Source organism: Protopterus annectens, chromosome 1.part0 (assembly GCF_019279795.1).
Source record: "Protopterus annectens isolate FY-2018-M chromosome 1.part0, PAN1.0, whole genome shotgun sequence".
NCBI lineage: Eukaryota > Metazoa > Chordata > Ceratodontiformes > Protopteridae > Protopterus > Protopterus annectens.
In genome coordinates this window covers 1176550328-1176622416 of record NC_056725.1, presented here as the reverse complement: position 1 = coordinate 1176622416, position 72089 = coordinate 1176550328, and positions in this window count along the sequence as shown.

The window sequence follows — 72089 nt, the reverse complement described above, 5'->3', positions numbered from 1 at the left end:
GGCACTTATACACATGCACTCATGCCTAGGGCCAATTTAGAGTATCCAATCCACCTACAGCATATCTTTTGGATGTGGGAGGAAACCGGCACACCCTGTGGAAACCCACACGACCACAAGGAGGGCATGCAGACTTCGCACAGAAGGCATCCCAGCTGAGGATCGAACCAAAGAACCTCTTGCTGTGAGGCAGCAATGCTAACTGCTGCACCACTGCAGTCGCCCCATTTCAGCATAACTCTAAGTGGTGGAAAAGGATGTTTTGGCATTTATTGATGTTGCCAGTTCTTAGGCTGGAGTTATTACTTGCTTACTGAACTCGATCCACTGAATGCTGTTTAACAAGATACAGTAATTATATCTTGCTCAGTGTGCAGATGGAAATTTAACAGCTTTGTTAAATGTGTGTTTCAGTAGCGTAGTAAGAACATTCATGACATACACAGACATGTGGTAATATAAATTGTTAAGTTGTGGTGATGTGAGCTTGAGGGGAGGCATAAAATTCTTCACCCTGCAGATTAGGCCACTTTTTTTTCTTTGCTCTAATTGCAGCTGTTTTTATGTACTGGTCTACCTTAAGCTTTTGAATTTGAATTCCTAGTGGCCAGCATAATTGTTGTGGCTTATTTGAAAACTGAATCACCTTCTACCAAGAAGCACTGAATTTAAACCCGGATTTCTTTATCCAGAGCTTATTAAGTAAACTATTCTGAAGCTAATAAGATGTTAGAGGAATAACGAGAGTGTGAAATTGTCTGCATGTTATATAGATCTGTTGCTTAAATTGCTCCACAGGAAACTTTCATGTCATTCACAAAGACTGAATAATAGTAGATCAAGGGCAGATCTTTTGATGGAGGGTTGAGATGACACCTTCCTACATGAATTCTTCTGACTTGGAGGTAACTGAAAATAATCATAGTGGCTCATTAGAGGTGCTACAGACCACCACCTCTGCAAGAAGATGGTCCGCACAATGGTGTTTGAGGCTTTCAGCCAACATATTCACCTCAATTAGCCCTGCTTAATCTTGCAGACTTTTGTTAGAAAGGAGTGCTGTCTTAGGCCCCATGACTTTGATAGATGCCATATTGATTTGCAGAGAGAATGTTCTTGTCAAGTGTTGGAAAATATAAATAAAACACTATTGTTCTGGTTATATTTTGTGTTTAATATTTTGTCTGTTCTTCAGTTTGCTTTTGAATGTTGGTATCCCACAGTTCCATTGGAGTGGGCAGGGTTACATAATTATCCATGCAAATTTTATGTTAATCAGCATACAGATTTTTGGCCAGTTGTACCTACTTTTCATGGATACAGAGGTATGTTGTTAAACCTGTAGGAACTGTAACTTCTGAGAGTTGTGCTACTAGTGATGTTATACCTTTAGAATGTGATAAATTATATTCTGGAATAGCTGAAACTGCATCGTGGTGTGTGCAGTTGATAAATGCTTAATTGGTGGCATAGACCTGCAAGGACTGTTAGGCAGCATAGTAACACTTATTAAAAAAAATTATTTATTAAAGAGTAAAACTATTACTAACTAAGCAGTAGATACTGTGTCTATTTTTGGTGATAAGAAACAGTATGCTTTTACTCTGATAAAAGTGCAAACTTGTTTTGGAAAGGCAGTCTAGCCCTTTACTGTTATTCTCAATTTAACAGCTTGTTCATGTAGAAAGACGAAAACAGCAGGTAACTAAGCCTGCAGTTAAGATAAACACTGTGTGCACACTGACACACACACAAACACACACACTCACACACACACATTCAGTAGAGTGTATAAATCCAACAGAGATTGAAGCATATTGTCAGTAAGCCATAAGCATACAAAACTCTGGCTAATAATACAAAGAGAGAAAGAACCTATAACCATTGAAAAAAATGCCAGAAATTACCTCTAAAGAAATAGTAGAATGAAAGAAACATGTTGCATCTTGATGTATTCTGATGACCTGAAAACAGCAGGAGGGTGTTGAGTTGGAGAAATATAACAAGGAGAAGGCATAAATACTTTCTAGATGAACAGTAATGAGGAGAAGAGACAGGAAGTGAGAGTGATGTCACTCTAAGGCAGAGGATGAGCAACACAACGCTGTATGCAATAGGCTAATGAATGAATAAAAGGCAGTGGCTAATACCTCATAACAGGCTGACCTTGGAAACCTCCAGAGTTGACTGAAATTCAGGTAAGCTGGCTAAGTCTTAAAATACACAGTGGGAAGATGACTCTGAGCAGGGAAGGCAGCTTTTGGTGTCCAAGCCTTTTGGAAACCTGTTAATAAAAAAATATATAGCCATCTGATGACTAGGAATGTAGAATGGGGGAGAACAAGACTAAGGCGATTCCAAACAAGTGTTACTAGCTAGGAATAATAAAAGAAATTGAGAGTCATCCAGCTTTAAAAGTCTTCTGATTCTAATGCCTATTGTAGGGGTGCCACTGGAAGGTATTACAATGGGTAAAATCTATAGTCAAGGAGCTAGTTCTACTATTTTCCATAGTAGGGGTACCAATAGAAATACTAAAAGATCAGAGGAATCTCCCTTTATATCCAGAATAATTCATCAACTGTGACAACAAACAGATAAATTGGTAAAATGGTTTTACTGAATGCTAATGTTCATGTAAAGAAAAGTTATTGAGGAAGGTAGCAAAACAGGTTACATTTCACATGTTACAAAAACTTTACAGATAAGCTCGTGGGATAGATAGTAGAGAAGTAATAGTAGTAGGTGGATGAGTCGGTGCAAGGGAGAATTGGGTTGGAGGCGTTTAAGGCAAGGCATGGAAGATTGGAAGAAAAGATGAGAGCTGAATTTTGAAATTTGTTTTGGTTTATGTAGGTTTGTGTAGATGTGTGGACCTGAAGGAGATTTTGTTTAGATGATTTGAGTCATCTGCATATTATTGATGATAGATGAGTCTGGGATGGATCAGAAAGTTGTTAATGAACAGGTTGAAGAGAAGAGGGCCAAGAACAGAAATGTTTGAGAAGTTTTCCATTTGACAGCTTGTTACGGTTGACAAGTAGCTGGAAAACCAGTTGGGATATAAGTAGGGTGTGTGAGGTGGTGACAAAGGCCTTTGACAGATCTAGGAATAGTGTGGATATGAACTTGCCTGAGATTGTTTAGTGTTAGGTGGTTTAGTGTTAGGTGTGCCATGAGTTGTGCTTGTATTGTGCTTGTATTGTTTTCTTTAGTATTTTAGAAATGAAAGATTAAGTGAAATCTCATCTTGTCTCAGTCATCCTTCTTCCCTCTCTGCATCTCTCTGCGCTCTCCTTTCTACTCCTCTTCCCTCTGCATGCCTCTCTCACCTTTTCTCTATCTTCTCTCCATGTTATATCCACTCAAAAAAATTCTCATTTGCCTTTTATATTGTTTTCATACATCTGCCTATAATTATATGCTGCTATCCCTGTAGCATAAGTCATCTCAGTCATTACGGTTACATCTTAGTTATCCATAAAGCTTTGCTAATCATAATTCCATTTTTCTATCCATGGTTTGATATTGTAAACTGCTTCTTGAAATACATGTTGTAGCATATTCTTGTATCTGTAAATGTTTTATTAATTTCTTATGTGATCCTATTCACTTGGGCTATGCCTGCAAAAGGTCCACTGAAATGAGTGCACTACCCCAGTAAACAAATATAAATAAATAAATAAAATAATAAATAAAAACTGTTAATTCTACTAAGAGCAAGCTGGGTATTACTTTAGTGAAGTGTTTGGGGTATGTATTTGGCTGAGGAATGGTCAGATCCCTATAGAAGAAGCTGGACGCCATGAGATTCTGGCACATTCTAGTAGCTAATAAAACAAGTAAGGGTATTCCTACTGCTGACTAGATACAATAGGAAGCTTGTACCAGTCTTTGTATTCTAGCCAGACCATTAACATACTTAATGAAAGAGGAAGTGCCCGGAAAAATAAGGCCAGTAGTAAAGCTTTAAAAATGTAAAAGACTATACTCTGAGCTGGTATAGGCATCCTTAATCTTTAGTAAACCATTTCTAGCATGTCCAGATGCTTTAGCTGTGGGTCTAGGGACTGTGCTACCACATCCCTGAGATGAGGAAGAGCACCTGGTTTCTTACTTGAGCTGTAACTTAAACAAGGCTCAGATGAAACAGTCCACAACTGACAGGGATTTTTTAACAATAAAATGGACATTTTCTTCCATTAAATACTGTTTATGTGGTAAACAGTACACACTCAAGAGAGTTCACACTGACAACTGATCATGCTTCCCTTAGAATGCTCTCTCACTTCAACCATTTAGATTTTGCATAAAACACCAAGCTGGTTCAACAGATCACTATGTCTATAGCCTACCAAGGGCTTGTAGGCCACACACAGGACATGAAACTGAGGGTTATAAATTGGAATTCATTGTTGCATAGTTTGGTGGCTTTCATCAATTAGAAGAATACAATGGGACTAAAACTATATGCAGACTATATATATAGTGACAGAAATAATGTTTGTGACCCAAAATGTGTACATGGCAGTGTAAATAAAGTTTAGGATTCAAAAATGTGTAAATAAAGTGCTGTTTACTTCAAATTAATTCAATGTTTGTGCAGTGATATCTGTTACTTTAAGAGGAGAGAGGAACCTAGTTTTATTAGTAAGACTTTGTATATTGAGTGAACAGTTAGAGGTAATATAAGATGGCTGGGACAAGTCCACGTAGGGAGTGCTTGACTTTGGTAAAGGGGTGTTAATGCTCAGAGTAATGACTTTAGAAGACTAAAGTGAAAATAACCTTAGAAAGGGTGATGGAGAATATTTCTTCCTAAAGAAAACCAGAAAGAGACACTATTAGAGACTGTTTCCCATCAATAAGACTGAATATACTGGCTGTGTATTTTAGTTAAAATCTAAGACTTTATTTAATTTATTTTTGTTTGGAAGAACTAGTTTTATCTGCCCTGGTATGTAGTGAATTGCACTAGTTTCATAAACACTGGTGGTCTCGCTCCATTAATTTTCTGCAAAACACACACACACACACACACACACACACACACACACACACACACACACACACACACACACACACACACACACACACACACACACACACACACACACACACACACACACACACACACACACACACACACACACACACATTTATATTCACACACATACATACATACACACAGACACACACACACATATCAGAATCTAATGAGATATCATATCTGGTATTGTCGAATTTTGCATCACCAAAACCAGTTCAGTGACACCTAACTCTGTAAATCTTGTGGATGATTTTAACATGGATAGGGAAGTAGTGAGGCAAGACCTCTTTTCCCCACTCTTAGCACTCAGTAAGCCAGGTTTCAATGAATCAGGCTCAGTGACATGAGCCTTGAGCTAGCCAATGCCTAGTAGGACTTCTAAGCAGGAAAGAGTTAGAACAGCTGGGAAATTTGTACAGGTGTTACAACATAACTATGGATATTGTAAGTAGCTGGCCCTTTAAGCTATCACCTGCTAGGCAGGTGATGAAAAGGTGTAAAGGTGGATGAAATTGCCTATGTAATCAGTGTTGTGAAGCAAGATGGTTGAAGTCAAGACTCAATGAGTGCTCTCTGGAGAGGTCAAGATAACCCAGATGGAGAGAAGGATACTGCACTGTTGAGAGAGGTGTACCTCAAAGGAGGGCGAGGACTGAGAACTACATCTCCTACAGGAGTGCTGAAGAGAGAAGAAAGAGCTTTTACTTTCTTTGGGGTGAAGTATTTGCCCAATATGTCTTATCTGGATTATTGGTATATAATGGAGCCATTTTCTTAGAATGCTTCTTTTTGTTTATATTGACTTTAGTGACAAGAAAATTTCTGTTCATTGTTTGTATCTTTCTGGTGTTTCTGCCTGAATCAGTAGAAAGGGAGTCAAACGTGTACCTAAAAGATTTTCCGGTAAGAGCCTTTACCCTGTCTGCATGTGAGTTCATCTAGAAATTAAACTAAGCCCACTCAAATTACTGCTGCTTCACTGAAGTCTTACTGAAGAACGTTTAAGTAAAGCTTCCTGTTTTTGAACAGGGGGACCTTCTGAGAATAATTGTTGTTTGTCATCTTCAGTCTGATTTCATTATGTGTCCATGAAGAACTTGAAATGAATTAACAAAAATGTCACCCATTTGTAAGACTGTTATCTCTTGTTTGTACGAGAGTAACAGCTGATACTGTGGTAGCAGAAATTAAGATTATATAATGAAAGGTCATTAGTATTTGAAATAGGCAGTTTAACCAGCGTGCCTGTTGTAAATCGGGCATTTACCAATAGAAAAAAGTCTAGCTGCTGAAGTACCATTGAGTGGCCAGATTTTCTATTGGTATATGCCAGGGGCAGAGCAAAACACCAGAAAAAGCAGGTACATTCTGCAGCACTAAAGAAAGAGAAACATACCTGATTTTCCTTGTATGTCTGTGCCCTCATAAAATCTTGATTTTTTCTTTTTATACAGTAAAACAAAAAAACAAAAAAAGAAGAAAAAAAAAAAAGAAAAAACAGGAACAGACTTTCTCTTTTCTCTGTTCCTTCTCAAGCACTGCACTGATATACTTTGCAAGTCCCAGAAGTCAGCGCAGAAGAACACTGAAGTGCCATTGCAAGTATACCATGACATTGTTTAAGAAAAGTAAATGATTTAATTCTCAAATAATGCGGTGCATAATAGCAGTAATCTACTCCTGTGAGTGGATATATCAGAATTTACCCACAGTAAGATTTATCACTTGGGCTTTGCCCTCATGATCAAACCACACCAACCATGGGTAAATCCTGATATACCCACACACAGCTGTGGATTATCGCTTAAATAAACTGTTTTTTCTGTTCCTATTGTTGTAAAGGAAGAAATAGCAGACTATTCTGTTACTTACTCCTGTGTGCTGCAAAAAAAGAGAAGGACAAACCATTTAATTGTTTGTTACTAGTGTTGCAATGTGAGAGAGAGAGAGAGAGAGAGAGCAAACCATTTTTTTTTGTCTGTTCCTACTGCAGCTGGAAGAGAGAGAGAGAGAGAATAAACTGGTTTGCAATCCTAGGTTTTGCCTTTTCATGTTGTTACCAAAAGTGAACAGACTGTTGCCAGAAACAACAGGCAAGAGAACTGTGAGTACTGACACCACTGCTCCACTACAGGAGACTTAGAGTTAGGCGATCATGCTCAGAATAAAGAAGCTATCATTTTATCTTTTAGACTGCACTGTGAAATGTTTAATTTTCTTATTTTGAAAGTTTTGTATTCTACCTGTTACACTACAGAGCTGTATTGTTTTATTTTATTCTCTGCAATAAACACACACACACCCACACACACACACACACACACACACACACACACACACACACACACACACATATGGCTTGCCATGATTTATTTATTTTCTTGCCATGATTTATTTATTTTCTTAATTATGTCTCTCCCCGATATGACATCAAACCTATCAGAGATTTTATCATTACCAAACTTCCATTCTTTCTCCACTGAGATGCTAAGAAGTAGATAATAGGTCTACATTGCCATCAAAATGCCATTCTGAGACATTTACTTCTGTCTTACCTTATAGTTTCCCTGATTTCTAAGGTGTGGCTATCATAGGACTGTAATGCTCATAGGTTTCTAAGTAAGTACCAGGCTAGCTTCCCTTGTGGGCCATTTTATATCTAGCAAGTTTCCTTTTTGTGCTCAAAATAACCTACCCCATTTGGTTATATATTGGTCTTACCCATCCCATGGATGATAACGATATATTACCCCTGATGAAAATAACTAGAATCATACCATAGATAATTTGAGGGGACCCATTCATGGGATAAACCATTTAGGAGCTGCCTCTATCCATTAGCAGTACAGGGACAGTCCTGGGGTAAGTTTTCTGTTTCCCATCATTCATAGATCTAAGTGTACTTGAAAATGGGCAGGGATGAACTTTGTTTTATGTGGATGGGGAGTCTGTTCCATAGCAGTGGTATCTTCTGTAAGATATACCTGTCCCTGCAAACCATTCTGTTGATGTTATAGAAGAGGTTTAGATCCCTGGACCCAATAATTCTGATGCCATTTGACTTGCTGATGTATAGTATATCCATCAGTAATAGGTTGGAGGATGCCTTGTATACCAGACACAGATCATCTCTTAGCAGTCTGTAGGACAGAGGGGATAGTGACAGGGTTTTGAGTTGGTCCATGTAGGACAAGTTGTTTAGGCCTTGCATCCTTTTAGTAAGGTATGTCTATGGGTGTTCCAATTGTTGCATGTTTTCTGGACAGATACATACCAAAGGGGGCATTATATTAAATGATTGGCCTAATGAGGGCTGAATAAAGGGTGACAATGACATCCATAGATCTGGACACAATCCCTTTGTTTATAAAGTGCGCAATACAGAAGGACTTTCTTACAACAATAGATGCATGTTGGTCAAAAGTTAGGTCACTGTCCATGTCCCAAATCCCAAACAACTGAGTCACATCCAAGGGGCATATTATCAGTGTGGTAGTTGCCTGGGGTAGATGACTTCCCAAAGGATACAGTAATATATTTTTTGACATTTAGTTTCATTACATGATTTTTGGCACCATTTATTTATTTGAGACAAGATAGTTAAGTCATTTGGGAATTTAGTGACTGCTGCTAACTTGCAGTCATCTGCAAACTTAGTCAGCCAAGTAAAGGTAGATACCAATCAGGAGATGTCCCAGCAAAGAACCCTGGGAAATTCCACTGGTGACTGTCCTCTATATGGAGGTAACTTCTCCAGTTTTGATTATCTGCTTCCTGTCTGTGAGCCAGTTGGCAATTCAGCAGGTGACAGGGGGTTATTCCCAGTTTATTTAGCTTTTCTACTGCCTGAGTGGGGGATTGTGTCAAAGGCTTTGGCCAGGTCTAGGTATGCAGTACATACCTTTTTGCCTCAATTGCTTTGGTGACACTTTCAAAAAACATACACCAGTTTGAGTAAGCATGATCTGCTATTGTTGAATCCAAACTTGAGATGGGTCTAGTGTTTGGAAGTTCCGTATGTCTTGACTCATTTAATTCCATAAGTCTTTTCATGGCTTTGCATATGAGGTTGGTCAGACTTATTTTAATTGCCTGGGTCTATGGAAGGGTCTTCCTTATGCAGGGGAATGACTGTAGCTTTCTGTACAGAAAAGATATAAACCAAGAATATTTGAGAAGAGAAAAGCCCTGCAACTTGTAACCTACAAGTTGTTTCAGTAATTGTTCTCCAATTTTCTCTCTGTCTGATACATTCTGTAAATTCAGCTGCTGTAGTCAGGGTGGGAATTCTTTCAGTTAGAGGGAGTTGGAAGCATACCTGTATATAGATTTTCATTATGGTACTCTATTTGGTCAAAAGGATATTCTTCTGTTTCTATGTATATTTCTATGTATATATGTAAGTCATTATTGCTGTATATTGAACTGTTCAGTGTATTGCTTAACTCATTATTTTCTAAGCAGTTAAGTTATTCAATTAAAAAAATTGTGACTAGTTGCCTTTATTTGATAAGGGTATATAGATAATTAAATAATAACAAATTCAGGCATCCACCTCCATTGCCTGGAATGTTCTGCACAAACCGTCATTTGTGTTTATTATTTGGCTTACTAGCAAGTGTGAACAATAACTTGGAGGTCCATAGTCTGATAATCTGTGGGTATGGCAGTTTACTAAAACGAACCATAACATAAGGTTGTAATGTTGGAGGATATTACCAGACATCTAGGGAAATGTGTGTGTGTGTGTGTGTGTGTGTGTGTGTGTGTGTGTGTGTGTGTGTGTGTGTGTGTGTGTGTGTGTGTGTGTGTGTGTGTGTGTGTGTGTGTGTATGAATAGAAGAGTTTATTTGAAGTACACTTTTTGTAGGCAAGTGAACACTGGAAGACATAGTGAAACTCAAAGAAAATGATAAGCAAAGGATCTGGGGAGCTAGGCCAAAGACTCTGTTCTGTGAGGCATTGAGTGTAAAGCTGATTCTTGGGTGTGGATGGTGAATGCCCATCACCAGGGCAGTAGTGCATATTTCCATGTTTCCTGCATGCTTCTGTAGCCAGGCAGCACTTAGGAAATTGCTTAGTAGTTCATACAGAGGCACAGGGAACTAATCTAAGGGCCGGCGAAAGCCAACACATTTTGGCTAGGCTTATAAATGCCTTCGGGCAGATAACCTAGTACCCACCTATGAACCTATGATATCTCTTTGCCATTTGTATACTTTAATCTGTTTGGTACCAGTAGTATGACTCAAAAGATGTACCCCTGGTGTCCTTTCACAGTGATTGATAGTGGTATCAGTCTTTGTTTATGGGGGTGGGGGTGGCCTTATTTCTTTCATTCTAGAATTTTTATTTTTCCTGAATGTTTTCAAAGGACTGCAATCATTATTTGATTATGATAAAGAATATTAACATCTTCTAGTCAGTGTTCACTGTATTCAGTGTAATACTCATTTGAGTTTAAATAAATCCACACCAGTTAATATACTTAGTTCTTAGTCTATTACTTTGAATGAGATATTAGTGAAATGGAAAATAATCTAATTTATCTTATTACGTCTACATATGTGTTTAATTAAATACCTTGATCATAAATGTCTTGTTTTGTTCTAAGCTCAGTGATGAATGTGTCTGGTCTGGGATTGCTTTAGAATATTGCAAAGTAGCTCAGGTTGTCTGCCTTCAGATAGCATAGCAGCTGCATTGACTTCTGTCATGGTCTGGCAAAGAACAGGGCATGCCTTCAAGGACACTTGGTACCAGAGGTGTATATATTGTACTTGTAACACGTAGGAGTATATTGTGTTAGAACTGTACTAATCTCTTGATATTTACACATACCTACATGTTCACCATCTTTCTTAAATTCAAAATGAAAAGGATGTTAGTCTTTAGAAATGCATTTCTGTGTATTGTAAATTTTCTTACCTGAGTTATAAACTCTGTTTCAGTAAAACTGAGCTAATATTTCATATGCCAAATTGACTTTAATTGCAAAAAGAGAAAATATGAACTGCTGTAAATATAATATTCTTCTGGGCAATGAATGTTTAGTCAAAGTGATCCTGATTAACTTTCTTTCTTGAAACTTAGTAACAGATATTCTTTAAATAAAGTCAGAGTTTTACATAAATAACATGGAATTTATTGGCAAATAAGGTCTGTTTGGCCATTATTGTCTACAAATTGTCCTAGATAATTGATACGCTGTGATTTCTCATAATCATTTCTCATTATTAAGCTATTTTCTTTCCTTGTGAGTCCTCAACTTCCACTAGTGTTTTTTTTTTCTACAACTTGCTCAAGATTATTTATGCCCCTTCTGTAAAAATGGCTCCTTCTTTCACTTATTAGTCATCTCACATCTTCACATTGTTCACCCTTATTTTTGTATGTATCTCTACTTCTAACATTAATGTGTACCTTGAATTTATAAATTCATATGAGGTACTTAATCTATCATAGCTAGTCTGTTTTTCTTTCCTTTTTGGGTAACCATATGAAGCGCGTCTAGGCTTTCAAAGTATGTCTTTTTAAACAAATAATCTTTACCTACATCTCAGTAAACTACATTTGTAAAATCAGTTTTCCAGTCCAATAAATATGCAATACATGAATCCCATTGCAGTTTCAAGCCATGTCTACATAGTTCTATCTATACTGATCTAATATGTAATCTCTCTAAATTAAGGTGGCTTTTTAATAACATATAATAACCTTGTTGAACACTCACTGACACATATAAAAGGAAAACAATTAAACCCTGTAAACAAGGCAGTAAATATTAATTTTGTAATGTTTTATTAACAGCTGATGATATCTCAGAAATGTTCAAGCAAGACACATATTGCCAGCAGGACTTACTTCATACAGCTGGGAGCTTTCATATGAGGCTATGCAGTTCTCTCTGTATTACCTGAATGTTGAGATATTTAGAGAAACATGAAAATTATTATAATACAAATAAACATTATACAAATAATAAAACATAAATAAAAAATCTTTTTAGCGCTTTCTTCCTTTATTTAACGGAACTTCTTCAGAAATCAATACACAAAAAACATTCAACCATTTAAAACTCTGAATAAGACCACCAAAAGTAACACATCCCAATCTGTGTAATAAATAAAAACATCGCATTGGCCAAAAAAGTAAAGAAAAACTTCCTATTGGTCATGCAAAACATGTCACTTCCCGAAAGAAAATTACACCCACTAAAATAAATGTTGGGAATGAAGGCACGAAAACAGAGGTTTTTTTTTTTAGTTCTTCTGGACAGCAGTCTTCTTTTGTTATCGCAGCCAGCTTGTTTTATTATTTTTACTTAGGTACCTTGGTTCCAAGTGTGTTATGCAGCATTATACAAATAATATTCAATATCTCTTCAGCTGCATTTAACAGAGGTCATATATATTAATCTACTCTTTCTCTCTACATATATATATTATAGTTATATATAATTGTATATTGTTTATGTATGTATGTATGTATATATATATATATATATATATATATATATATATATATATATATATATATGTGTGTGGGTGTGTGTGTGCGTGTGTGTGTCAAACACATACCCAATTTTGGGTTCATAAGCATCAATGTCTTACCTGCTACTCCATCCTTTAGGTACTATAATTCAGCCATATTGGCATATGCTGCTACACCACCTCAATCTCCAAGTCCCACCTGCAGCACATGGGATTCACAGGAGTATACATCATCTTTAATCAAGTTTTACTTATAAAATATTCGAGGAGAAACTTTCATTCAGATGTTGTGAACTTTCTGGATTTGGCAGCATATCTATCTTTGTCCAGTTTTTCTCCTGTTATCAGTGTTCACAGTGCTCTCATTTTAGTTACAATGTTACCTTTCAATTCCCTTAGTGTTTTACTTTCTCTAACCCTTTAATCACTGATAAATCTTTTCTCAGCTCTAGCAAAAGTGATATTAAAGCCAATGGGATATCATTTATTAATTCAGTAATTTAATAACAGATCCACGGAGTTACCATGCCAAGCAAAACCATTCCAAGTGCAAAAGCTTATATCAGTCCATGCGAACAAAGGCAAATTCAGTATAAGTAAAACTCAGGTTTATTATAAATAAATGGTAAGCGCTTTCACTTAGGGGCTTCTTCAGACCAAATGATTTAAATAAGCAAAATAAACCATCTTATATATAAGTGAAAAAGTAAAACACACACCCACATCAATTATTCAATTAATCAGGGTTAAAGCTACAAACCCAAGATAAAAACTGACATATCATATCTACTATATAACTTATGAAACAGCAATACAAAACTATATAACAAAAAATATATAAAGAAATATATGTATAAGGTATGTATAAATATATACATGACGTGTATATAAAAGTATATATGAAAAATACATTTAAAATAATAAATACTATTTATGCAACCTCCTCCTTCTCAGGGCAGGTCTAATAGATGCCCTCTCATTTAAATCATTGCCTCTATCTGCCTGTAAAATAATAATCCAGTTCGTCTCTCTATATTCAGTATATGTTCTGATATCACCTCCCCTAGGACTTAAGGCTACTGCTTCAATGACCCTAAACCTAAATGTATGTTAAACACCTTGCTCCATGACATGTTTTGACAGTGCATTATTGGGTGACTCTTTTCTGATATTATATAAATGTTCCCTCATTCTATATCATAATGGTCTATTAGTTTTTCCTACATAAAACGCCCTACATAGTTCACACTCAGCTAAATAGACCACATGGGGGGGTCATACAATTATGTATCCCTCCGAACCGAAACTCTCTATTAAAATCTGGATGGTGAAATGTTTCAGTAGTATTAATGCAAGAACAAAAGTTACATGCACCACATGGTTCTGTGTGTCCAAAGTCCATCCTCACTACATCTCTATTCCCATAACATAACAACCTCTTTAGGTTCTTATGATTCCAAAAACGGAACCTAGGAACTTCACCCACTATTTCACCAATATCATCATGTATTAACAAAATAGGCCAATGTTGTTGGAATAGTTTCGTAACAAATCCTGTATGACTGGAATAATACAAAGGGATCTTGGTAACCCCAATAGTACTAATTTGTCCATCTTCAATTACACAAGGTGGACCAAAATAAGGTTTCGCTCTAGTCTCTCTTAACTCAGCCAAGTGTTCCCATTGTTTCTCTAATTCCTTGCGGGTATAGCCTCTATCCAGAAGATTCTTTTCAATATTAAGTAATTCCGCATTAAACCCCACATCTGTGGGATTCATTCTGGAGGCCCTCATACCTTGTCCTCTGACTAGGTTTCTGAAGATATACCCAGGATGCATACTTGATTTAAAAAGGAAAGCATTCCTATGGCAGGTTTTATGAAAAACACCTGTATTAATCATCCCTCCATCAAGTTTTTCCACATATACGTCTAGATATTCTATAATTTTATATGAGAAATGATAGGTAAACTTCAGGCACTCCAATAGGTCATTCATAACTTCAAAAAAAGCTGTTAAATCCTGGTTGAGATCCTCTCCACAAAATAAACAGGTCGTCCATAAAACGCCTATAAATCAAAACATGTTCCTTAAACTCTAATCGGGGAAATAACAGATCTTCCTCCCATTGAGCAAGAAACATATTGGCGTAGCTATTGGCACACGAAGTGCCCATAGCTACGCGATGTTTCTGCAAGTAAACCTGTTCTCCAAACATGAACACATTGTTATTAAGTATAGTTTCTAAAAAGAAACTAATCAACTCAACCTGTGATGTTGGAAATTCGCTGTGAGCATACAAATATTTCTGAATAAATTGGATACCAAGTTCATTCGGTATCATGATGAACAAAGATTGTACATCTAATGTGACAAAAGCCACATTATCAACATCTCTTACTTCCTTCAAACAATCATATAAGTCCACTAAAAATTGTTTAGAATCTCTCAACATGGTTGGATTCATGTTGATCACTGGACGTAAATGTTTCTCTATATACAGGGAAAGAGGTTCAGTGACCCAACCCCCTCCTTCAACAATGGGTCTCATAGGTGGACAATCTGAATGTTTGTGTATTTTAGGGAGTCCCTGAATAATAGGGATCAAGGGGGATTCAACATTCAAAAAATTAAATATCTCATCAGAGATCAGGGTAGCTGCCTTGATATCTGCCAGGTCATTCCTCACAGTGTGTATGATCTCATGTACTTCATTCATCAAAATCCTATTATAAAAAATAGTATCATTTAACATAGTCTGCATGGATTCATCATAGAAGGTCCTATCCATGACAACAATCAGACCTCCCTTATCCGCAGGACGTATGACTAAAGTTTTATTATTTTGTAAGGAGTGTAAAGCTTTCTTCTCCTTAAATGTAAGGTTCTGTTTCAACCTTTTATTCATATTAACTGTTCTCTTCTCATAGAACCTATAAATCTCATCTTCAGTCAGCCTACAATAAACCTCAACTAATGGGTGATTAACTGGGGTAAAGCTACTAGGTTTCCTAAGACAGGCACTGAACTGGCATCTCTTTCAACAACACTGGTTCTGTCATGGAATGTATAACGTAACATGACATCTCTGCAAAACATCTTCAAATCTAGAATGGTGTCCTGAACACTACTAGGACGAGTAGGTATGAAATTCAAACCTTTATGTAATACATTCTTTTCTTCTAAGGTTAATAAATAATTAGAAATATTATGAATTAATGTGGTTTGGTCTTCCCCCACATCTTCTTTATGGTTTGGTGGGAGTGTAGTTCCCCTGACAATTTCCTTTTGAATCTGTTTCTGCTGGAGGACCTTCCTCTCCCCCCTCTCCTGTCCATACGGACAGGTAGTGGAAAAGGGGGTACACCAATTACTTTATCATCACTATGATCTAATGCTTCATTGGTATATGTATTCCTTCCATTTATTTTGGGTCTAACTACTACACCACGCTCTCCTATGTCTTCCTTCCAACCAGATGGATAAATAACCACATGGGGAAGTAAATTGCTACAAGCACCTTTCTGATGGTTATCACTTAACTTACTTACAGTCAGTCCTGTACTCTGAATAGGCCCTTGTACATTCCGGTCACCAGTCCTTTCAAGTGATAAATCATCAACAAGTTCATGTGCATTATGTGTAGGTCTACTTTCATTACAACAGGCATTACTAACACAACTTGGTCTTTCTATATTAACTAAGGAGACTTCATTATTAGAAGCGTGGGAGGTATGCATACTACTATTAATTACTATGTTAGGCATTGCACTCCGTACAATATTAATATCATTTAAAACATTAGTATAATTTAAAACAGTATTACTGCCATCATTAAGCCTTGGGCGAGGCCACATAAATACGTGCCCTACCCTAAAATCAGAAGTGTCTCTGATAATTTTAGTCCGTTTCTGTTCTATCAGTTTTCGTTCAAACACAGCGACACTGTCCAAAAGTCTCTCAAACAAAGGGTTCAACACAGTAGAGCGATATTTGGAGAAAAGTTCTAATTGTTTTTTCTGCAGAGACAACCATAACTGTTCCTCCTCAGGTTTAAAAAACTCAATGAGGAGTTTCATATAGTTGGCGCTTACCTCAAGGTTCAGTTTCTGCCATTGCGTCAACAATTCCGGATACTGGGAGCCTTGACTTGGCATATTAAATGCACGCAGTCCCCTGGGTACGATATTTCTATCGAGACAAGTCTCGAAATGTAAGCGTTGCAGTTGTAAACGCTTATAACAAAGAAAGTCTCTCTCAAAATCATCCAAGCTGATCCGAAGGCATTCTAAATCATCTGTCTCAACTATGATGTCATCCTCTGCGACACGAGATCCAAGACCCCATAGACTTTCAATGTCTCTAATCAAATATGTTTCAAATCTCACCAACAGGGGATTCGATTCAGATTTCTTTCTCGCTCCAGGCACTACAGCCTCAATGGTGTTGTAAACGTCGGTATTCACCTCTCCGTTTGGATTATAATCTAATTCAATGTCCGTTTGTTGTTCGGTGGTCATGTTCCCAATGGTAGCCAGTAACAATAAAATAAATACTATGAAGAAAAGTAAAACTACCGGCAAACCCAGGGGTAAAAACTCTGTGGTAAAAAGCAAATGATAAATAAATTAATAACAGATCCACGGAGTTACCATGCTAAGCAAAACCATTCCAAGTGCAAAAGCTTATATCAGTCCATGCGAACAAAGGCAAATTCACTATAAGTAAAACTGAGGTTTATTATAAATAAATGGTAAAGAAAAGAGTCACCCAATAATGCACTGTCAAAACATGTCATGGAGCAAGGTGTTCAACACCTTGAAGGTTTAGGGTCATTGAAGCAGTAGCCTTAAGTCCTAGGCGAGGTGATATCAGAACATATACTGAATATAGAGAGACGAACTGGATTATTATTTTACAGGCAGATAGAGGCAATGGTTTAAATGAGAGGGCATCTATTAGACCTGCCCTGAGAAGGAGGAGGTTGCATAAATAGTATTTATTATTTTAAATGTATTTTTCATATATACTTTTATATACACGTCATGTATATATTTATACATATCTTATACATATATTTCTTTATATATTTTTGTTATACAGTTTTGTATTGTTGTTTCATAAGTTATATAGTAGATATGATATGTCAGTTTTTATCTTGGGTTTGTAGCTTTAACCCTGATTAATTGAATAATTGATGTGGGTGTGTGTTTTACTTTTTCACTTATATATAAGATGGTTTATTTTGCTTATTTAAATCATTTGGTCTGAAGAAGCTCTTAAGTGAAAGCGCTTACCATTTATTTATAATAAACCTGAGTTTTACTTATACTGAATTTGCCTTTGTTCGTATGGACTGATATAAGCTTTTGCACTTGGAATGGTTTTGATTGGCATGGTAACTCCGTGGATCTGTTATTAATTTATTTATCATTTGCTTTTTACCACGGAGTTTTTACCCCTGGGTTTGCCGGTACTTTTACTTTTCTTCATAGTATTAATTCAGTAATACTCGTGCATTCATCAGTCTTCAGTATGCTCTCAAATTCTAATTTTAACATGTCACTTAAGCTAAGGTTTTATTTAATCTGTATCCAAGTATCCCATGTAGAAATAATACATAATTGCTCCCAATAAATCCTCTTATCTCTTCAGTTTCACTTTATCCTGCAAATCCATCTTACTATCTCCAGTAGCTAACATCAGTTTAACCTGAGGCTTAATATCTTGTATCAAAAAGATTTGGTTTAACATCTTAACGTACTTCAAGACCTGAAGAAATTCTTAGCTTCCATCATGTAAAAAAATTTTCACAATCAAATGCATCCTGATTATAGCTAAATACATAAAACACTTCCTTCTATTTGGCATCACAATCCCCCTTTGAAGTAACTGTATAACTCCTTAATTTAAACTGCATCAGAATATAAATATGGACGTGGAACATTCAACCTGTTAACTTCTCTGGCTATTTATTAGTTTGTATCAAGGTGCAAGTGCCAGATGATATCTGCTATATAAAGTCTAACATCCATTAAAAGTTTACAGGTGTCTCCATTAGGAATGCCGGGAATGCATATAAGAGTATGGGCAATACAAAAAAACAATGATTCCTTGGGACCAGTCAACAGACCAGGCTGCATTATTGTCAGTGTCAAGTATGTACTATCTGAGCATCTACGTGAACTGTTCAACCTTTGCCTATCCACGGAGTTTGTATTTGATGCCTGGAGAACAGTCACTGTGACTCCCTTACACAAGGGTGGCCTGTGTACAATTCCAAGTAATTATAGGCCCATCAGTCTCACTAGCCTTATATGCAAAAACATAGACTGTTATCATAGTAGAACTCACTTACTTATTTTGACATGGGTAACTTAACTAATCTAAACCCCAGTCAGTTGGTTTGGCTTTGTGAAGGGCAGGGCCTGCCTCCTGAACTTAGTAAGCTGTTTTTAAAAAGTTATAGAGGCTGTAGACAGTAGTCAGTCCATGTATGTTCTTAATCATGACCTAGCCAAAGCTTTTGACACTATGTTCCATGCTGGGTCTCATGTTAAATGTCAAAGAATGCAGAATAGTAGCATTCAGCAAAAAAGTGCTGCTCCCACCTCGTATGTTGTAAATGGCACTTCTCTTCAGTCAGGCATGGTCATAAGAGACCTGGGTACTTATGTGAACAGCTCTCTGTCTCTGTCTCTCTCTCACACACACACACACACACACACACACACACACACACACACACACACACACACACACACACACACACACACACACACACACACACACACACACACACACACAAACACTCCCTCACTCTCTCTCATTCAGTCATAATGTTTCCACAATGGTGAGGAAATCCTTTTTTTCTGGTCCAGTTAATTTCCAAGGGAATATCTTTAAAAATCTGATGTCATACTACAACTGTACTCTTCCCTTTGCAGGCAGTTATTGAATTCACCCTTGGTATGTACATATCCAAACATATCATTCAACTGGAAAATGAAAGGCCTTAAATCATTTACCTCTCTTGATAGATTAGTACAAGTCTTCTTATACTCAGTATCCTATTGTTTGCTCCAAGGTGACCTGTGTCTCATTTTTTGAATTATGATAGACCCAGTCCTATTTGGCCTCCTATTTTTTTGCAAAACTAATGGTTCTCCAAATACCTTCATTATATACTTAGATCTGTATCAAGAAATAAAGAAGACATTCTAGAGGGATAGGTTCTTAACTCAGCATATTCCCAGATAGAATAAGTTATCACTACAGGTCAAACAAAGTACTGCTTTTGGCTAACATTCAGGTTAGTCTAGATGACCGGATTGGCAGACATACATTTACACCAGGGTTATCGTGTACAGCCCTGCTTCATTTTGAAGATAAACAATATTACTTCCTTCAAAGGGTAGCAAAAACTTTCAGGTATGTCTACTAAAAGGTGATTTGGGTTAGACATCTTAGGGTTTCCATGCTTGCTTACCTGTTATTGTTTCTGTGTTCCTATGCATCATTTGATCCATTTCCAGCTGGATCACTTTTTATTGCCTAAATTTAGCTCTTAACTGTTTTTGTTAATTCAGCATATGTCATTAACATACAACCCCACAGAATTCCCCAAATTCCTAAATGCTTAACATGTAGAACATTCCGAAGAAAACCAAACTCCTTTTTCATGCTGTAAGAAGGCTCATAAACAACTGCAGCTATCCTTGCATTTTCTTTGCTTACTTTATATCTTGAAAAGAGCACTGACTCTATTAAGTTGTCAAAAAGTTGGCTCAGATTCTGTTCAAGCTTTGTTAAATAGATCAACATGTCATCTGCAAGCAACGCAATGAAATTTTAACTGTTTTCTTTCCCATTTAATACCCACAAATATCTTAATATTAACTGTTGTTGCAGCTAAATAGGTCAACATATGAAGCAAATAATATTGGTGACACTGTTTACCCTAATGGGTTCCTCTAAATGAATGAAAGGATGATAATAAAATAGTATACCTTTTACTCAAATTGATAAGACAATGTAAATCACTAGAATTAAATCTTCAGAATCATTAGGAAGCCCAAATGCTAACAATATCTTTGATAAATAATGCCACTCTTAGCTATTAAATGCTTTTGCTGCATTTAGACTAAGTATAATCAAGCATTCCTTTCTGTCCAGTACTGCGGTCATGATTAACAGACACGTTAAAACAGTAACAGCTGTTTGCCATCATCAGCCAGCTCTGCAGCATAGAGGGCATATAATTATATTGCTGGTGATCCAAGTTTGACAAGCAGCTTTGGTGCCTGCAAGAGTTGGCCAGAGATGATGGGACTGAATTGCTGCTGCCAACTCACCCATCCTTGAGGGGAGGAAGATCTGTTTGGCTTGCCACATAGCTGATACCCAGAAGAAGCACTATGTGTTCAGCCATTGGAGTATCAAACTGTCTAGTATTGTGTATTCACATTAAGTAGCAGAGGGGAAGCTAGAATGTAAAAATATGTTTTACCTTGAGAGATAATGATTACAACTTCAAAGCAGCTGCACTCCACATGGAAAACAAATCTTGACTATAACCAGATACAGCATCAAAAACTTTGGCTTTCTTAAACAACATTCCAATACAAAGACTAAACGGAGTCCAATTACTATGTGTCTGTATTGAACAGTCATTATCCAAAAGCACTTGTTTCTCACCAACATTTTAGACCTTTCTGGGTTGCCATAAAAGAGATACACCTCAATTTTTAAATCTGTCTCAGAATGAATTGTTATGTGCTTCATTTGTCTAGCAACAGCCACCATGTCAGAATTTAAAAATGTACGTGCCTTTTCTATCTTTATCCGTGGTGGTGGTGCTGCGGTAGCATTGTTGCCTCACAGTAAGATGCTGTCCGGTTCGACTCTCAGCTAGAGCATCTTCTGCATGGAGACATGCGTGAATGGGCGTACCTTTGTTGAAGGTTGTGCGTCAGGGCTGGCAACTCGGTACGTAAAAATCAACTGCCAATCATTAGCGGACCGGAGTTCTGCTGTGGCGACCCCTAACCGGGAAAAGCCGAAAGACACAACAACAACGTGCCTTTTCTATCTTTATGTGACTTAAATGCATACTAATCCATTTTGCCAACTTCTGCTGTAATTTAAACCAGACAATACACCCCCTTCCTCTTTTCCTTTATACCATCTACACAAAGATTTATTCTGTTTTCTCTTAAGCTGCATATTCTAGAACAATTTGGTTCTCCTTCAACAATTTTAAGCCAATCAATAAGTGAGCACATTGCTCTTTCAGTTCATTATTCTCTTGTTGCAACTCTTCAGTAGTGTCAGAGTGATTACTCAGTCTCTTAAAAATGTAAGTATGTGATTAAGAACTCTGACGTTTCTACAGGTTTGAATGTAACACCAGGCTTCTTAATTTTTTTTTACCAGCGTCTGTCACTAACACCACTAATATATCACCAAAATTATTTTTTGCCATGCTTAAACTCAAATAACAGTGATATTAATCTTTTAATAAAGTACATCTTGGGAGTCACCAAAGAAATCATCTAAACTCTATGTTATTATGACTGGAAGTTACTAGTTTCTTGTGTCTTACAGATTATTGCTGTCCTTTGCTCCATCTTCTTTCTGTTAGTGTCTTTACAGAGATAGAGTAAATGGATCTGCATGCATTGCTCCCAATATGGTGTCAGCAGTTGCCAGTACATAATAAAAGTACCTTTCTCATGTCCACTGGGACAGTTTCTCATAACCCAGCATTCTTCTGTATTCCCTTCCTTCTTCACTGCCATTGGCTATTAACAGTTCAACTTTTGATCACGTGATATGATGGTTTGGACACCTCTTTCCATTCTTACTGTTTTCACTGTTTCACATGCCTTTTTTTTTTTTTTATAAGAAGCATCTTTATTAAATTATAACTTGACGTAGGCAATCATACATTTATATAAATGAAAACAAATGAAAACATAGTCTTAGTTTTTATTTATATATTTTTTGGGTGGGAGGCTATTCACAGGTGAATCGCTCACACTTGTTTACAATGAATCTAAACTGCCACACACTTGACCATTTATGCTATGTGAAGCCCTATCCATCCTGTCTATTCCACATTCTATATTGCACCTGTTTATATATTCTCTAAAATGACATCCTGACTCCCTCTAGTCTTCCTGTAGTCTGTCTTACAAAGACCTTGAGGACTACTGGTGTCCAAAAGGAACACAAAACCCTTGGAACTCCCCCTTCTTCACAGCACATTCCATGTACCTTTTTCACAGATTAACTTCTTATGCATGTCACACATTTGACTTTATATTCAATACCTTAATGTAATGATTTTGTCCTTTCTTTTTCTATTTAGATTTACACATGCCATGGGTTTAATAAAATGTTACTACAATCTATACAGCAGACAGTGAAATGCCAAGAGATATGTAAGTACACTGCAGAGTTTAGGCTTTAACTTTCTGGGCTGTTTTGTCCTGCAGTTCTGTAATGTTTATATGCTTCCTTTACCTGAAGACACTAAAGAATCAAATTTTCATTGACAATGGCACACTCACATACAGACTCATTTACTTATCAGCTTAATTCACTAAGGTAATGCAGAAGGGTTTAGTTGGGCAACAAGCCATACTCTGAAATATTTATGTTCATTCACTAACTGGATAGGTGCTTTGTCGTGAAGCTTTTATGTTTAAGGAAATGCACCAAAGAATAAATTATTATTGCATTGTAAAAATTAGTCTTTACTTTTGTAATTAAATGCCCAGCTTCTGTCTAAGAAGGAAGGACTGTACAAGGTCAAAGACACTTTTTAGGTTATTCTATTCATTATGAAGATTAATGCCTTTAGCATTTAATAATAGTATGTCAGCTGCATAGAAATGCATTTCCATGTGATATACAGTACAGTAATTATTTCCTAAGTGGTATTATTGTATTACATAAAATCTCCATTTTACTTGAATGACCCTTAATCTTTATGTGCTTGTAAATGGATAATATGAAAAGAATTTTTTGTCATGTTGCATGTTAATTGAATCTGGAGATGTTAGTGTCACCTCCAAATTTGGGCATATGGAATTATTTATAGCACCTGCATTAAATAAAGAACATTTCCACTTTAAATGAAGTTGGGTACCAGTGAAATAAATGGAGCTCTATATAAAAGGAATAAACTAACATTTTCTGTTTTTTTTATTTTTTATCGTAACTATTTCTTTGCTTTGTCTGAATGCCTGCCAAGTTTCATAGCAGATGTCGTACAGCACAGCTGACATATATATTCTGTCTCTGTTATTGGCACTAGATCGCCATTTTCTTCAGTAATTTGCAATATGATATATGATGTAGGAGTACTGTAATGTATGAGATACCAAAAGAATTGAGGAGGTGACAAGGGACTTTGATTCCATATCCTGTCTGACTAATGAGACAGATGAAGAGAGCCTGTACTCTTTGTCATGTGTCAAACTGACCTACAGAAGGTGAAGTATGCTGTAACTTAGATGAAGAAGACAGCTATTTGTCCAGCAGCCCATTGCGGTAGTCCGGAGATCTGATGAAGCATGCTTGTTCATCACTTGCTGTGTAGACATGTGAACCTAAGATTGCTGTACAGTTACAGTACCTTTGAGAGACAACTTCAAATACATTTTCCTGTAGCTGGCTCAATGGAAATGCCATCACTCCTAGCTGGATTTATATTTTCTTCTCCTTCAGATATTTTTGCTATGATGAATGCCTTTTACAGAGTCCATCTCCAGCCTAGTGCTTTACATGTCAGTCTTGCACTGATCTGAAAAGGCTATGCCAGCAGTAGTAAGAGGGTTTGTTCTGCTAGGACATATACAGCAAGAAAAAGTTGTCTCTATATTTTGGATTAATTACTAATTCATTTTCAAATTATATATAGCTTTACAGAGGAATCTTGGTATATGATTTTTAAGCTCAGTATCTTGCAAATGTACAAAGTTTGCTGTAAATTATGAATAACTGTAATGCAAGATATTGTGAAATACTGCCTTAGGTTTCCTAATTTTTCATAGCAAATTAAAATACAGATAATCTGACTGCTGTGCATTTATAAAGAAAATGAATACTATAAGTGTTGCTTAACTTACTATTATTACATTTGAGTACAATGTGAGTTTTTCTATATGTCTAATTACTTCCCCTTTGCAAAATTTTGTCTTCATATCCAGTATCATTAGCCAGAAAATTATACAAACTTAAGAAGGAAAAAGGCAAATACCTAATGCATTTCTTGATCAATAAAAAGTAGGTCTTTTCACACGATGCTTGAAAGAAAGAAAAAGAAAGAAGCAAACAAACAAAAAAGAGAGTTAAATGAAAACTACAGTAAAAACACCAACCTTTCACATTTTGCTTTGTTTCAGCACTTTTTTCAGAAAGTTGCGTGAAGGTCAGCAGGCATTAGAAGTGCTTAAGTGAATTTAGGGAGAGGCTGTAAAACAGGTCTCCAAGTGCAGAGGTCTGGATGATATGTTCCTAAAATAAAGGCTTCTGAGAATAGGTATTTTCACCCTTTGTGACTGGCAAAGTCTTAATGTTGGAACCAGACTGAGACTGGCAATCAGGCTATGGCTGGAAAAGGAGTTTGAAATACTGGCTAACAGTTTTAAATGCCCCAACAGGGGCAGGCCACGTAAAAGCTGATTCCTGCACTTTCCATAATGATGAGGTTTGGAATACAACCAGTAAAATTCAGAGAATGCAACAATTGTACTGTGCCTCTTTATTGTCTGCATTTCAAATTGTATATATACTAAGCTATTTGGTTATATGACCAACTGCAAACCATCCCAAAGCCTTTGAGATGATTGCCTTGCTCCTGGTTTTAAACAAATCTGTTACCAGTGCTGCATATGAGACTGTGGCAAATCTTGTAGATGGCTTGACTATTATTAGTGAGCTGGAAAAGTTGCATGAAGGTGAGACACAGGAAAGTGCAAGAGATAATGCATAATTTATTTCTTACCGATGAGCAAATCATGAAAATGAAGTTTTGAATTGTCTTGTATCTGACTCTGAGCTGGTTATTTTGTTTTAACCAAGTGCATCAGTTGTTGAACTTTGGATGAGGGCTACTGAGCTTTGAGTTTTTTTTTTCTTTTAAAGTTGAGAAGATAGGGCCTGCCTGCTGAACAACGGAAAAAATTCAGCAGCCACATTAACTTTCTTGTTGGTAACACATATAACTCAGTCTTATAGTATAAACTGTTTTCTCAGATGCTATAAACTCTACATTGTTAATAATTGTAGAAGACACAGCATATAAAAGGATTTATGGCTCCTTATGACTTATGTGCATGTGCTGTTAAAAGACATATAATGGACACAAGATCTTTTGATTATTTTAATAATGTATCTACTATATTACTTAGGGACACTGCAAACTGGGAATTTGGGAGTACTATCTATTTTTATAGTAGAAAAGTTGGACCACGTAAATGAAACTAGCATGCAAATGACTTAAGGGATTGATATTTGACACCAAACTCATGCATGATGATGATTTCCTGTGGAAACAAGAGTACCTAAATCAAAAGTGAAGGTGGAAAAACTAGAAGACTTGACCTTATGAGGTGGCTAGATGGACTACTAGAAAACTGGCACATTGACACAGCTAGCTGCTCTAATGACATTTTGATGACTATAGTCTGTATCTTTGGAGTGGAGGGAAGCTGTTACCATAGTGTGTTGAACAGGACTGAAAACGGAAATTACATAATGATGATCGTGTACAGGCATCCTCAGACCCATGGAAGTAAAACAAGTAAAGATGATGTAAGTACCTGCATCTTAAAAGAGAGCCATCATTTTGCCAAAACCAGAATATTAAGGTTGAACTCACTACCCTTATGTGCAACTCGATTAATTTTGATCCTAGATTTCTAAGGGTGAAAACTGTTTTTAGCATAATACCTTTGAAAAGTTAAATTTCACTAATTCGACTTTTCACTACAGATAAATCACTGCATCAAACTCTAAACTTTGAAAAGTCGTCAAAAATAAAACAACAAAAAAACAAAAAAAACCCCATTAAACAGTGCTTTTTTTTCAGGGGGCCAAGCCTTCCTGCACCCTCACCCCTCCTCACTACTTTAATATATCAATTCTGACTTTGCATAAAAGTGGGGAAAAACATAAATTCCTGTAACGCACCATGTAAGATTTCACACTGAACTCCCACAGGGCCACGACCTGATAGCCTTGTACTGAATCTAACAAAAGATTCACCTAAATAACTGTTACCAAAATAAATACACATGGTTGAATGACTGCTTGCATCAATGTACTGAGCATTAATGTAATGCAAAAAATACAAAGTTTGATCATGTACATCTAGAACACCTGAATGGAACTCTAGTGTTATATGATGATAGTATTGCAAAATAACATGCCTTCTGTGGATGGGTGAACCATTCAGTTCTCACTTTGTGTGCATCAGCTGGTGACCAAATTCCAAATTAAGGAGGTTCATTGCTGAAAGCCCAGCATTCATAGGTTCATAGGTGTGTACTAAGCTAATGGCCCTGGAGCCTTTACAAGCCTAGCCCATAGAAGTCCTCCTTATACAAGCTTATTGAGTAACACAGATCTAGGATAAGTAAGATCATTGTTAGTTGCCCCATACTTTTAAACACAATTGGGTAACAGGGTCACAGTTCACCACTAACAAACTAAATGAATCATCACTGAATGAACAGAAACTGGACATTCAGAGATGATTCATTGAGTTTGTCCATGTCGATTTGTAATGGTAACTCAACTATATTGTTCTGCTTGTAGTGAGGGTCACAATTCAGCTCAGCAATCTTTTATTACCTTTTGCTGCTAGTGTGGGCTTTCTTCGTATATAAGAGTGACTTTTAACAAGCATGGCATTGTATATTTAAAGAGCACTAGTTCCTGTAGTGCTATATGAAGATCAGCTCTTGGTACGACTGACAAGGCAAGCAGAAAAATGACTGGAACCCAAAATGATGTTGTAGTAGTTTCCCTAAGATTCAGGTAACAGTGTGATAAAGGAATGATTAGATGCTGACCTGCTGTTTAAAGAGGATTTCTGGTGTCCTGGCAGTAATGTGCAGCTCAGCTTACCATAACCATTGCTATCTCATTACTCAACCAGTTTTTCCTCCACTTATCTCGGTGTAGGCTACTCATACTGCCCATGTTATTCACAGATGATCTGTGTTGGACTGGTAGTGCTTGGTAGCAGCAAGGTAACCTAACAGCTGCTCATCCTAAGCTACGTGCTTAAGAAGCCTGCCAACCAAAGACTCAGGAGTCTGCCCACATTACCAATGATCTTGGTTCAAATAGACTCATGTGAAAGATGGACTAATGGGTAAAAAGAAGTAAGCAGCTGAGATCTGGGTTGAATTTTTCTGCTGAGAGAGAGAGAGAGACAATAAGGGGTATGTGCATTGTATTAAAATGCCTGTGCATACTGCTTCTGGTAGGCAAAGCAGATATGAAAGGGAATTGGACCAATGTAAACTCAGGGGTCTGTTCATTTAATTATAATGACCGTGTGCATGGCTTATGGTACACAAGGCAGATATAAATGTGAATGGGACCAATGTAAGCATATAGTAGCATTCACTAACATCATTCTCAGTGTACTGTATACTATGCAAAGTATGACACCTGTAGGTAGAGACTGAGAATTTGGCAACCTTGTTTTTGCCCCAGTGGAGGAAGGAATGGGCAATGTTGGCAAAGACGAGTCACTGTTTGCTCAGAGGTTAGTAGGGAATGAGGAAACTATTTTCAACTATAAAAAGCCTGTCACATAAATCAGTTGTATTTGGTTGATATATCCTTTACCATATAAATTCATACTGATTTGCACCCTGTAATCTAACAGTTCTGGATTTATACAATTATTGTTAAATAATTTTATAATTTTCTTCAAATGAACCTGAAACTTGAGCTTACCCTTTTTTAAATGGAGACATCTACTCTTTGCTTCTCAAAAAACATTATCCTTAATGGGATCATATCAAAACAAAAATGACTGCCACTAGCACTTTTGACACATTTCACAATACTTTTAATTTTATGAAGTATATTTCACCTTGTTCTTTACTTTGCTTCACTATGTTTTATGAATTTGTCATTGAATATGTGTTTTGTAAGTGGGATGGTATTTGTTTCCGATTCACAGATTTTTTTTTCACTTTGGCAATGTTATTGATACATTCACTTCACAAACAACATTATAATGCAATCTTTTCTTTTAGCTACTAAACAAATAGTAACGCATATCAAAAAGAAACACTCAGTTGGAACTCATTGCCCTTTCTTATAGCTTATTCCTTTTTTGCCAGAGAGGTTTTATACTTTAAAAGTAAGTAAAACAAAGGTAAATGCTCACTATGTAATATATCCTGAACATCACTATTCATTACTCTTCATTATCATTATTAATTATTATTCATTTATTATTATTATTATTCATTATCTCTTCAACCTGCAATGTTCAGGTTACCCATTTCAACATGTTGTTCCTCATACTATGACATTTAGTGATAAAAGTTCTATTTCTTTTATCTCCTTCACAATTTGCTTGACATGTTTTTATGCCAGTAGCTCCTTTCCAATCCATTTTTTGGTGATTGTTTTATCCTCCACTAGAAATAAAGAATCCAGCAAAACTCTTGCACCTTTTAATAATCATCCAGAGAGATACCGTGATTACCACTTTTACAGGATAACTAACATTTGCATGTTATGCATTCCTGCATAAATTGTTCTAATTTAGGACATTGCTAAAATATATACATAAAAATCCCTATTAAATCATTATCATATACTCAACAACTGGGTGAAATGCTTGGGTACATTATATATTCTTGATGTAGTCTAGAAATGTTTAGAAAGGCATTTCTAACCAAACAAAAGCTAAATATCCTTACTTTTATAGCATGTCAGTAGGCTACAACAACTCTTTCCCAGTGTGTGTGTGTGTGTGTGTGTGTGTGTGTGTGTGTGTGTGTGTGTGTGTGCGCGTGCGTGCGCGTGTGTGTGTGTGTGCGTGTGCGTGTGTGTGTGTGTAATTGTACTACTTAACTTTTACTTCTAAACAATTGTAAAGTTATTAGACTTTTTGTCTCCTTTTAATATTGTATATAATTCACTTACGACTTCCTTTATACCCAGATGTTCTTGACTGTTTTCTCTCCACCAATGAATGCATTTTAGTCATTAATCCCTTTGTATTATGCATAGTTTTAAAGCCTTTATTTGGGTTATCTGTTAATCTGTAGAATTATTCTCTGTTTATGCCATAGTCTACTCCACTAACTGTGTGTTTTTCCAAATCATTATTTTTCCTCTTGTCATTAACTAATCTCAGTACTTTAATCATCTAAAATGTTTGATGCTTGCAACCCACATTCTTGTAAAATTTATATGGGAGACAACCCATTCAATCAAATTAGTGCATTTTTTCTCTTTCAATTAGTTTTTCATTAACTTTATTAGCTTCACCACTGACATAATTCTGCCCTTTTTTCTGTCCAGCCTTCTGTTCTTTAACAGATTATAAGTTCCTCAATTCCCTCTGAACTGTTGTACTAGGATGGGCTTTTCATTCCAAGTGCTGGTTTGGGTCTAATATTCCTTATAATGTTTTAAGCCTAGCTACCTTACAATATATCTTAAAATCAGGAGCTCTCAATGCTCCTTCTTCTCTTGGCAAAAGTTATAATTTTTCATGCCACCCAAGGTTTTTATTCCACCCATATAAATGCTGTAGTGATTTTTCTCAGATTACTAAAAACACTCATCCAAGCAAGGGGGAGTCAAACTCAGGAACATGTATAGTGGCAAAACAGACCACTGGACTTCCAGAATTCTCTGTTTATAGCTAGGCATTTTTTTTTCCATTTCCCATATAGATTGTTTACTTTACATAAAAGGCTTTCTAGTGTTAGTACAACAAACCTTCATCAGTTAACTTCAATCTTTAGTAAAGTGTCTGATTTCATAAATAGTTCTTTTATGTTAAACTGCTTTCTAGTGTTAAGCACAATGACCCTTTAACTGTTGACTTCAGTCTTTAGTAAACTAGCTGATTTTTGAAAGGAGTATATCTCATGAAACTAGCCAATATGCAAATATTTAACCTTTAATGGTTTAGTCTTTTATGTATTTATCTTATATACAGAAATTCTATCATATAAACAAATTCTAAAAAAAAAATAATTCCAGTTCCTTTTCAGGATCTTTCAGATACAAAAATGAGTCATCTTCATATAGCACCAACTTGTAAAAGCCTGCAGCTTATAACCTCTTATCTGAGTCTGTTTCAAACTACTTGCCTAGGATTTATGATGAATATGAAGTAGAAGAGGGGAAAAGAGGGCACCAATGTTTTGTTTCTCTACTTAATTCAAAACTTCTAGAAAGTGTATTTCCTATCATTATTTGTACTGAGGCATTATAATACAAAGATTATATTAAATGAGCCCACTTCTTAGGAAAGCTCATCACTCTTAGTATTTTAAACAAATACTGCCAACAAATCTGCCAAATGCCTTTTTGGTATCCAACCTTGTAAGCAACAGTATTTGTTTGAATTTGTTGGCATTGTCTATCAACATGCTTGTCTTCATTGGACTTCCAAGATGGCTACACACTGATCAACAGCTTAATTTCAGCTCTCCCAGTATGAAAAAAACTGAGAGACAAGGGCTAGTAATTCTGCCAGTTTCAGTAAGATTCAGTTGTTGGCTAATGAGTACACTGCCTGGATGCCTGCAAAGAAGAAACTTAGAGATCCTGACAGAAAATCATCTGGAAAAGGTAAAGAGAAAACACTGACTGGGAAGAATCATGCAGCTGCTCATCACAAAGTAGTTCCAACTCCAGCTTTGGTACAAAAGATGGCTTCCATTAACTTAGAGTAAGCACTAAATCAAATGTGTTGGGAGGTAATTAAAATAAATGAAACACTGAAGCAATATATTGACTCAAATAACAAAAGGATGGAAAATCGAAGAAGCTTTAAACAGCTATTCAGATGAAATGATAGAAATTCAAAAACCAGAGGTCAAAATTAAGAAAAGGCTGGGTATGAGACTCTCAAGAAGAGCTATTGCAAAAATGGTAGAGATAGAGGACAGAACACAAAGAGAAAATCTGAGATTTTCTGCTGTATCAAAGAAACTGGAAGGAAAAGACTGTTTTAACTTTATGAAACAAATAAGCAACTAGACTGGTATACCATAGCACTATGTGTTAATTGAAAGGGGACATCATATGCATGCTCCAAACCTGGCCAAGATAAATCAGCCAAGACCTGTATTAGTAATGATGCAATCATACCAGCAGAAAAAGTTGATCCTGACAAAACTGTGGCAGAAGGGCAAAGTATTAAAATTGAAGACAGTAGAGAGTGTGTGTTTGTGGAAAATGATTATTCACAGTACATCTGGCAGAAGAGAAGCAAATTTATCCCAGCAAGTAGGGAATGTGGAGAGACAGGTGTGAATTAAAACTTCTGTATCCAACTGTCTATAAAATATTCTTCCTGGATGATCAAATTAATTTTGATGCAGAAAAGGCTTAAGAAATACAAAAGTTTGTCCACCACTAACTGAACCATCAAACAGAAGGGGACTCTGCTTCTTGTTCTTGTGATAATAAAGCTCATAGAGAGACATTACCAGTGAAACCTTTTCCAATGCTCCAAAGGAAAATGCTTGAGTAACAGGAAGAAAAAACACAGGAGTTGACCAGAAGACTTGAGAATACATTGAACTTCAACCAGAGGCTGGGGTTGGGAGATGAAGATGAACAGGAAGAAGACCAGCAATACTGAAAACAGTAAATAAATGTGAGACTATAAATCATCAGTCACATCTGTGAAATATGGCTTTACAAGAAAAAGTGTCTGAGAAAGACTGAACTTTTTTTGACTTTGTTAAATTTGCGTGGGGGGACTGAAAAACATATACCTGACTCCATGTTATTTACGATTGGAATACAATAAAAGAAAAAAAGTAACTGCCACCAAAATGTAACTGCCAGCAAAACAACATTTGTATAAAAAATTTCATTATATAAATTGCATGTTATAGAGTAAACATTTTCACTGATTGTTAAATGTGATAACGATACTAAAGTAAACAAGTTCTTTTTTCAGTTTTAAGAAATATTGACATTGCAATGTAAAAAGAGAAGAAACACTAGATCAATGCTTGTTTAAGTTAATATGCTGTAAGTATGGATTGCTGGCATGGAGGATGGGATATGAAAGTGCACTGATTATAATATACATAGAGTTCAGATAGTTTCTCTTACTTTTGAATAGGTGAATATTTGTAGCAATGCCCTTGACTTAATGTAATAATTTTTTCAGTGCAAACGCGGGCTTTAAAAATAACAGAACACAGTGAATGGTATGAAAAGTATTCCTATATCAAATAAGTGTTCAGTGTGAGTTGAGAATTCTGCAGCTGTGGGCAGCTGTGCATTCTGTTCTTCTGTTTCCATGAAGGCAAGCTGACTATAGATGCAGGCAAATAAGTCTAGAGAGGTCTGGGCATTGTTTGCTGACATAATAATAAGCAAAAAGGCACAGGGACAAGCAGCTTAGTAAAAATAAAGTCTGAAATTATTAGGAGTGAAACATGATGCCAGCTATCCTTTTATTTAAAGACTGCTAGTATACTTTTTCTTAAGGCTGAAAGTTAAGTTAATGGCAAAAAAGGCTAAATGTTAATGTCTTCTGAAAGTATATAAGCTGTTTTTCACATCTGGGAGGGAAATAAAGATAATACAAGAACAGACAGCAATTGGTTTAAGTAGAAGCATAGGTTACTGAGTGTGATTTTGCATGGATAATCTTAATTTTAGATGAGGTAGTGCCTGCAGGTGCAGCTGTTGATTTGGAACAATTTTTCCTATCAGGATGGTTAAACTTTACTATATGAAGATGAACATAGTTTTGTGTGTCTATTTTAAGTGAATAAGTTCTGGGGATGTTCTGGGGGTTATTTTTGTTTGTCAGTTTTCAAAATCTAAACCAACTATACTTGAAGTAGCGAATATTGTAACATGTAAAATAACAAGAAGTGGGATCTTTAGAAAAAAGGTAGGAGTAAATTACATAGAAAAAATAGAAAGTGTGGGACCAATGCAAGCTGAAAAATGGTTTTGAGGAGGAATGATGTTTAAGAGAAGGCAGAAACTGAATAATGTTGCTTTGATTATATGTCACATATATTGTTATATATCCTGTAATGTTAGTAAATGTGAAGTTTTAATATGGCTTGATTATGTTTATATAAATGTAAGTTTGCCTATGCATGAGTGATAATTCAATAAAGGTGTTAAAATTGCATTACTTACAGTTACTTTTTCCCTCCTTCTCCCTTCTTTTTTCTTTTTAGTGTCCTTCCAAACATTAATGACATGATGTAGCGCATATGCCTGTCAATTCCCCAACAAGTTCAACAAAATTCAATCTTTCTTGGCTACTCTTTCTTGTAAAGCTATATTTCACAAATGTGAGTGATGCTTTGTAGTCTCACATTTATTCACTAATGTCAGTGTTTTGTTCTTCTTCTAAGACCCATCTCTCACCCCAGATGCTCAAGTCCAAGGTAACCCTGATTCTTTTAGTTAACTCCTGTGTTTTTTTTGTCTCTCAAGCATTTTCTTGTGGAGCATTGGAAAAAGGTTTTACTGACAAACTCTTTTTGAGCCTTGCCATCAGAAGAACGAGAAGCATCTGTTTGATGGCTCACCCCTTATTTGACAAAAATATATTTCTCCTTAGCCTGATCTGCATCAAACAATGACTTTGATCCTCCATGAAAAAAAATATTCTGAAGACAGTTGGATATAGCAGCTTGAATCTCACACCGACCTCTCAACATTCCCTGAGTGTTGGGATAAATTTACTTCTCTTCTGCCTGGTGACTGTGAATAATCTTTTTTTCACTAATGCTCTACTGTCTCCAATTTTTAATACTTTGCCCTTCTGCCACAGTTTTGTTAGGATCGACTCTTTCTGCTGGTATGATTGCATCTTTACTATTACAGGTCTTGGCTGCTTTCTCAGCAGGTTTGGCACATACACATTGTGACATCCAGTAATCAAGGAGCCTCAATCCTCACCACTGACACTGGACAGCGATGTTCATTTGGAATACAAATGGATACACTCTATATCCAGATGCAGATCTCTCTGCATCAAGCACAATTTCCCTTAAGAGCACATAGGGAACACACTCAGTCCGAGGTCTGTGTTTTTCTCTCTCTATCTCACCCCAGGTCCCCAGTAAGGCTCCCCACTGGTACAGCTGCAGAGTTAAGTCCTCAGCTGTGTGTTCAAGCCAAGTCCTCCATCACTCTCTCTGTGAAACCAGTGCTTAGTGTCTCTGCCCAAGTAGATGGCACACATATTCTTTGAGATTTAATTTTCACACACACACACACACACACACACACACACACACACACACACACACACACACACACACACACACACACACACACACACACACCTGGGAAAGGCTGGCACAGATTACCTGCTCTACCAACTTTGTCCAGACTAGAAGGTAGATTCACTGCCACCAGTCAGTTTCTATAAGGCACTTAAAAGGATATCCAATTATACTGAGTGAAATTAATATTAATACAAATTGTAATGTTGAACAAACAGTAAGGCTTTCAGGAGTGGCCAGAGCTATCACCAAATAAATATGCAAATACTCTCAAAATTTAAATATTTTTCTAAAAAGGACCAGCCGCAAAGAGACATTTAAATATATTTAATAATAAATAATAAAAGAACATGAAAATACTAAATATCTATTTACAGTAAACACCAGTGTTTCAGTCACATGAAGTATTAAACATAACACCGATGGGAAGTTAGTTAGTCTTGCTATCTAGTCCTGATTGACGAAAATAATTACCGTTCCTACTTAATGAATAGAGCAGGGCAAGATAATGTGTGAGTGAGTGGTCCTTGTTGTCATATCCAAGACAGACTACAGAATGCTGACAGCAATTTCCTACTAATATCTAAATATGACTTCAGAGTTGATTACACAATGACATCACATCTCGTCATCTGACTCTGTTTCCTATGCTATCACCAACAGTAGAAGCTGACAGGATTTTAGCACCTATGTGTTGCCATACACACAGATAGAGCTTTACTGAGATGTGGTGCAGCTGCTGGAAGTCATAAAACTATAAAACTATTTAACTCTTCCTACAGGAGCTACCAACTATTCTTTAGCACAGACACTGCATTACTGGTTCTGTTCAAAACTGTGGGATAACATCTTTATGACTTAACCTATAAAGTAATTTAATGTCAAGAATCTTTTGCAAATTCAGGTGGATTAAGATTAACCTCTTCACTTCCAGTATATGCTGTTACAATGTATGCATTTAAACAGTTACACTAATGCATGTATATCTCCTTTCCTTTCAGTAGTGCACACTGTTGATACATCTTAACACAAGCAAACCTCACAAATATGTTTTCAGCACAAGCATCTGTACAAATAGGTTTGATATACAAATCACTTGCAATTATTTAGAAAATTCCAGCTAGCTGTGCTGGTATATGTTACAAATCAACTGCCGTATTTCTCCTGGCATGGCTGGCAGTACCTCCTATTGTCACACCTCTACCCCCTTTGAAGATTCAAGCTAGTTTTTCAAGTGCCCCTTGAGAAATGTTGCTTGAGAGGAATGAGCATATCTGGGAATACATTATCCCATACTCTGTCTTGAGATCCCATCTGCATTGGCATTGCTAACTCCACTATGGTGCTGCACTGTCATATCATATGCCTACAACCCTAGGCTCCACCATAGTAACTTGGCATTTTGCTGGCTGGCTTGATGTAGCCATGTTAAGGGATTGTGGTCTGTAACTACAGTGAATTTCCTTCCATACAGATAGGGTTGAAGTTTCAGCAGTCCCCATACTATGACTAAACATTCTTTTTCTACCGCTGCATAACATTCCTCCCTAGTTTGGAGTCCACAGCTGAGATATACTACTGGATGCTCTTCTCCCTCTGAGAAAACCTGGCTGAGTACAGCCCCCATTCCATGGTTTGAAACATCCACCTGCACAACAAATTCTTTGCTGTAATCTGGACTGGCTAACACAGGGGGTCCTCACAAGACCCTTTTAAGCTTTTGGAATGCTTGCTTGCAGGCTGGGGTCCACATTACTTTGGCTGGCCTGTTTTTCCTCATCAGGTCTGTGAGGGGAGCTGCTATTGTACTATAATTGGGAAGAAACATTCTATAGTAGCCCACTGTCCTGAAGAATGTCTTTTTAGTAACAGGGGCAGGTCATGCCTGAATGGCTTCCACTTTGGCAGATTCTGGCCTGATCTTACCACTCCCAACTCTATGTCCCAGGTAGGAGACCTCTGCCTTACCCACATAAAACTTATTGGGCTTAATGGTCAACCCTGCCCTTTGCAGTCTGCCAAGGACCTCCCTGACATGCTTAAGGCATTTGTGTCAGGAAAGGCTGTAGATAGCAATATTGTCCAGGTAAGCAAGGGCATAATGTCCTGCTCCTGCTGGGATACAATCTACCAGCCTCTGGAAGGTAGCTGGGGCATTTTTCATCCCAAAGGACATCTTTGTGAACTTGTATAATATGAAGGGAGTTACAAAGGCTGACCTCTCTCTAGCCATGGGTGTCAAGGGCACCTGCCAGTAGCTCTTGGTCAGATCTGTAGTGGCCAGATACTTAGCCCCACCCGGATGCTCTAAGGCTTCATCTGTCCTAGGCATGAGGTAAGCACCTGACTCTGTGTGACTATTTACTTTCCTGTAGTCCACATAGAACCTGGTTCTGTCATATTTCATTGGTACCAGCACCACTGGGGTGGCCCAGGGACTGATGGACTCCTGGATTACCCCACATTCCAACATTTTTTGTATCTCCTCTCTAAGAGTCTCCCTGACTCTTTTAGGCACCCTGTAAGGGGCCTGCTTGATAGGTCTTTGGGCTCCTGTATCCACATGGTGCTGCACCAGGTGGGTGCACCAAGGTTTCCCCAGTGAACATGCCCCCAAATTGCAGTAACACTGCTTGGATTTCTTGAACTTGGGTAGGGGATAGCCACTGGGTATTGCTACCCCTTTCATGGAGGTGTCAGTCAAGCCTCACTGATGAGATCAGTCACCAGATCCTCTTCAGACTCCTCCTGCCATCAACTGCAAATACTCAGCACCAGGGCCTCCCTATCATGGTAAGGTTTAATAATGTTAACATGGCACAATTTGTGCACTTGCCTCCAGCCTATCAGTTCTATCATGTATTTAATATCACTGACCTTCTTTATCACTTTGAAGGAACCCTTCCAAGCTGCCTGCAGTTTATTGTGTCTGACAGGAATGAGAACCATCACCTGCTGCCCCCAGCATACTCTCTCTGGCTCTAAGCATTCCTGTCATTAAAGACCTTTTTCTGCTGTTGGGCTCCTGCCACATTCTCCTCGGCAAGCTCATGAGTTGCCTGAGCCTTGTCCTCAGGTTTAAGACATATGCCACAACAGACTCCTTGTGGGATTCACATTCGCCCTCCCGCTCATCACGAATCATATCTAAAGGTCCCCTCACCCTATGCCAATACAGCAACTCAAAGGGTGAAAAACCTGTGGATTCCTGGGGTACCTTTCTGTAAGCAAACAACAGGTGGGTCAAATATTTGTCCCACTGTCTTTTAAACTGGTCAGCAAATGCTGCAAATGCCCATAGCATGGTCCTTAGAGTAGAGTTTAACTTCTCAACAAGACCATTAGTCTGAGGATGATAGGTGGTGGTGTTTAGGTGCTTCACCCCACAGTGCTTCCACAGACAAGCTAGCAGGTCTGACATGAAATTGAAACCTCTGTACATTAGTATTTCTTTTGGGAAACCTACTCTACTGAAAATCTCTAGCAAAGCATTTACCACCTTCTCTGCCTAGATAGAGGACAGAGCCACTGTCTTAGGCTATCTAGTAGCATAATCAACACTCACTAGGATATACTTCTTCCCTGTGGAACTTGGGGTACTCAGAGGCGCCACATTATCCGTACCCTCTGAAATGCCTCCTCAATCATAGGCAAAGGCATCAATGGAGCTTTGACCTTGTCTCCTGCCTTGCGTACTTTTTGACACTGCTCACAGTTCCTGCAGTACCCTATTACATCCCTTGCAATCCCAGGGCAATAAAAGTTCTGCATAATACCTCTCTTGGTATGCTTTATGCCCATATGACCTCTAGCCCTCCCTTAGGGGTCTACTCTCTGTACTGTAACCCTTTGTTCCAATATACAGACTTCCTTTTTCCTTGAGAATTAGGTGCCTCTCTAGCAACCTCCATCAAGCCTCTTAATGCAGGGTCTGAGGGCTGACCCTGTCTAAACTCTACTTTTGTGACTCTTCCCAGTTACCCTTCCACAGGAAGTCTGGTATCCTCTGACAGCAGTGCCTCACTGTCAGCCTGGGTTCTACCACTTAACTCTGCCCTTGCAGTCACTGTGTCCAAAGGAACATCAGTACTTTCCAGCAGCTGTGGCTCACCTTCAGGCTCACTGCTACAGGGTAGCTCCCTCCCTGAAATAGCCACACCACCAGCCCTGGCTTCATGTGTGGTGTCTGTCTGGGTCTCCCCTAGGCTACCAGACCCACATGCCTGTCTCCAAGCCTGACTGTGTATAACAGCATGCACACAAGGTACTGCATTATCAAAATAATTCCATATCAGGACATCTGCAGGGATATCCTCAAACACACCTACTTGCTTGCTTCCTCTACCACCCTCCTAGTAAAGGTGAACCCTGGCCAAAGGCATTTGGAATGGGGTCCCTCCTAAAGATCTGACTGGAATGGACTACCCAAACAAGTACTGTTCCTCTTTAATGACTGCAGGTTTCACAATGGTTATGTCAGAGGCTGTGTGTCTCTCTTAGCAATGGCCTGTTTTCCATCCCTCTAAGATATGATATAACCTCTTGTGATAGTTTGGTATGCTGTTGTCTCCAAACAACTTACCACTGGCATACTGTTATTACCACTTGCTGGCTCCCCCACCTTATGTTCCCCACCTTGCCTCCTTGGATATCTGTATGTTACATGGCCCCACTGCTTACATTTAAAACATTTAACCCTCGATCCTGGCCATGTACCTGAACTAGTGGCTTCCCCTGATGCTAGCAAACTCTGTTGGGGTGGTTTAGGCTGCCCACCATGGGTTTCCTTATATCCATGTGCAGAGCTGGGCATCCCTTTCCTGTGCAGTGATGCCCTGTTTGCTAAGTAGAGAGCCCCTTTCTTCCCCAGCTCATCTGTAGAGTTATATTCTCGGTCTGCCAACCAGATTGTCATGTCCTCAGGCAAAGTGCTAAAGACTTGACCCTCACCAAAAGGTCTGCCAGCCCTTCAAAAGTGGTGATCTGACACCCATTCACCCACCTATGAAAATAAGTGCTTAACTCAGCAATCTAATCACACACAGTTTCACCTGCCTTGTGTCTATGCTCATGAAACTTTTTTCTGTAAACTTCAGGTGTTAACTTAAAACATTCAAGTAAACATTTTTTGACTTTTTCATTGTTTAGACGATCAATATCAGACAGTTTAAAAACAACAGTTACAGCTTTACCATGGAGTAAAGGAGTTAGGAACCGTACTCAGAGCTCTTGGTCAATATTATACTGTTCAGATACTCTTTCAAATATATGAATATAACTATCAAACTTATCACTCTCTGTAAATTGTGGAAGAAATGTACTGACCTTTGTTGCTTCTGGGGTTCAGTTATTCCCGTCCCCATTACCTCAGTGACCCTTGCGAAGAGTCAGCATCCCTCTCATGTTGACGCTGCTTCTTCTTTTCTTCAGCCTCCAAATGGCGCAGTCTCTCATTTTCTTCAGCTCCCAAACGCTGCAGTTTCTTATTTTCTTCAGGCTGCAAATGCCACAGTCTCTTTGCTGATTCTAGTTCCAATCATTTGATCTCCAGTTCAAGTCTATTTAACTCAAGATGGATTTTTAAGTCCTCTGAGGAAAAGGTGAACTGTCATGTTTCTGAAGGCTGCAAATTCCCATCACCAGACTGCTTATCCTCCTAGCTGCTGGTCTATGTTGTAGCTACAACTAAGGCTGAAATAATTTCCTCTTTAGTCAGGTTGGCATATACCAGTCCTTTGGCTTCACATGCCTTGGCCAACTGGTTCTTTGTCAGCTTGCCATAATCATCTACTGACATTTTGCCTGCTCTCCCTGACTAAGCTAAAATAAGAAAAACTAAATAAAAACTGCAATTAAATGTAAAACACTTGTAATCCAAAAAAATGGCAGGTAGTTCCAGTGTAAAAAACTCTTCTTTATTCAACCACAGACGTAAAAGTGTTTTCACAGATAACTTCTGCTTCTTCAGATACAAATGCATGCTGTCTACTGTGTATCTTACATACCTTAAACTAATTAATTCACAATCATCTTAAAGAAACATCCTTCATTAAGTAAAAAAAATTCAGTCCTTCACTGTGAAAACATGATTCTAAAAAGTATAATGCATAACATACACATAAAAAACACATATAAAAAAATACATATATAAAAAAATGCACATACAAATATTCAGACATAAAAATGTGCTCAAATATAAACATATACTGTTAAAAATCTCTAATACTTGATGTAAGTAAGCATGCCATAAAACAACTTAACATTTCATTTATTCAATTGTCTTGCTTTAAGTTTTGGTGTTATGGGTATTTTGTCATTTAACCCATGAACAGAATCTACTTTCAGTCTTATAATCCATTTTGCCTCAAGCTGTTCTGTCCTGTTTCTAATGTTCCCCATTTGATGTTGTCATATATTTTACCTATAACTAAAAAAGTAAAATTGTGTGTGTTGTCATTCACTCTAAGGTGTTTAGATAATGCACTAACATCACTTTTTTTCTGTATCTGGTACGTGTTCCTTGATTCGATCTCTAAGGGCTCTATCCGTTTTTCCCACATAGAAACAAAAACATACTGAACATTGGGCTACATAAATAATGTGTAGCTGAAATGTTAAATACATATTCCCTGCCTGTGTCAGGATGTAAAAACTTATTACTGTTATATATTTACACATGGAACATCTCCCACATGGACAAGTCTGTCCATCACTTTTTCCTTACATTTTCATTCTTAAACTAACACAGTCTTCTCTTTAAAGAGTGCACATTCTTATGTGCAACAACTTGGTTTATTTTTCCAGGAAGGAACTAATCTCTTTGTCTGTCATCAAAATTTCCCAGTGCTTCTCAATTATATTATTATATTTTTATATAGCCTCACATCAGTGGAATAAAACAGGGGAAATCTTATTTTATTTTCGGTCTTCTTTTTATGTGTTGTATGTACTAACATATTATTCCTTTTAGAAAAATATGGTCTAACTGCATTTTCCCTCATTTCAACCACCATATCTCTAGTTTTATTAATTTCATCCTTATGGTAACCTCTATCTACAAAATGTTGACTCATCTTTTCAACTTTATGTTCAAAGTCCTCTGTTCTTTCATTAAGCCTTGATGCTCTAAATAACTGGCTATGTGCTACACTCTTAAATATATGTGGAGTGTGCGTACTGGTTCTGTGCACAAAACTGTCACAGTGACATTCTTTCTTATATAAATTTGTATATATCCTCCCTTCCACATCTTTTTTAATGTTAACATCCAAAAAGTGAACTTCTTCTAATTTGTAGAGTTATTAATGTACTCAAAAAAATATGTAAACTGTACCTGTGTCCCCCCATAACAAAAAAAGGTCATCCACAAACCTACAGTAACACAAAATATGTTGTCTGTATCTCCCTCTTTAAATAAGCTCATCTTCCCAAATGGCTAGTGCAGCATTGGCGTAGCTATTGGCACAAGAAGTGCCCATAGCTACGCCATGCCTCTGCCAATCAATCGTTTCATTGAACATAAATATGTTATTTTCCAAGACTGTCTTTAACAACTTAATAATAACTTCCATGTTCTCTTCATTAAATTCTTTACAAGACTTACAAAACAGCTCTATGTTATGTATTCTTTCTTTGTTAGGGACCATAATAAACAGTGATGTAATATCCATAGTTACTAAATACACATCTTCACAGTTCTTATAATTGTCACAAAAATCAAACAAGTCATTCAAAAAGTGTTTCGTGTCTTTTAATATATGCCCTATGTTATTCAAATGTGGGTGGAGAGTTTTCTCTATATATATATATATAGAGGCTGGCTTTGTTGACCATCCTTGTCCAGCCACTATAGGTCTTAATGGTGGACATATGGGGTCTTTGTGAAGTTTAGGTAACCCTTGAATCAAAGTTAGTAGTGGATGCTGTACTGTTAGGTAGTCATAAAAACTTTTGTCAATCTTACCATTTCTAAAAAGTTCAGTGTAAACTGTATTAATATGTCTTATGACACTTTGACCTCTAACATTATTTATGACAGAATACAAATGAGCATCTGACAACATTATTTTCATGTCATTCTGATATCTTTCCACATCATATATCACTAAAGGACCTCCCTTGTCCACTGGTCTTATTATTATACTATGATCAGCTTCTAAATTTCTAAGTGCCAGATATTCATTTTTTGTCAAGTTGTACCTCTTTAATTTAGTAGTTCTATCACTTTCATTAATCTTGTGTATGTCATTAATCACTGGATTAAGTACTGGCACATATGTGCTCGGTTTTCTAAACATTTCTACACTATCAACACTTTCATTACTTTTATAATTCAGTTTTAAAGTCAAATTTCTAGTAAACAACTTTAAATCAAAAATTACCTCAGTAAAAGTCCATCTTTTGGCTTGGAATAAAGGATAGTCCTTTCTTTAAAACACTAGTTTCTTCTGCTGTAAGTATGTGGTACGACAGGTTCCAAATCATTGTTTCTTCTGGATTCCTTAGGCCTTTTTTATTGTTGGTGTCCCTGTTACTTCTTCCAGTTTCCTTTTTACTCAGCTCCTGCTTCTCAACCTCATTCTCATCCCCTTCTTTCCTGTTTCCTTGATGGGAAGGGGAAAAACCAATTTGGTGTTCAAAGTAGTTGGTACATTATGTTGTTTTCTCTCTGGTTCAACAGTCTCTTGTACACTGTTGGTTAAAGTAGTTACATTCCCTGCATCAGCGTCAGCTCTATGTACTTGTGCCACTGTTTGAATTGTTTTTTTCATGATGACCTGCTCTTCAGCTCTTGTCATTGGCATTGTTTCCCCATTCAGGGTACTAATGGCTTCTAACTGTTGAATTTCAGTGCTTTTAGATAGGACAACATGCCTCCCTCCACTCTGAGATGTACTATTGGTCGACACGCTGTAAGTCATACTGCCTTTCATTTGTTTTTCTGGTTCTCTGTAAAAATTGCTTTCAGTATGTGGTCAGGTAAAAACATTACCTGAAATGAAGTCTCCATGGTCTCTCACAATTTTCCTTTGCTTTATTTTACATAGTTTACATTCATATACAATTAAAGAGTCTATAGGTTCATTAAGACATCTATCTGTATAATTGGAGCTAAACTGTTCCATAATTTCATCAAACTGCTGTTTCACCAATAAATAAAAACTGTTGTGATATGAAACTCTGAAAGTTCACCATGTGGCTGGTGAGGGAATGCACACTTTTAGTGATAACTGCTTACAGGCTGCAGAAGTTCAATAAACACACCTCTGACCAATATATGATGTCCCTACTCTGGGCCAGTAATCAAGGCGCCTCGATCCTCACCACTGGCACTGGAGAGGGATGTTCACTTGGAATACAAATGGATACACTCAGTATCTCCAGATGCAGACTTCTTTGCATCAAGCACAATTTCCCTTAAGAGCACACAGGGAACACACTCAGCCCGAGGTCTGGGTTTCTTTATCTGTCTCTCCCAGGTCCCCAGTAAGGCTCTCCACTGATAGAGCTGCAGAGTTAAGTCCTCAGTCATGTGCCCAAGCCAAGTCCTCTGCCACTCTCTCTGTGAAACCAGTGTTTCACACACTCTTTGAGATTTAATTTTCACACACACACACACACACACACACACACACACACACACACACACACACACACACACACACACACACACACACACACACACACACACACACACACACACACACACACACACACACACACACACACACACACACACACACACACACACCTGGGAAAGGCTGGCACAGATTACCCTCTATACCAACTTTTCCCAGACTATATGGTCGATTCACTGTCACCAGTCAGTTTCTACAAGGCTCTTAAAAAGGTATCCAATTATACTGAGTGAAATTAATATTAATACAAATGGTAATGTTGACCAAACAGTACGGCTTTCAGGAGTAGCCAGAGGTATCACCAATTAATCTGCAAATACTCTCAAAACTTAAATATTTTTCTATAAAGGACCAGCCACAAAGAGAAACTTAAACATATTTAATAATAAATAATAAAAGAACATGAAAATACTAAATATCTATTTACAGTAAACACCAGAGTTTCAGCCACAGGAAGTATTAAACGTAACACCAATGGAAAGTTTCACACAGTTATAGAAAAACAGTATTTAGCTAGTCTCACTCTCTATTCCTGATTGACTAAAAGAATTACTGTTCCTACTTACTAAATAGAGCAAGGCAAGGTAATGTGTGCGTGAGTGGACCTTGTTGTCAGAGCCAAGGCAGAATACAGAATGCTGAGAGAAATTTACTACTAATATATATTATTTCAGAGTTGATTACACAATGACATCACATCTGGTCATCTAACTGTGTTTCACATGCTATCACCAATAATAGAAGCTGACAGGATTTTAGCACCTATGTGTTACCATACACACAGATAGAGCTTTGCTGAGATGTCATAAAAGTCATAAAACCAAAAAACCTTTTCACAGGAGCTACCAACTATTCTCTAGCACAGACATTGCATTTTGCTCCATTCAAAACTGTGGGCTAACATCTTTATGGCTTAACCCATAAAGTAATTTCATTTCAAGAATATTTTCAAAGTCAGGTGGATTAAGATTAACCTCTTCACCTCCAGCATGTACATCTCTTTTCCTTCCAGCAGGTACACTGTTGATACATTTTTAACACAAGCAAACCTCACAAATACATTTATCACAAGCATCTGTACAAATCAGTTTGATATTCAAATGACATATAATTATTTATGAAATTTCAGCTAGCTGTGCAGGCATATGTTACAAAGCCCCACTGTCTTATTTCTCCTGGCATGGCTGGGAGTACCTCCTATCATCACACACATGATGTGTCCTTTCAATTAACAAATCCTGCTATGTTACTTATTTGTGCTTTCATAAAATCAATGCAGTTGATTCCTTCTGGTTTCTCTGGTACAGCAGAAAATCTCAGATTTTCTCTGTGTGTTCTTTTCTCTACCCATTTTTGAGACAGGTCTTCTTGAGCAGTCTGTTACTCAGTCAGCATTTTTTTCATTTTGAACTCTGAATTTTGCAGTTTTATCCATCCCTTTGAATAACTATTTAAAGCTTCTTCCATTTTTCAGCCTTTTGTTATTTGAGTTGATATACCCCTTCATTGTTTCATTTATTTTAATCAACTCTAAGCATATTTGACTTATTTATTCCTCAAATATTATTGGAAGCCATCTCTTCTAACAAAGCTGGAGTTTGAACTGCTTTTTGCTGAACAGCTGCAGGCTGTGTTTTATCTTTTCAATTTCCAGTTGATTTTCCTTCAAGTTCCATAAATTTTTCTTTGCTGGCATCCAGGCATTTTACTTACTAGTCAGTAACTGAATTTTACTCATGATGACAATATCACTGGCTGCTGTTTCTATTTTTGTTTTTATACTAGGAAAGCTGAAGTTAAGCTGTTGGTCAGTGTGCAGTCATCTTGGAAGTCCAAATTTCATACACAGTTGTTAAGAATGTTTCAATGTAGTATTATGCTAAGCGCCTCAGTGATGGTCATTGCAAGCCAGTTGCAAGCTGGATACAGTCTAATATACCTTATCACCAAAAAAAGCATTAAGTTTGAATTTTAAAGAATTCAATGTTTCTGTTGATCTCATTTTATTCAGTATTCTATTCATTGTAATTCTTTGTCTGATTTTAAGAGCTCTGCTCCCTATTTTGTAGTTTATTACTGTAATACTGGGTCTATATTACCTTATCAAAAGCTGATAAGAATGAATGCTCTTTGATTGACCCCTAAATATCCAATGCATTAAATAGTGAAGACACAGAACAGCAATTTTTTTTCCCAGGGAAAAAAATTGCTGTTCCGCAAAAAAACAAACAAAAAAGAAAACAAATGGAAATACAACACCCACATCCCCCCATGTGCCCCCCACACCCCCCTACTTAAATATACCAACTCTGAGATTGCACCACAGTGGAGGAAATGACAAACTCCCGAAAATGGCCCAGCGACTTTTTTTCCCTGGGAAAATAAATTGCTGTTCTGTGTCTTTGCTATTTAGTGCGTTCGATGTTTACAGGTCGATCAAAAAGTGTTCACTCTTATCAGCTTTCGATAAGTTAATATAGACCTGTAATACTCACTTAGAGATTATTGCTCCTTCGATCCTTTCTGTTGCTGTTGTTAAACCTGATATAGAGAATGACAGTTAATTTGTTAGCATGTGCGCATTTGTATACCTAAGTCATGTAGTCATGTACAGACAATAGCAGATGTAGAATAATTTGATTGTCATTAGCCTGACTTCATGACTTAAACCCACAACTGAATTCATCCAAATTTGTTCAAGACTAGTTATATCCTGTGTAGTGTATGTGTAAAAACAACTCTGTATTCTAATATATATCTCACAATACTTTAAGACAGAGTCAGCAGCACTGTGGATCTCCTTGAAAAGATGGTGTGTAGAATTGTACAAATTTCATTAAAGCCTTTCTTATCCTGATGAATCACATAGTCTTAAAAATACATTTTCCTTGAAACTATAACTACAAGGTCATTAAATATAGCACATTTGGAGATGAGCTCATTGGCAATGGTATAGGTATACTCCACACTTCATTTACTTGCTTGCAAAATTTGATATTTTTTCTTTGAATTAAATGTCACTTGTAATAACCATTTATGTAGGTTATCTAGATTCATCTGAAAGTGAGATTGGACAGTTATATCTAACACAATGCATGCTACCGTAGCATTTTTGTAGCAAGTGGGAAGGTAACCATAAAAATAGACAGGCTGAGGATAAAGCTGACCCATGCTGTACATCCCTAAATATGTTGCATTCATATGAAGTAATGTTTATTGTGTTAACTAATGATCTACTAGTTAACCAGTTTAGAGCCCATCTTACTACATAAATGTTATTGTTTCAGAATTTCATTAAGATAATAATGGAATTGTATGGGACTGAATTGCAAGGTCCATATATATGCCTGTTGCATGGCTTTTGTCGACTGCAAACACCTCTTTATAGAAAGATATTAAGTTAGTAATACTGAATCTTCCATTAGCAAATCCATGTTAGTGGATGTCCAGCCAGGATGTATTTACAACATTATCTAGGTATTTGAGAAATACCGTTCAAGGGACATACACAGTAAACTTGTCAGACTAATAGGTGTGTAACTTTCTGTCTTGTCAATACAACCTGTTAAAGATGGGTATTATCTAGGTGCATTTCCACTTTACTAAATCAACAAAAGTGAACTAGATGTAATGACTCCTTTATGTTCTGTTTAAACTGTCAGACCCTGGGACATCATCTTTTTTTCCCTATGCATTTCCAATCTATCCTGAAGTATTACAGACTTGTCTTCCATCTGAATCTAAATATCATGTGTGGACTAATTTGTGCTATAAATATAACCTGAAAATGTTTTGGATAACTGGTGAATAGCCTCATTGGTTTCTGTCAGCAGCCACTCATCTTTGAGCAATATAATACTAGCACAGTTTGTTTTCCTGTGTATTCTGATATATTTGAAAAAAAAATGTTTTTTTTTTCCCTTTAGTAAATCTTGACAAGTTAAGATTGTATTTTCTTTTTGAATTTGTTAATGGCTTTTAATTATCACTTAGTCTGTATATTCTTACAAGCATATCAAATGGTAATTACTTAAGTGTGTCTTATAGTTTTTTCTTGTTCCTACACAGTCTTAATAATTTTGTGTTCCATCATGGTACATTTGCAATTCTCCACTTAAAAATGAGTGACTTTTCCAACATACTGTATATTCAACAAGTAAATTGTTAAATTTAGTGTAAAACGGTTACTAGTTCTCCTTGATCCCTTTGTTTATAAAGTGTCTTTGCCATTTCCAATCACTCACCTCCTGACTGATGCTACTATAGTTTCTTGATAAAAATGTTATACCTAGTCGAGTTAACTTGCATGCTGATACTATGCTGGAAAAATTCTTTCAATAACTAGGATCTTTACCTCCCCCACAGTCAGTACTACAGCAAGCATATTTCCTTGTCTAGTATGGGTTTATGAATGCAGAACAAGTGCCATATCATTGATTGATTTTATCTAAAAGAACAATTTTAGTGAGATTATTAAATAACTGTCCAAACAGATATTAGGTGCATTAAGATCAGGAATTGTGTCTGGAATTGTTTCTTCCTTAGTTCTTCAGTGTGAAATTCTTTAGCCCATTTCATCCCGTGTTCAGGCTTCCATAGAATCCAGTGACCTGACACCATCTCCTATTATAAATAATTACTACAGAGAGGATTTCTGCCAATGTACTATTAAAGCTTAAAAAGAAGTTTAAACACATTTGATACAAAAATGACACCAACTCATCTATTATATGATTTAATGTTGTGATACCACATTTAACCATTAAAGTGGATTGAGCTTTAGTTATCACTAAACCAAGTTTCAGTAGCTATAGCAATATTTTTGTTTTTCTCAAATAGCATGCATTCTAAATTGGCTACTTTTTTGTTCAAACTTTTTTCATTGGGCTTTTGACTAAATTTTAAATTATACTGTTGGGCTGATTGTTTAGCAATTGTTAATTTGAATTGTTTAGTTTTGCTAAAATTAGGATTAAGCATGCTTAGAGTTTATTACAACAACATTATAATTCAGTGTCATTGCAGTGCAAACTTACTGATGAGGTCCACAATTAAAAAGATGTGTGACATAAGCCAACCCACTGGATAGAGCTGCAGATTTTGCTAATTTACTGACAGCCAACCAGATTCAAGAGACCAGTATGATACAGTCTGTACTTTCCTTACAGTGGATACAAAAAGCAAGCAGGGTAATATATTTGCCAGGTTATGAGTGCAACTGTTTGTTTTCTTACACAACATAATTTTCAGTATCCACATGCTAGTCTATCAAACCCAGGAAACATAAGTGGTGTGATGCAAAACACTGAAGTTTCTTCTTTCTTCCTTCCTGCTGATTGATTATCATTTCAATTCACTTGGCCATAATGTAGCACTAGCGGAAACCAGTATCAGATGTCATATGCTTACATAAAGAAAACTCTTCTTCCATTTTTGTTTTAAATTTTAGGTAAAATTTGAAGCTAGCTGTCATTATTTTGTCAGATAGATAACCAAACTATTAATGACCCTACTAAGTAAGAGTAACTCCTTTAATATCAACAGATTAAAGGAAGGAAAACAATCCTCACTATATTTTTATCTTAAAATCAAACATTAGTCATCATTTTTGTTTTGCATAAATTCTACCAAACTCTTACGCAAACCTATCATTGTTATCCTGATAAACTGCCTCCATTCTGATTATTCCTGAGATACACATCTTTGGTCTTCATCAAAGTACACAGATTGAGCGCAGTTAACATATTTGTTTCTTTAATATATTTGACTTAGTAATTCAACTGTGATAGCATAGCAGTTCATTATTCATACACCACTTGCAGTGAGGTCATGCAGTTGCATCTATGAAGTTTATTTGGCAGATACTTGGAATCATTTTTTGAACAGGAAATGGAATACCACTGGCTGGACTCTCATCGGTTCACTTTCTTTGATCACATGGTACAATCTTCCTTGTTGCAGAGTGTAGGATGTCTCATTGCAGGTATGAGAGTATAAACCCTTATTACCCATTCAGGATTCACACACACACACACACACACACACACACACACACACACACACACACACACATATATATATATATATATATATATATATATATATATATATATATATATAAAAAACTCTTAGATTCAAATTACAGACGTAGTAGCAGTGAATATTATCAACAGAATTTCTCAAAGTAATTTTTAGTTAGTATTATGGTTTCCTATTTTACTGTTTAGCTGTTAACTCATTCAATCTATTTATCTATAGTACTTTAGACTAAAGTGTCACATGACTCCAAATACTTTCACCCTAACTGTGTTTTATGTTTATGATCCAGAAATTATACCCGCAACTGTGAATTTTGCTGACATTTTAATATTACTATCATGGAAAGGTATAAAAGAACAAAGGAAAATTGAAAAGAAGCATTTAAAAACCTAAAAAAACTACAAAGAAGGTGACCATAAATTTCATAAAGTTAAATATAAGAAAAAGGGGGAACATTGTATTTCTTCACCCATTTGTAGATCAGTGATGCCAACAATTCTAAGGTGGCATGGAGTTTGTCCATTCCTTCTTCAAGAGTTACCACAGTGGTACTGAGGAAAAGGACCCTCAGCTGAAGGCTTCATATCAGCAATGAGTGTTTTCTACTCTAACAACTGTATCACCACTGTGAAATACTGCACTGATCACAAGTGACATCCTAACTTCTCCTTTTCTGGGCATTAACTTCCCTCCCTCAGTAACATCACAAGAGACTCTGATCCTTCACTACCCACTATTGATTGTATATGAAAATGCTACCAAATCTTTCCTTATACTTAAAATATAGTCTTACAGTCAGCAGTTATTTCTGAATGTGCTAACAGAGACACCTTCACATGTTGGGGGTTTCCATAATAATTAAGGTGTTTACCTCACAGACATAAGGTAAAAGATCTGATTCTCACCTTTGAGGGAAATTTGCTAGGCTTAAAATGGCTCACAAGGGCAGCTAGCTTAGTACTTACATAAGAACCTATTACTCTTCTCACATGCAGACCTTGTATAGACTCACAAAGATATAGATATTGGTGGTATAGTTGTTTTATGTACATTACTTATTATTTAAGTCAGTTCTCAAAGGCCACTCCTGTTTTAAAACTAGATGAGTCTTGGTTAAACCCTTCAGTAATGGAGGTCCCCAGATGAGTGTGCAGCCTTTCACTCTGGTATTCAGCTATCAGGCAGAAGGATGCAAACTAGAAGAGAACGCGCCCTTTCATTCTTTTTCTCCTTCATTTCATATAAAAGAAGAGCTTCATTAAATTGGGTAGATTTGTCTTTCTTTTCTATAGGTGAATGTGATTGCTGTGATGTTAAGAAACAGAAGCAGCCCACACATGTCCTAGGATACATGGTCATATAGCTTTATTTTGTATCCAGAAACCAGATGTCGTGAGATGACAGCACAGAAGTATGACTGGTGTTGTCTTGCACTTTCTCCCTAAGCCAAGTATCCAAATGCAGCTACTAGCTGAGTGAATCCTAGCTGTTTCTCTAAGATTTTGGATCATTCTGATTGGAATGACTCATGATGATGATGATGATGATGCAGTCAGTGATTCATGAAGAGCATGATATTCTGATTGGTCTTGTGCCACTGAGTTTCAGGAAGCCAGGTACTCAGAAAGACAAAGGTTGAGACACTAGATTGGACCTACAACTGTGATTGAAAGGGTTAGTTGTAACATCTGACAGTCTTACTTTTTAATTGGTATGATCAGTCAGACAACAATACTATTTAGGTAGAAGAAAAAAAACTGCATTTTAAAGGAACACTCAATCACTTTTATTGACTGTGTAATGGTACTTTGTCAATATGCAGAATAGCAGCAGACATTTTTAATTAGTGAAATTATATCTCACTACTCAAACCTGATGAAAAAGAAAAAAATAAGCACCATTAGCTCAATTTATACTCTGCTCAACTGCTTTTTTTAATGCATTATTGTTCCAGTCATTTATAATCTATCATTAAAGCTGAAATTAAGTGTAAACCAGTCCAGAAGCCTGCAAAACAGAATGAAATTACAAACAAGTGATGCATCAGTTAAGTAGCATTTCTGTTAAAACTGAAATGTATAAACAAATGTTGAAATATTAAAGGGATGAGCAGCATATTATACAGACCACAGAGAAGAGATGAATGAAGTCACTCTTTAGATATGAAATAGTAATGAAAATGTCTTTAGACATACCACATTTGCCACTATTGGACTGTGACTGTGCTGCATGTAGCATATAACCTCAGCTGAGGAGGAGACTGGCTAGAGGCACCAAATATGCCACTGTCATAAATAACAATACAGGTGAAAGACGGAAAGCTCTACTGTGACTGATATGAGACAAGCTTACAAGGTTTACTTGTTATATGAAGTTATGCCAGATTCAAATGACACATTTCCAAATGTACATGAGAAGTTAGAACAGCAATTTTTCAACTAAAGAAAAAATGTACATGTTGAAATGTGACTGGATATGATTTATAGGAGGAAATAAAACCATACATAATATATTACCTATGGCTGAAGACCAAAGCAAACAGCTGTCTATTTTCAGATATTGATAAAGAAATAAAGATGCAGATAATTCATATAGATCAAGAAACATTAATAGAAAATCATAGTCAGAGTCATATTTAAAACTACAGGGTACCCCTGATTTTGCAATGCCATTAGAAATGTCAGAGAGGGAAACAGAGAAAACAGAAGAAAATACAATAAAAAAATAAAATAAAATAGCAGGCAGCATAAAAAAAATCAGAATATAAGAAAAGAACAAATAAATAAATGAGTGCAATAAGATTCAAGCAATTTGTGTGTAAATGCAATTAATGACTGAAAGCAACATGCTAATGTGCAGATACCATGGGAAATTTCTAGTACAGGTAACAGTGCATATGAAAACATATACAGATTATAAACATTTAATATTTTGCAACAGTCTGACTATTTTCAGTAAAACTGACAAATCACATAGCTTCATAGGTTATTCCTAAGGTTGGACCCAAGATGACCATTGCAAATCTCAGCCATATCACCCAGTACTGATGGGAGACTAACAATGTGCATATCTAAGTAGAGTTCCTTCAACAATCCCAGGTGAAAATTTGTGATTGCTTATCTAGTCCTCCAGACTGGTTTTAAAGGTAGTGAGGTAAGTACTGTGTTTGATATGTAAGGGCAGCATGTGGTTGCTTTATCACTGGTTCTGTTTTGGTGAAGGACTTCAAGGAGTGATGGGCCATTCTTATAATCAGAGATCACTCCTCAGGACTCTATATGACACTGAGTAGAAGGCAGGGCTATTCATTTTTTAGAGTAGCTAAGGGTACTAAGGCTGGATATATTTTTGGTGAGGAAACTTTGAAGTCTCTTGAGTTGGTTTAGGTGCTTAGTGAGGTACATACCAAAAGTGGAATTGTATTTAATGATGCACCTAATAAGGGAGACATAAAGTGGGAGTATAAATTCTTTGGACCTTTAAGAGGTAGCACAAAGGATAAGTTGTGAAGAAAAGAAGTATGGCAGACAAGGAGGCACATGGACAGTATAGAAGGTCTTATATAAGGAATATGTAAGTGAAAATAAGAATGTGACAGAAAACAAGATAGTTTTAGAGATGAGCACATGTATGAAGTATACTCAAATGAGAAAGAAAGCAACATGTGGCTAGAAACAACTGTAAAGATAATTAGCCTTGAAGAGAGAAAGACTCAGGGAGTTGTGTAAACATACTGACAAGTGACAGTTAAAAAAGTTAATCCCTTACTCCAAATTTCAGAAAATTGTCAACAGGATAAACACATACTCTTCAGTAGTAGACCATTTCTTAAAAGGTTGCTATGAAATTAAAGTAAATGTGAATAACAAGAAAAGAAGTGCAATTTTAAATGTATTAGAAGGAATGGTATTGTGCAAAGACTGTCACATAGGTTGTCACATGGGAATGTTATTTGAACTTATAACTGGTAGTTCATTTTCATTATACCTGAAGTAATAACTGATAACTAATTTTTCATAATGATAATCACAGAAGGGAGAGAGATGTAATAAAGCAAACATGATATAATAATATGGTGCAAAGAACACTGACTTTGAAAGAAACAGAAACAAAAAAATTGCTTTGCCAAACCAACACCTATACAAACATGTTCACATACAGACAGCTAAGTTATGAAAAGAAGTTTAAAAAACATCTTTATTGAATTATTACTTGTGACACAGGCAAACACATTTATATAAAAGTAAGCAAATCAAATTAACAAGGTCACATTTACAAACATTATATATCACATATATTCTTCCATAGAATATAATCAATCCAATGTTACATACTTTGTTTAATTCCTGCATTTTCTCAACTGTCATTCCTCCTCCAAAGGATTTTTCTGTATGCACGATTGCCACAGTTTCCATTTTTTCCATGTAATTTGCTCCTACCATTTTCTATGGATCCCACTTATTGTTCTTTTATCTCTGTTACAATATTCACTACTTCAAGTATGGTTGGTTTAGACCTTGATTTCCATTTTCTAGTAATTGCTTTTTGGCAGCCAAAAGAATTAAAGTTAAAGACCTTACTATGTCTAGGCAATTTAGATATTGTATCCCAGCTCAAAAAATCATTTTGTTAGTTACATCCATTTTCTCACCCTGCATTTCTGACAGAATACTCTGTAGGGAATTTTTAAAGTCTGCCAAGTCATTGCACTCCAAGAAGATATAATCCCAGGTACCTTTTTCTTCACCATCATACCGCCAACATTTGCTATTTACCTAAGGAAAAATTCTTTGGTGTCTGCTAGGGGTATAATATTACCCATGCAAATACTTCCAAGCAAAAGTTCTATATCTTCTAGACTTTATTGCATATTGTAAACCATACATATGTCCTTCTGTTGTTTCTTTGTGAATTTCTTATCTAATCTCTCTTCCCAATCTTTTCTGAACTCTCTGATTGATTCCTATAGTTATTGTGCAATATATTATATGGTCTACTAATTATCCCTTTTTTAACAGCACGTTCTGTTCTAGATTCAACTAAAAACTCGGATAGTGCAGGTCTTTCACTTAGGATTCCTCTTTCCCTTTCTCTTTTCCTATACTCTGATACCAATCCCTGATAGGGAAGGCAGTCTTTAGTCTGCAGTCCAAATGTCTTTTTGGTCTCTTCCCTTTCTATTACTTTTCCCTTTCTAATTATTTGCTCCCAATACTTTGATTCTTTTGCCAGCTTCCTCCAGTAAATTCCACCCCCTCTTGCCTATTCTCTCTATCTCTAATTGCAGTCATCCATATCAGCAGAATCTCCTTTCTCCATTCCCATGTTGGCTTAGTTCTTATATATAATATACCTTCTGCTACTTTATGAATATAATATTCAGTATAAACAAAAAAGGCAGAAGAATGTTCTGTTTAAGCTTGCTCAGCAAAATCACAACAATAACTAAGAGATGAGTGATGCACCACACCATAAAACGTATCTCAACGATTTATTCAGAGCTGATATTCCATTCTATGCACTCGGGCAGGCTGTGTACTGTAAATCCGAAAACTTTCTGCACCAGAGTTTTCAGATTTACAGTACACAGCCTGCCCGAGTGCCTAGACTGGAATATCAGCTCTGAATAAATCGTTGAGATACATTTTATGGTGTGGTGCATCGCTCATCTCTTAGTTATTATAATATTCAGTATGACTGCTGTTATTTTTTCTTAAAGTTCTACATACAAAATCCCACTCTATCCTTATTTCTTGAATTTCTCCACTACTTCATCATTATCATCACTTTCGACTTTGACTTGTAGCTTTATGCTTATGTTATATATATATGAGCCTTAACTGTGTGGCTGTAAACTGTCCCCTCATATCAGGTAATCTTTAATCACCTTGTTCTGCTGGAAGGATCAACTTATCCCACTTGACACCTGACCACTTCCCTTCACAGATAAGACCCTTCTACTCTTTATTAGTTACTATCCACAACTTCTCCTCTGGTTGACAAAATATGCCTGATCTGTGAAAATAAAGCTAAAGAGACTTAACATTTTTACTGCTTGTGTCCATAGACAAGAGCTTCCAATTCCTCAGTTTTTGTATTATCTTTTGTTTAGTCTCTTCCACATATCCTAAGCTGCCATAACAGAATCCTTTTTAATCCATACGTCAAAATACTTCATTTTATCATGTCACCATAAATATGGGTATTGCTGAAGGTTCCTATTACGAGAGCGAAGATTCCTTTAGGGGAATATGAAGACGTCGACCCATGTTGCATGAAGTACGTAAACTGCAAAAGTTCAAAACCACGAAGTTCGAAATGTCGATTTGTTTTGGATGGCCCATCTGCGGTATAGCTCCGTAAGGTAAGTGTGCGATAGATAGGAATTTAGTGTTAAGATTTGGGTTAAGCTAAGTACATAGATAGACAATGTATGTGAGAGTTTGTGTAGTGTTAGAAGTAGGTGTTTTTTAAATGTATGTATGTGTTTTATTTATTTTGTTTGGGTGTATGTGTGTAGGGGAAGTGTGCGGTAGTTACGGACCTTAGGGTTAGGGAGGGGTTAAGGATAGTGCATAGTTAGTTGTATATGTGGGGTTTAGCATAGTGTTTGAGGTAGGGTTTTTTTTTAAATGTATGTATGTGTTTTATTTATTTTATTTGGGTATATGTATGTAGGGGAAGTGTGCGGTAGTTACAGACCTTAGGGTTAGGGAGGGATTAAGGATAGTGCATAGTTAGGTAGGTAGTATGTAGTGGGTGGTGGGTTGGCCGACTATTGCAAGTTGATATTTTTTTTTTTTTGTGATTTAGTGCATTCAGGATTTTCACAGTTCGCTGTAAGGGGGTCAACGTTTAGGTATTCGTGCTTAGGGATTTTTGCTTTCATAATATAGACCCATTGCTGAAACTACTTCATGTCTAGGTACATAGTTTACAGCTATAGACTTTGTTTTATCTTCATTAGATCCTGAAAAAAAACTTGGAAATGTCCCAGAATGTTCCAAAACACTGAAATGTACTTTTCTGGTTTAATCAGGTATAAAATAATGTTTTAATAAGCCAACTTTTCTTGACTACCATATCAAATATATCCTTGAATTTCTGAGACCCTTATTTTCTTTGTCAGTTCTTCTAAACATAACACAAATAACAAAGGGGAAAGAGGACATCCCTGCCTGGTTCTCCTGTTTAGATACTACTTATCAGAGAGGAACCTTCCCAGTTTGATTTTTGCCTCTGATCCATCATATATCCTCCTAATTAATCTTATTATTGTATCAAGGAAAGCAAATGCTTCTATTGCCCTACTCATATAATCTCAGTTTACTCTGCTGAATGCTTCCTCTGCAAAAAGACCCACTAACAACAGTGGTATTTTCATACAATCTGCTTCCCTCTGGATCATCATTGTTCTGCTAATGTTGTCAAATATTTGCCTCCCCTCCATAAAACCACATTGATCAATAGCTATTAATTGTTGCAAGACCTTTGTAATTCTTTTAGTTGTTATAGAGAAAAACAGTCTATAATCATAATTTCAAATTGAAATGGGCCAATATGAAGTTAGATCTGATGGTCTTTATCGTATTTAGGTACGGTAGCCACCACAGATTTTTTCCAAGATGTTGGTGCTTCCCTTCTTTTTAAAATACTTCTAAAAACCTTCCATATCTTTATCACTTTCTTCCCTCTTAGCTTCCAATCTTCTATCAGAATATCATCTATTGCTGTAAACTTTCCTGTAGATTGGTTATACATCACCATTTTATCTCATCTCTTCCTATCTTAACTGTCAATAGTTGAGCCTCATGTACCTCTAACTTTGGCATATTTAAGTCTTCCATTAATATTTCCATCAGTGTTTTTCTTAATTTTCCCAATTCTCTGCTTTATACAAATGTCATAACATTTCTGAAATATCTATAATACCTCTGCAGGATCTCTGGTTAGTTCTCTTGTTATGCTTCCTAAGTTTGGCAACAGCCCTTTCTACTTTCTGCTGCCAAGTCATTGTGCAAAAAGTTTGTATGCTCTGGACTTACTATCAAAAATGTTCCTTAACAGCAATATTTTTAAACTCATGCATATTATCCAGGTACTCCCTTATTTTCTATTTTTCTCTGTGGTTGCATCTCTTCTTGTTCTGTGAGATTCCCATTATTCTGCAATTCGTTAACCTTTGTCATCCTCTCTAAATAATTCCTGTTACTTCTTAACATTATATATTTTTTTCTGTTTTTATACCTTATTTTTAAACTCTAATGTTATCCCACTCACTAGCTATATCTTCTGAAGTACATTATATCTTCCCTAATAATTCCTGAATAATTTCCTCTACCCATTCCTTAAATTCCTCTCTTTTTAATAGGTAGGTGGGGAAGCAACAGTGTCAAATTTTTAGTTCATTGCCCTGCATTTTTATCTTAGTTATTATTGGCTCATTATCTGAAATAGTTATTATATGTGTGCCAAAGTTTTCAATTAAATACACACATTCCTGTGAAATATAATTTCTGTCTAGTCTGGCCCAGTTATTATATCTTGGGGAATAATATGTAAATTCTCTCCCAGAGTTCCTACTACTGAATTCATGTCTTCCATACCAAATATTTTCATAAATTTCTTTAGAAATCTACCTTCCTTTGTTGTATTTTCTCTTCCAGCCCACCAAAATATCCTCTTTGTTTCAAATAAAATTCCAGTCCTCACCTACAAGTAATATTCCCTGCTAAAAGCTGATTATTTCTCCTAGAATTTTCTTAAGTTCTGTTATAGTGGTTTTAGGTGGAATATAAATACATGTTAGTGTAATCCTCATCCATTGTCAGTAGTTTCTTAGTACCACAATTCTACTATTATTGTTTTTTCCATCTTCTGTCAGTATTGGAGCTCCTCTAGCAATTAATATAAGTACTTCCCTTTTCCTTTATCCCTGATATTCTGCTGAATATCCATCCAAAAGTCCTTTCTTTACCAAATTCACATGCTCATTTCTTTGCAAATGTGTCTCCTGTAGTATTGCTATCTGCTCTCTGCATTTCTTAATATAATTAAATATTCTTTCCTTTTCATCTATACCCATGAAGCCATTCAGATTTCAAGATAATATGGAACGTGTTGCCATTATGATAAGAACTCATTATTTCCACCTATTATATATGACAGCTTTCTAAAATGTCTATTTCCAGCTCTTGTGATACATGCACCCACTAATGTTTGGCAGGTTGATCCTTTATACAGTTTGTTTTTATCATTTCCATTTAAACCTATGCCACATTTTACAAGAGTTTTTTGTTTTAACAAAACCCTCAAAAAAACCCCACACATCCCCAGAATACCCCTATAACCCATTAATTTAATAAAATACACAAAACTACGTACATCTTCAAATAATGAAGTTTAACCCTCCTAACAGGAACAATTGCCACAAATAGACAGGTACAAACACAGGCCTCATCTAACCTAAAGCTGAGATTATCCATGCCAAAACTCATGTTGCTACCTGTGTTCCTACTTATACCAATGGAGTTTTTATCTTTATTCCCCTTCCAGAAATGAAAAACAACTTTCATGCTTTCAGAAAATATTAACTTTTAGCCTTGAATAAAACAGTACTTTTGCTATTTTATAGTCATATGATCAGATAGTCTCCATGGAAATTTCAGAAAAAAATGTACCCCTTAGCTGCAGGCTTCTAAAGACAAGCTGAAATATTTATTAATAAAGGAAAACTTTTCATTACATTCAGGGTTCTCTTATTTACTTGTTTCTACTTTGGGTATTAATCTATACATTCACCTATGCAAAAGTAAGAGGAAACATAACAGCTCTACATATATTATGATCTGTATACTTGTGTACCTCATCCCCATCTCAACAGCCCAAGGTTACAGACTATTAACTTAAACATGCTTTTAAAAATAACTGCAGGAAAGGGCAAAGTGAATTTATAAGCTGAGGCTAGCTCACTAAAGCATGACTGAATGTTACAAACACTTAATGAAATAAAATATTATAAAAAACTCCTTTTTTTACATAAAGTAAATGTTACTAAGCACTGTCATCCCAAATCAATACAGGGACTTCTTCAGAGTAATGTGAATAGTCACAGGATACACTTTAAAAAGGCAAAAGCCCATGAAAATACTTGAAAAATTTAAGCATAAAATAGCCATACATGAATAATTGAACACAGTATTTTACAAGGAATCGTAAACAAAATAATTAATACAAATGAAAGTTATCTAAACATTAAAATGTCCACAGTTCATTTGTGGCTATTTTATGGTTCAATTTGTAGTTTCTTAATGCTTATTATAATGTGGTACTGGCACTTTAAATGGAATGGGTTTTTCTGCCTTAGTTGCAATGTATTTTTGTGGGCTTTTGTCTTTTTAAAGTGTATCCTGTGACTATTCACGTTACTCTGAAGAAGTCCCTGTATTGATTTCAGATGAAAGTGCTTAGTAACATTTACTTTATGTAAATAAAAGAAGTTTTTTTATATTATTTTATTTCACTGAAGTGTTTGTAACATTCACTCGTGCTTTAGTGAGCTAGCATCAGCTTATAAATTCACCCAGCCATTTCCTGCAGTTATTTTAAACATGCTTTTGTCTAATCATTTTTTCTCTTTTTGCATAGTAATGCCTACATTTCTTAATGCTAAAAAAAGAAAAAAGGCACTTGTTTATTTATTATCTTTATCACATACAATAACTAAAAATGCTTTATTATAAACCATGCAATTTATAGCATGAAATGTTCTAAAGAAATACTGTTAAGAACAGAAGTTGTTTTGCTTACTGTTACTGTTTTCCTTCTTCTTCCGTTCCTCTAAGTCTTTCAAACAGTAATGACATTTAGTGAGGCAAATACTTAGCTCCCCACAAGTTTAATAAAGTCAACAAAAGTCTATTATTTCCACTCTTTCATGTACAGCCATAGTTCACAAATGGGATTGATGCTTTGTAATCTCACTTTCATTCACTAATTTCCATGTTGCTGGATTATTTCCTTTTCATCTCCACCTCCCAAATCCAGACACGGGTTCAATTTCAAAGTATTCCTGATTCTTCTAGTCAACTCTTGTGCTTTTCTCTGTCCCTCAAACCTTTTTCTTTGGAACACTAGAAAAGGTTTCACTGGCAAAATTTCTCCATGTACTTTAGTATGAAAAAAATGAGAAGCAGAGTCCCCTTCTGCTTGATGGCTAACTTTTTGTTAAACAAACTTTTGTGTTTCCTCCTTAGCCTGTTCAGTATCAAAAAATGACTGATTCCACAGGAAAAAATATTCTGCAGACAGCTGGATACAGCAGCTTGAATCTCACACCTGACTCTCAACATTCCCTCATTGTTGAGATAAACTTGTTTCTCTTCTGCCTGGTGTACAATGAATAATCATTTTCCACAAACACTCTGCTGTCACCACCTTTTAACAGTGTGCCCATTTGCCACATTTTTATCATGATCAACTCTTTCTGCTAGTAGGATTGCATCTTTGCTAACACAGGTCTTGGCTGCTTTTTCGTGGCCAGGTTTGGAGCATACACACTATGTGTCCTTTCAATTATCAGATCCTGTTGTGGAATACCAATCCAAGAATACTTTTGCTTTCATAAAACAAATGCAATCTGTTCCTTCTAGTATCTCTGGTACAGCAGAAAATCTCAAATTTTCCCTACATGCCCTGTCCTCTAATGCTACCATTTTTGACCCATCTCTTCTCAAACAGTGTGATACTTAGATAGATTCCCATACACACACACACACACACACACACACACACACACACACACACACACACACACACACACACACACACACACACACGCACACACACACACACACACACACATATATATATATGTATATACACACACACACACACACACACACACACACACACACACACACACACACACACACACACACACACACACATATCAACATAAAAATGGTGAATATACGTGTGTGGTTGAGTTAAGTAAATACATGTATCTAAGTTTGTGCTTGCCACAAAATTTTTATTTTAAAATGCTTTCACCCATTTCTGTAAATGAAGTGAGGTGCTTCCTCAGATCTCATCAAGCTAACTTGTACCAGCATGGTAGTTCATACAATTGATCTGACATATCATAATATGAACAATTCAACTTGACATTAAATTTATCTTCGGATACCAAATATAAGAACTGCAACAGAAATAATCAAAAATATAACTAAAACTTCATATACAAATAAAATAAATAATTATATATCTACTACTAAAGATAAAAAATGAAAATTAAATTCAAGCATAGACATGAAATACTACAAATATAACAACTACAAAAACAATCTACTTGTATTATTACGTTTTAGTAAAAGTTCCAATATTTCACTTTCTTTAACTCAAGTATGCTCTTAATAGAGCATGTCCAATTGAGTCTGAGCTTCCAATAAGCTTTAAGCTGAATATGACATTCAAGTTTTTTTTTCTCTCTAACTTTCATTCACATTGCCTTATAATGGACCTCAATGACATGAAAACAAACTTTCATAGTTCCTGCAGACCTGATCATGTCTAGCTAGTAGGTTGTTGAAGTCCTTAAGCCTGATGTCTGAGAGGTATTTGATCACTCTTATCTTGAGAGGGTTGTTTTTCCTATGCATGGTCCATTTTAGTAATTTGTATGCCAGATCTAGAGCAATCATTCCATTATAACTAGTTTTCTCTTATAACTGATTTGCTCTTCCTTAAGGACCCCTAACCAGGAAAAGGCGAAAGAAGAAGAAGAAGAAGAAGCTCTTCCTTAAGGAAAGATGTACTACCCTTAATGCTAAAACCCTTCAGTTCCTCAGTGCTAGATTATGTTATCTATCTATCTATCTATCTATCTATCTATCTATCTATCTATCTATCTATCTATCCATCCATCCATCCATCCATCCATCCATCCATCCATCTATCTATCTATCTATCTATCTATCTATCTATCTATCTATCTATCTATCTATCTATCTATCTATCTATCCATCTATCTATATATCTATCTATCTATCTTTCTATGCATCTATCTATATATGCAATCCACTAGTTTTGTTGAAATGTGCTTTGGTCGACGTGTGTTTAGTCAACACAATTTGGTTGACTAAATAGATGATTGACACGTGTCAACAAAAGTAGTAGATCAGATGGTTCTCACGTTTAGTGAATTTGCCTTTTTCTCGAACTCTGCAATCTTAGATATATATATATATATATATATATATATATATATATATATATATATATATATATATATAGTTAGCAGGGGGTATGAGGGAATGCAGGGGGATGTCCCCTTGCAATTTTGTTTTTTGTTTAAAAGATTTTGCATGTGCTGAGATTCATTCTCAATGCATGCTTAGTAGAATGCCAATGTGCATAATGTCCTATATGTGTTACTACAGTAATGTAGTGTAAGAACTGATATGACATTACAAATTGTAGTGATTATATGGTAAAATGATATCAACCTATATTATTATCTGATAGAAAAGAGAGTGAATAAGAAACCTAAAAGAAGGGAATAAGGTTACATAGGGCAAAGGGATATATTGCTCTCAGAGTGAGAAGAAAAATAAATAATAAAAAGAAATGAGTGGCATGAAAGGAGGGGTAGATAAACTTACAACAGATCCAAATGGAAGATATGAAGGAGGGTAAGGGTACACTAAGGCAGTGTTGATGATCTTAGGGAATCTGTGGAGGTGTGAAAGATTGATCTAATGATAAAAGAAAAAAGAGAGACTGAGGTTTCTAAGATTAGGGTATCTGTGTAATATAAATAGGAAGGGGTTGATATACACACATACATCATAATACATTATACGCCTTCCATTTTTACAATATTTGCAATGGTTTCAATATACTACATCTTTAATTTCAAAAACGTTAACATCTTTCATTTTATCCCCATCCTTTTTGTGATAACCACCTTTTTATTTCAATCAACATATTTTCATTGTTCCTATTTGTATTATACAACAATTCATCACACCCTTTTCACAACATTTATACTGTTACCGTCAATATCTATTATATTTGTTAACTTCACATTTTTTTGTTTTTTTTTCTTATTTCCCATGAAGGATTATATCCATGTTTATATTTCAAAAACCTTCCCACTTATACCCATTTTGACCCCCCCCAAAATCTTCAGTTTTTTTATTTTTATTTAATTCTGTTTTTCACTGGCAACTTATCTAATCAAAATCTCTGAAAAAAAAACTTAAAATCTTTCACTTTATTTCTTATTGTTTTTTTAATTCTCATCCTTATGAATTTTTCCATGGTTATATTTAATGATAATTTGCATTAGCATGTTATACCATTCCTTTCTATTTTTTAACTTCAATCTTAGTTTTACATAATGTCATCTTATAATCATATTCTTTTTTCCATCATCTCCTCTTTTTTCTTCTTCTTTTCTTACTTTTTATTTTTTTATCTCACCATATTTGATATGCAATATTTTCCCTGTCAAGCTACCTCCCCTCTCCTTTATATTTTTAATAACCAAGAAGGTGGATAGATTGCAAATATGCAAATTGATGTTTTTTTTATTTAATTCAACCCTCCTTTTTCTTAATTATACAATTTCCCATCTAATTGGATTGAGTATTGACCCTGAAATAAAACTGAAAAAAATCTCTAACAATTCTTTTTCCATTTTTCCTGGAAAGATTTACATTCTCCAAATATCCCAACTTTCCCAGTATATATGCATTTAACATGTATACCTTCTTTCTAAATAATAAATGGAAAGTTTTCCACCAACTAAATATCTTTATTTCATTCAGCATTTTTCTCAGCTGTTTTATTATTTTCCCACTTTTTCTAAACCTGATTCCTAATATATTTAATTTCTAGCAAAATATATTCAATTTATCTTTTTTATTTAACATTAATCCAGCTCCAAGTAACACCCTTTTTCTTCCTCGTAACACTTTCCTCTTCCCTACCATATTTAGTTATAATAATTAAATCATCCTCATATGAAAAATATACATATATTATTGCAGCTTTTTCTATTTCCCATATTGCTTCTGTGATTTCACAAGTACATGTTTGTATTATTGCATTCATTACTATCACAAATAACACATGCTCACATGACAACCCTGTTTTGTCCTTTTTTCAATTTTTATTTTCTGTCCTAACCAAGCACTTACCATAAACTTCACTGAAGACATCTCATAATATGTCTTTAATAGTTTACTTTTTTCCCCAAACCCATAATCCCCTTAAATATCCCACATTGCCTCATGACTTACCAAATTAAATGCTTTTGCTACATCACAGGCAACCAAACTTTCATATTTATTCTCCCTTAAAAAAGCATATGTAACTTCTTTTATTATTATTCACATTTCCTTCACTTGCATTCACTTTACTCCATATTTCCCTTCCCCTTCCTCTATCACTTCTTCCAAAATGATCCCCATTCTTTTCATAAAAAAATATATTCAGTACTTTCCAGTGTTATCGGCCTCCAGTTCTTTAACATTTTCTGTCATCTTTCTTCCATATAAATTCAACCACAGTTGCTTATTTTTCCCTTACAGTCCTCCCCTATAATATCCATAACATATCTTATCAAAGCCTGCTGCTGATTCTCCCTCCCCTTCTTATATAACATCTTCCAGTTCTTTCCTCTAACTTACATTTTGCTGTATCCAAAATATTATTTTGTTCCACATTCCCCTTTCACCTTCTTCCTTCTCCTACATTGTTTCTAGAAATGTTTCTGGTATCTTCAAAAATTCTTCTTGTTTACATTTTACTACCCCAGTCTTATTTAAAATTCTATCATTCCTTACCTTACCTTCTTTTTACTTCCTTTCCCAAAAAAGAAGAAAAGTCTTCCTTATTTCCATTTCAAAAATATTTGTCTGTAAAACATTGATTTCTTTTTTCTTTTTTTTTTCCATATAAGGTTACTTATTTCTCTTACTCTATCACTTCCTTCTTCCATTCCTTTCTTAAAATCTTTCCCTATGTTTTCATGTTGCACTTTATTTCTTTCTTTACCCTTCTCTCTCTACTTTGAAAAATTAATTTATATTTCTCTTTAAACACTGCGTACCAAAATACTCTCAATGTCATGTGTTCTTTGCATAGTCTACTACCTTCCCCTTCAATTTTTCCTTTTACTTACTTCTTCTGTTAACCATTTTATTCCTTTTCCTTCTTTTATTTTTCCCCATTATCATGTAAAACAGTCTAGTTGTCTGAAAAATCTACTTTTTCTGTTCTATCTACCACTATATAACATAATCCCTGTTTTATTTTTTTTTCTTTTGTATGTTCACATTCTACTGTTCCCTATTCTCAGGTTTCCACATTGTATCACTTCTTTTATCAACTTTACATCTTGGGTAATGTTTCCTTTTTCGTTTCTTTTCTTACAGTTAAAGTTTTCTTTGCTATTGACATGTTCACTATCACGTATGTTTTTAATTCTGCAAACATTTTTCTTTTTTCAAATACATTTGAATGAATTCCATAGTATTTATACATAACATTTTAACTATGTACACTATTTACATTAGCCTGACACTATAACAGATTTTAATGTATACAGTTACTTTATAAGTATGTCCAATCCATTATCAGAGTGTCTGATCAATTATTGTATAATGTCAATCAACAATAAGACTTTTCCCCAAGGGCTGTTGATAAATGGCTTTGGATAAATTCTCAATTCTTTAATTTTAATTTCCAATAATGCTGTGGTCTTCAATAGGTTGTAGAAGTCTTCCAAAGTTGATATTGTGTTTGTATTCCATCTTCTTGTTATATGCTTCCTTGAAATTGCAAGTATAGTCCATACTAGATAGATATTTGACCTATTCAAATGAGGACCTTTCTTTACATTTAATAATACAAGAGCTTTAGTAAATAAAATGATTCATTAAATAAAGCTTGTAGAAAGTTATTAATACCATTCCAAAATGGCTTAATTTTAACACAATCAAAGAAAATGTGGTTTCAATCTGCATTGTGTACTTGTTCACATCTCCAACTTATTCCTTTTATGGAAGAACTAATTTTACTGATTCTGTCTGGGGTTAAGAATGCTCTGTGCAAACATTTCCAATTAAAAACTTTCCAGTATTGTGTAAAGGGTGTATGTTTTATTGATAATAAGATATTTGTTTTAATATATTCAGTTAAATGCATTGAGTGTGCTTTTGTTATATATTTCCAATATGAGGTTTTGGGTATTGTTTTATAGTTTATCAATATTTTGTAAAATTTTGAAATACTGTTTCCCATGTCAAAGTAGTTATATATGATTTCATATATGTATTTCATAAATTTAGGTATTTCTTTAAATGAAGAATTGTTAATCATTCTACTTAAATCTTGTGAATATGATAGAATACTCTGTAAAGTTAGCCTGTCCTGTTGTGGAATTTTGTATGTTGTTTTTATTACTTGCATATCTAAAACTTTTAGTTCTTTGATACATTGGAGCCAACAAACAAATCCTTTCTGTTCCTAGGAATTAATATTTTCTTTATATATTTTATGTGGAAAGTTCTTTGTGACTATAAATGGTGTTAAAAGATCAAACCAGATTTTTAAATCTATATTTGCATTAGTAATGTTCCTAAATGAGTCAATGTAATAATTAATCAGACGAGTTTTAGTGGGTTTAGTTATGTTATATTGCATACTAATACATAATATGTGCCATGGCAAATTGTTTTTATCTGTTATTTGAAATTTATTTTGTAAATTAAATTCATTTATTGATATTACAGTTAGTAATTCTTTCCAATTTGCAGAATTTGGACTTATCCAATCTGAGATTGTTTTAGATATTGATGCTTTTATATATGTTCCTATATCAGGAAAGTTTAATCCTCCCTGTTTCCGTGGTTTGATATGATGTAATAAAGCTAGTCTGTTTCTATTGGGAAACCATAACAATTTTATTAGGCATGAATTTATTTCTTTAAGTATATTCCTTTCTGGTAACAGTTGTATTGCCTAGGCCACAGAGATTTTAATTGTATTGATGATATTATTGTAGTTTTTATTGTAGTTTTTTGAGACTAATTCATTATTATCCTTGCATAACTCAATTCCTAGATATTTAAGGTAGATTCTTGTTTCTATATGATGTGATCCCCCTTAGTCTGCATTTTTTTTTATTTAAAAATAAAAATTTTGATTTTGATTTATTGAAATGGAGTCCTGTCAGTTAATATATCTAGTTCTTCTAATGTCTCTTTTGTATTAGATAATGTTAGTAATATGTCATCAGCAAATAGCATTACTTTAGAACTGTATTGTTCATAAACATTTATTCCTTTGATTTTTATATTATTATGAACTGAATCTGCCAATATTTCAATAGCCAGAGCAAATAGAATTGGTGACATGGGACATCCTTGTTTAGTGCCTTTTGTTATATATATAGATTCAGAGGTAAAAGGACCTAATTTGACATATGCTAACTTATATATATATATATATATATATATATATATATATATATATATATATATATATATTCTTTAGGAGATGAACAAAGGATGCAGGAAATTCAAAAAGCATTAGGATTTTGAATAAATAGTCCCAATTTAGGGAATCAAAAGCTTTCTCTATATCTACGCCAATTATGCGTATTTCTTTATTTTCTTTATTAACATATTCTATAAGAGAAAGTATCCTTTTAATATTGTCATGTGTGTGTGTCTATGATATATAAATCCAGTTTGATCATTATTTATTGTTTTGGATAGTGGTATTTCATTCTGTTAGTTAATATTGTCATGAATATCTTAAAGTCATTATTTAATAATGATATAGGTCTATATGAGGTACAGAGGTTTGGGGATTTGTTTTCCTTTAGGATTGGTGTGAGGAATATGTCCAAGAGGGTGGTATTAAAGCTTGTGACTGAATTTCTAATAGAAGTTTATGGAAGAGGGATAGTATCATTGAAGGAAAAAGTTTATATATTTCCATAATTATGCCATCTATGCCTGGAGCTTATTATTTTTACCCTATTTTATTATATCTGTAATTTCTTTGTAGGATATGGGTGCTTGCAGATCTAGTTTTAATTTTTCTGGGATTGTTTTATATTAGAACATTTGTCATCTAGATTTAATTGATTGATATGTATATTTTCTTTTTGGAAATGTTCCATATAGTGATTTCTATAGGCATTAAGAATGTTACCTATATCAAAGACATTTTCCCCTTTCTTTTCATGGAAGATAATTTTAATGTTATTAGCTTTTGATTGTATTTTGATTCTTGTGGATAAATTATGTAGATATTTGGGAAAAGTGGCCAAGGTATTAATTTTTAGTTTTTCTAAAGCTAAACTAGTTTTATGTGTTGAGTTTTGCTGTATTTATTGTTTAATACTTCTACTTTCTTTTTCATCTCCAAATGATTTAGATTTTTTCAGCTTTTACTGACAAAAGTTTAGATTGTAGATCTAATAAGTTAGAATCCCATTCTTTGATTTTTTTATACCAAGTTAGGGCTTTACCATATATGTAAGCTTTTAATGAGTCCCATATCATTATTTTATTTATCTCTATGGTGTAATTAATATCTAAGAAGAATTGTAATTCAGATAATAACTAGGGTTTGAACTCTTTAATTTTAGTTATATATGCTGGAATTCTGGAGTTAAAGATTAATGGTTTGTACCCATTTTGAAGTTTTAGTATCAATGAATTGTGGTCTGAAAAGGGGCAGGGAGTGTTTGAAAAATTAATTATTTTAGAGTGTAAGTCATGGACAGCAAATATTTTATCTATTCTAGGTTGGGTACCAAATCTGTGATCTTGATGGGAAAACAACAAAGATTTATCTTCTTTACATTTGAAAGTATCTACAAGATGAAATGATTCTACCCATTTGTTTAAAGCTTTCGATACAGCAGATGTATACAGCAGTCTTTTATTTGTAGTTTCAGAAATATCAAATATGCAGTTAAAATCTCCTCCTAATATTAAGTTGCCTTTATAATTATTGGAAATGAAATCCAAGTGTTTTTAACAGTTCCTGTTCCAATGCCTGGGAACCAGTATAGATTGGCTAGGGTCCATATTCTGTTATTATATTTAACTATTACTAATGCCACAATGCCTTCTTTATCTTCATACTTATAAATGATTTCTGGGTTAATCACATTTGTTTTGTCTTTGTCTTATAAGTGGATTATGCCAATATCATATATTCCTTAGGATTCCATTTGCAATTGTCATTTGTTTTGAAATGAGTTTCTTGAAGGAAGACAATTTGTGCTTTGTTCAATTTTAAATATTTCAGTGGATTTGATCTCTTGCTAGGATTGTTTAAGCCAGACTTAGACTATGTATTTTTTGTTTCATTGTGACTACTAAACATTTTCCTCTGATAACTATAAAGTATGTGTTTGAGCTTTCAAAGGAAATTATTAGTTTTATACTTTGAGTGTTTACCAATAAAGTAATGTTTTGGTCAGGCATATTAAAAATGTTTTTGTGAAATAACAAATTTAAATTAATACATGTTAACAAAACTAATACCCGCACTAGCCATGAAATGAAAATCATTCCTAATCTGATGGCTAAACCTAAGTCTATCAGATTATCACTCATACCTTGACAATCCAGAACATCTGAGCTCCATAAATTGAATTATCATATGGAGAATATTTGTAATAGGAATAAGCAATATTTATATTATTTTGAACAGATATAGTACTATTGTAGATTAGACAGAATTCTAATGCAATATAAATGCCTACTCATTGTATAAGCAATTAATATTTACATGAAAGATAGATGACAAGCAATTCAGTCATAGTAAAGTAGGATGTATCATATATAAAACCTCAGTAAAAGATTATAGCACACAGTTATTTAACATATTCACCCTTATTTATGAAGTCTTTCAAAACTTATTACTTAATATAAATAGTAATAATATTTATACCTAACATTTGTAATACAATGTATTTTACTGGATACATCAGAAGTTATATTTCATTGCTTACCAGCAGTTAAGTAATCACTTTGTTTGTTGCATAAAGTTTGAATGAAACGTTAGTGCATTTTAATTATCAGTGCATCCCTCTTCCTCCGTTTCCTACACATAAGAATTTTCATATCTGTCATTTCTTATTATAAAATTAGTGAAATTATAGGTTAAAAACAACAAATTTACTTATTGTGATTAATGATTGCAAGTTTCCTTTCCATATTCATAAATTGCCATTTATGGCATATACTGAAAGTTTTTAGATTTAAATGGCAGCATTCTATTTTGTATAATCAGCAAAGGTTAAACTGAATGATTATTGTCAATTTAATA